The sequence below is a fragment of the Hippoglossus stenolepis genome, chromosome 1 (genome assembly GCF_022539355.2).
Source record: "Hippoglossus stenolepis isolate QCI-W04-F060 chromosome 1, HSTE1.2, whole genome shotgun sequence".
Taxonomy (NCBI): domain Eukaryota; kingdom Metazoa; phylum Chordata; class Actinopteri; order Pleuronectiformes; family Pleuronectidae; genus Hippoglossus; species Hippoglossus stenolepis.
This window is the reverse complement of record NC_061483.1, coordinates 29,337,510-29,405,869: the sequence shown is the minus strand read 5'-3', so window position 1 is coordinate 29,405,869 and position 68,360 is coordinate 29,337,510. Positions and strand designations below refer to the sequence as shown.

Sequence of the window (68,360 nt, the reverse complement as noted above, 5' to 3'; positions counted from 1 at the left end):
AACAGCTGAGACAACAGAAGGACCTAAATCTGCGGTCAGTGATCTTTCTCTACACAAAGTATTATTGAGACTGCAGCTTGCATTGCCTGTTGTCAACACCAGGCCCCAACAACAACACCAGGCCCAGGAAACATGGTTATAACGTCAACACCAGCTGCCAGTACCACTACCACTACGTAGCTACAACAACCCAACGGAAGGAACTACAATCACACCTGCAGAAACGCTACTTCCAAAGAAACAACACAAGGAACAGCTGAACAGCGACTTTTTCGATCACCACGCGGATCGGTGACAGCTGCCACAAAGTGTTGTTGGACTACAACCGCAGTGCCTGTTGTCTGTTTCAGGCCAACAACATTGCGGAAACAGCAGTTCTGTCATTATCGCGCAACTGTAAGTACCACTCTTACTCAAAGAAACAGCTACCACAGCAGCATGGGGACAATCATTTGAAACAACTACTTCCAAAACGCTAAAGACAGCTGAGACAGCAGGAAGCACCTAAATCACCACGGTTCGACAGCTGCTGCAAAGTGTTCATTGGACCTATGCATGGTGCCTGTTGTCTGTGCCGAACTTAGAAATAACAGTTGTAACATCGCGCCGACTGTGGTACCACCACCGCAAGCGACTACAACAACAGCAAGGAGGACTACAATCACACCTCCCAGGAAACAGCTGCTTCGAACCTTCCCCCACAAAGGAACATTGGAACCAACAGAAGCACATAAATCCACCACCGGATCAGTGACAACTGCTACCACAAGTGTTGTTGAGACTACAAACGCAGTGCCTGTTGTCCTATTTGGGCCAGCAGCATTCTTACCAGGCAAACTATGGTTAACATCATGCCCACCAACTATACAGTACCACTACCACTCAAGCAACTCAACAGCATGGAGACTACAATCACACCTGCAGAGACCAGCTACTTTAGAAACAGCACAGGGAACAGCTGAGACATGAGAGGGACCTGAAATCACACCGGTCCAGTGACAACTACTATGCAGAGTGTTGTTCAGGACCATGCAGTGCCTGTTGTGCAGCACCAGACATAACAACACCAGGCCAGAAACAACAGTTGTAACACATCCTTCTTTCAACTTGCAAAATGCACCACGCACTGGCCTTCTACAACAACAGCGGAAGACTGCAATCCTGCAGAAACAACTACTTCAAAAATACTTCGGAACAGCTGGAACAACAAAGAGCTTTCAATCCACCGCGGTCGGTGACAGCTGCTACCACCGCGATGTTGTTTAAAGGACTACAACACGGTGCCACTGTTGTCCACGGCACAGGCCAGCAACGCCTGGGCCAGAAACAACAGTTGTAACATCAACACCAGCTGTCGTACCTACTACACTAAAGCAGCTACAACAACCATGAGAAGGAACTACAGTACACACTTAAAACAACTACTTTGAGAAACCAACCACCAGGAACCAAGCTGAGACAACAGAGTACCTAAATCCTGGGTCCAGTGACAACTGCTACCGCAGTGTTGTTGAGATACAACCGCAGTGCCTGTGTCCACAACACCATTGCCATGCTACAGGCCCCAGTATGGTTGTAACATCAACAGCACCAACTGTAAGTACCACTACACCTAAAACCAGCTACAACAACAGCGGAAGACTACAATCTTTCACAAACAACTACCTTCGAAACAACACCAGGAACAGCTGGGGTGTGGTACCTGGAAATTCACCACGGTCCAGTGACAACTACCGCAGTGTTGTTTGGGACTACAGCCGCAGTGCCTGTTGTACAGCACAGGCCAGCAACAACACCAGGCCCAGAAACAACAGTTTGTAACATCAGCACCAGCTGTGAGTACCACTACCACTAAAGCAGCTACCTTAGCTTAAGCAGGGAAGGGAACTACAATCACACCTGCGAAACAACAACTACTTCAAAGGAAACAACACCAGGAACAGCTGAGACAACAGAAACTTCTAAATCCACCACCGGTCCAGTGACAGCTGCACGGTGGTGGGGTTTACAACTGCAGTGCTTGTTGTCACAACACCCAGGCCCAGCAACAACGCGGTAGAAACAGCAGTTGTAACATCAACACCAACTGTGAAACACACCCTCACCACTAAAGCAACTACAACAGCAACGGAAGGAACTACTGATCACACCTGCAGAAACAACTTTGCTTCGAGGAAACAACACGGAATATTTCAAAGGACAACGAAGCACCTAAATCACGGTTGAAAATGCAGCAACTGCCGCCACTGGTATTTATTGAACTGTTTGCAGTGTACGTTGTCTAACACCGGAAGCATTAGCAACAACACGGGCCCAGAAACAGTTATGACATCAGCACCAATAGTACACTACCACTAAGCAGCTACAACATAACCAAGGAAGGAACTACAATCACACACACTGCAGAAACAACTGCCTTTAGAAAGGCAACTATGAGAACAGCTGAGACAAGCACCTAAATCCACCACCCGGTCCCGGTGACAGCTTGCTACCTGAAGATGTTGTTGAGACTACAACCGCAGTGCCTGTTGTCCTGGCCGCCGGGGCTTGTAACAACACCCGAGCCCGACAGCAGTTGTAACATCAACACCAGCGCTGCCAGATACCACTGCCGCCTAAAGCAGCTACAACAACAGCGGAAGGACGTGCCACCTGCAGAGCAACTGTAGGAAACAACACCGGGTAAGCTGAGACAACAGAAGCACTGATACCACTGGGTCAGTGACAGCTGCTACCGTGTTATTCGGAACTAGCCGCGGTGCCTGTTGTGCAACACCAGGCCAACTGTAACACAATTTGAAGCAACGATTGTAACATCGGCACCAATACAAGAATACTACTATATCAGCATTTAACAATATGGAAGGAACTACAATCACGCAAACAGCTACTTCAAGGAAGCAACACCAAGACAGCTGAGATATGAAGCTTCCACAAATCACACCACCGGTCAGTGACAGCTGCTACCACCGATGTTGTTGGACTACAGCCATTTATGTTAATCACAACACACCAGGCTCAACAACACCAGGCCAGAAACAACAATTGTATCAACACCAACTGTAAGTACCACTACCACTAAAGCAGCTTCTGTAACAGCGGCTGATGCTGCCGAAACAACCAGCCCCAGAAACAACTGAGGTAGCTGAGACAACGAAGCACCTAAATCCACCACGGTCCATTGACAACTGCTACCACAAGTGTTGTTGGGACTACAACGCAGTGCCTGGGCATGCAACTACCGAAGCCAGAGGGCAACAGTTGTACCATCAGCAACTGCCGAGTATACTACCACTAAGCAGCTACAACAACAGCGGGAGGAACTACAATCACACCTGCAGAAACAACTGCCGCTTCGAGGAAACAACACCGGAACAAACTGGAACAACCGACTACCTAAATCCACCACCGGTCCAGTGACAACTGCACCACAAGTGTTGTTGAGGACTACAACCGCAGTGCCTGTTGTCACAACACCAGGCCAACAACAGCACCAGGCCCCAGATGTAGTTGTAACATCAGCACCAACTGTAAGTACCACTACCACTAAAGCAGCTACAACAACAACGGAAGGAACTACAATCACACCCTGCAAGAAACAACTACTTCAAGGGAAACAACACAAGGAGCAGCTGAGACAGCAGAAGCACCTAAATCCACCACCGGTCCGGTGACAACTGCTACCACAAGTGTTGTTGAGACTACAACTAGGTGCTGTTGTCCTGACTTCAAACCCCAGAAGCAACAAGTTGTAACATCAGCACCAGCTGTAAGTACCACTGCCACACTAAAGCAGCTACAACAACAACGAGAAGAACTACAATCACACTGCAGAGACTCAACTACTTCCAGGAAACACAGGAACAGCTGAGACAGCAGAAGCACTAATCCACCACCGGTCAGTGACAGCTGCTACCACAGAAATTGTTGTTGGGACTGCAGCCACCGGTGCCTGACTGAAATACAGCACTGCAGGCCCAGCAACAGCACCAATTCCCGGGGCAAACGTTGTAACATCAGCACCAGCTGTGTCAAAGTACCACTACCATAAAGCGACTACAACAGCAACAACGGAAGGAACTACAATCACACCCTGCGAAACAACTAAGCTTCAAAGAAGCAACACCGGGAACAGCTAAGGACAACAGAAGCACCTAAATCACCACCGGTCCCAGTGACAGCACCGCTACCACAGAGTGTTGGAGACTACAACCGCAGTGCCTGTTGTGCAGCACGGGCCAACAACAGCTTCAGGCCAGGAAACAACGGTTGCCGACACATCGGCACCAGCTGCCGTGCCACTACCGCTAAAGCAGCTACAACAACAACGGAAGACTACAATCACGCAATAACTACTTCAGAAACAACACAGGGGCAAGCTGGGGACCCAGCAGGCACCTGATCCTGCACCCAGTCCAGTGACAACTGCTACCACAAGTGTTGTTGAGACTACAACACTGGTGCCTGTTGTCCACAACACCAGGCCAGGAAACAACGGTTGTAACATCAACACCAGCTGTAAGTACCACTACCACTAAAAGCAGCTACAGCAACAACGGAAGGAACTACAATCACTGAAACAACTTCACTTCAGGAAACAACTACAAGGAACAGCTGAGACAACGAAGCACCTAAAATCCACCGCCGGTCAGTGACAACTGCTACCACGATGTTATTCGGAGACTGCAACTTCGCAGTTGCCTGTTGTCTAACACCAGGCCCAGCAGCAACACCGGGCCAGACAACGGATTTGTAACATCAACACCAACTGTAAGTACCACTACCCTCAAGCCCAACTACAACAACAACGGAAGGAACTACAATCACACCTGCAGAAACAACACAAACTTCAAAAACAACACCAGGAACAGCTGAGACAACGAAGCACCTAAATCACCACCGGTCCAGTGACAGCCTCTTCTGGGAGTGTTGTTGAGACTACAGCACGCAGTGCCTGTTGTGCAAGCACCAGGCCCAACAACAACACCAGGCCCAGAGCAACCCAGTTTGTAACACATCAGCACCGGCTATGAGTACCACTACCACTAAAGCGGCTACAACAACGGAGGAACTACAATCACACCTGCAAGAACAACTACTTCCAAGAGCAACGCCGGGAATCTGTTCAGGACCTTAGAGCACCTGAAATACACCGTCCAGTGACAACTGCTACCACAAGTGTTCATTGAGACTACAACCGCGGTACTATTGTCCGCAACACCAGGCCCAGAAACAACGGTTCGTAACATCAACGCAACTGTAAGTACTACCATAAAGCAGCTACAACAACAACGGAAGGAACTACAATCACACCTGCGGGAAACAACTTCGCTGAAACAACACCAGAGACAGCTACAAGGACAGCAGGCACCTAAATCCCACCACCGGTCAGTATTAGCTGCTGCCACAAGTGTTGTTGAGACTACAACATAGTGCCTGTCACAACACCAGGCCAACAACAACACTCCAGGCCCAGAAACAACAGTTTGTAGTCGCACCAACTGCGCGGTACCTTTGCCACTGAGCAGCTACAGCAACGGAAGGAACTACAATCACACTGCAGAAACAACTGCTTGAGGAAACAACACAAGGAACCTTCGAGACAACGAAGCACCTAAATCCACCACCGTTCAGTGACAACTCTTTACCACAGGTATTCGTTGAGGACTACAACTGCGTGCCTGTTGTCATAACACCAGGCGGGAAACAACAGTTAACAGCATCAACGCAACTACTTAAGTGCCACCATAAAGCAGCTACAACAACAAGCGGAAGAGACTACAATCACACCTGCAGAAACAACTGGCCAGAAACAGCACCAGGGACAGCTGTGAGCAACAGGCACCTAAATCACACGGTCAGTGACAACTGCTACCACCAAGTGTTGTTGAGACTACAACCGCAGTGCCTGTTGTCACAACACCATTAAATAACAGTTGTAACATCAGCACCAACTGTAAATTGCCACTGCCACTGAAAAAGCAGCTGCAACAACAGCGAGGAGGAACTACAATCACTGCACTGCGGAAACAGCTACTTCAAGAGAACAACGCCAGGAACGACTGAGACAAGCAGGAAGCACCTAAATCCTGCGCCGGTCCAGTGACAACTGCTACCACAAGTGTTGTTTGACTACAACCGCGGTGCCTGTTGTCCTGGCGCCAGGCCAACAACAGCACCAGGCCAGAAACAACTGGTTGTAGCATCAACATAACAACGGTACCACTTTACCACTAAACACGGCTACAACAACAAGCGGAAGGAACTGCAATCACACCTGCAGAAACAACTACGCTAGGAAACAACCGCAAGGAACGGCTGAGGACAACGAGCACTTTCAAGTCACCACCGGTCCAGTGACAACTGCTACCACACAAGTGTTGTTGAATACAACCGCAGTGCCCACTGTTGTCACAGCACCAGGCCAGCAACAGCGCAGGCCAGAAGCGGTTGTAACATCGCGCAACAGCGAAGTACACTACCATAAGCAACTACAACTGTAACAACTTCGGGAAGGAACTACCAAGTCACCGCCTGCAGAAACAACACTTCGAAACCACACAGGAACAGCTGAGACAACAGGAAAGCACCTAAATCCACCACCGGTCCAGTGACAACTGCTACCACAAGTGTTGTTGAGACTGCAACCGCAGTGCCTGTTGTCCACAGCGCAGGCCCAGCAACAACACCAGGCAGAAACAACAGTTTGCGCGTCAACACCAGCTGTAGTACCACTACCACTAAAGCAGCTACAGCAACAGCAGGAAGAACTGCCGTCACACCTGCAGAACCAACTACTTCAAGAAACAACACAAAGGAACAGCTGAGACAGCAGAGGACCTAAATCCACCACCCGGTCCAGTGACAACTGCTACCACAAGTGTTGTTGAGACTACAACCGCAGTGCCTGTTGTGCAACACCAGGCCAGCAACTGCCAGGCCCAGAAACAACAGTTGAACATCAACACCAGCTGTAAGTACCACTACCACTAAAGCAGCTACAACAACAACGGAAAGACTGCAATCACACCTGCAGAAACAACTACTTCCAAAGGAAACAACACAAGGAACAGCTGAGACAATATGACACCTAAATCCACCACCGGTCCAGTGACAACTTTGCTACAAGTGTTGTTGAGACTGTCACAGTGCCTGTTGTCACTACTTCCCCTTTACCACAACTACAACCAGTATGTGTCTGCAATGTCAATGGAGACTACACCAAAATCTGGTGAGGTGAATCTCCTTGTTAAGTTTAATACATGTTTTATTTGGTCCTAATGCAATATAACAGAATGCAATGGTCCTTTGCATTGGTTTCTCTTCATTAGATCCATATGTAGTCTCAAGTCCTACTATTTTTCAGTATGACATTCAATGGTCTTACATTTTAGTCTCGATCATTTTTACAGTTTTGAACAGAAACAGAGTTTGAATGTAATTTTGATTCAGTCCTCCCAAAAATGCTGGGTTTGAAAAGTTTTCAAATCAAAACAACTTTAAGCATGGTTTTTAAAGAACATTTACAATTTGTTCATGCAATCATGGCTCTCTTATCAATTAAACATGCAGGTTAATTTGCATTTCATACAATCGTATTTTCATCAAAGGTTAGTTTCCACAAAGGGCACCTTGTGATTCATTGGTAAAAGCAACATAGCCTGGGCATTGTCAAGCACACATCTACACTAAATGATCCTCAAAGAACTTACAGGTGATCAAACCTTACAATGCGAGAGTACTCAACAAAGGTGAGTATTTACTTTAAAGAAGACTGTAATCACAAATGAAACAATCAATAATCAGTCATCAATGAGTATTTCCTGAACAGAGTGTATATTAACTTAGGACAATGCTTGACAGATAATGAACTAAGAAGAGAACAATAGGACATTCTATTTTAATGATTATTAAATACATGACATTCATATTAATATCTGTGCATTAAGAGGATTAGAAACATTTACATTCAAGCACACAGACCATCTGCAAAGTACAAAATACTCTTGTGTGTTCAGTTAACATTTGTCAAAGAATATATAAAGGACAGTGCAAACTTAGAAATTGGGGGTGAAGAAGAGCTACACTGAATCTCAACATTCTCATCTGTGAAAAAAACGACATTCCTGTAAAGGCAGGTGTCTTTATGCAACAAAATAGCAAACTTACAGTGAATAATTGGAAATGATGCTGTGAGGAGCTCACAAGTGTGTGATTACACATCCACTGATGGAGTGAACTTGCAAAGGAAACCGAGGCTCTTTGGCTACTAAATGGCTAAATAATGTTTTGTCCTGCACATGATTTAATTAAAACCAATCAGCACATGACACTTTATTTAAGAACACCAGTACACCTGTTTATTCATGTTATTGGCCAATTAGAAATAACATTTGGCAGCTGTACAATTAATATAAATCATGCAGTTATAATCATTAGAATGTGTAGAATAACTATACAAAATATTTTGCCAAATATAACTAAAATGTATACATTTGACTGAAAGACAACAGTCCCCTCATCTCCCTATATAATATAATATCCATGATATGGATTAAAATGAGAATACTTTTTTATTTTGATCAAGAGGTTGTTGTGATTCTTGCTAACCAGCCAATTTGTTAAAACAGCTAAAATCACTAATCCACACTCAGCAGAGGCAGTAATGGGAAGTATTGGAAAGGTTCTTGTTATAGTGGACTGAACAAATGAAAGAAAACATCCCTGAGATGATTTTTAAACATGGGGCCTGTTGTTTTCCCAGTTGGGATCAGGTTTTAAATCATGATGATAAGTCATACAGATGAATATTAGTTCGTACCAGATTATCGTATCACAGGAATACAAATGAATCGTTCTGATTAACTCTGAAGTAGTCAATGAGCATAATCCTTAGTTAGTGCTACATTGCATCATGAGTAGTACATTATACTCTCTTTATAAATAGATTTGTTAATGACATATTATTCCTTCATTTTGTTCACTAAATGTTTTATCTGCACTCTTTTTTACAGAGGACATAGTGTATAATGTCACTGATGGCAATGGGTGGTATTTTATGGATATTATGTGCACATCTTGTAAAATTGAGACCGCGTCCCATGCCAGTGTGCCCCATAACCACACTACCATGACAACTCCTGGGTTGAGCACTAGCGGCCCCACTTTCAGCCTCAACTGATCTCCTCTGCTACTGTCCATCATGGCCCATCTACAACAACCTTGGACTGCACTGATGTATATCAATAACAAGAAGAAAGTGTGATATTTATAAAATCTGTATTTGTTATCATTGTTATAATGACATTTAACAGATTGTTGCTTGTGCCAGGCACCACACCAGTGAGGACAGGAATCTGCAGGCTCCGTTTTGATTTTGGCGCTGAGCTAAATGCAGCAAATAGCCCACCATTTGTACCGTGCAACCCCACTGAGCTTATTTCCTCAATGCCATTTTCATCTTGGTGATTCACTGAAGTGGCCAAAGGGAGGGTGTGGTAGAGAGTGAGGAATGCTGAATGTCTGTTAAACCAAAGGAAACCTCTGTGCTTTATATGCTAAGAAACCTCAATGAAACCAACATTGAAAACCAGTTCCTGGTCTTAAACTTTAGATCAAAATAATTGAGGCTATACTTACAACTCAGGCTGTTAATCTCACTCAAAAGAAAGTGATTACCTCTTCAATACAGTTGACAAAAGGAGTACTCTTTTTCTACATCGAGCAAGCAATTTAAGTTTTGTTGAACTGACAGGTTTTTGAATGGGGTTCAGCGGGATGTTCCTAGTGACAGCAACATTCACATAATATAGTAAAAAAAATGTTCTATCCTTCAGGCCCCTGGCCCGCATTCAAACTTTATGCGAAATGTACAGCGTTTCTGTCAATAATAGAGCAAACAAAAGCCAACAGAGACTATAATCTCATTCCTCTCTCAGACCACAGAATTAGATGCTACAGCTGCACCTCATGGGCATCCCTGAAACAGCACTTGACATAGTGGGAATGTAGTTTACTCCACACCAAACATGAAAGTGAAGAACTTTCACTCTGCAGCTTCTCTGAGGGGCAAAAATGTCCTCGGGAAAAAAGGAGAAACATTGATATCAACTGCAAAGGAGACAGCCCTACGATAAAAGTTTTGTCTTGCTAAATATTACTATGTTATTGTCATTTTTAAGGTTGAGAAATCTGTCTTGATGTTGAAAGGTGGCCCTTGATGATACCAAAATACAAAAATAACAGATAATTCCTCAAATGCATTAACGGTTCAGTGTGCAGAATTTAGTGATCTGGTTCATTCCATGCACCACTCACCTCACCCTCCCTTCAAACATGAAAGAGAACCTGTGGTAGCATGATTGTCATAGGCTTAAAAGGTGTTGAGTTTGTCAATTTGACACCTACTGTAAAAACATGGCACCTCGGTAGAAAGGACACCTCCCTGATGTAAATATGATGTATTTAAATATAAAGACCCATTATGAATTAAAAGAAAACAACAATTTGTACAATTTATGAAACATGGTGAAACATCATAGTTATTTTATATTAATTTCTGCAAAATATGGCCTTTCAGCTAAATCTTTACCCAATGGTCCTTCTAACAAAAATGTAAACCTGTTTTGAAAATGTTGAAAGTAAATTCAAAGCATAAATATTTGTGTTAAGAATATGAGGTTAAGTAGCAGTTGTGAGAAAAATTACTACTTAAGTAAAGTACAGATACCCTGAAAATCTACTAGTAATGTAATTAAGTATTTATGCTGTACTTCCCAACTCTACCTATAATGTATGATGTATTTAAAAGATCACCAGAACTAGTGTGTGACTTATTGCTTCTTAATCTCTATTCTAATTGGAGGATACCACCTGGGATGTTAGCAACTACACTGCAAGCTGAATGCATTAATGTTGGTGAAAGCAGGAAATTCTATCCCTGTTCCACAGTACAAAAGCCCATCTGTGCTAATGGGCGCAAACCTGTTAAAATGGATAACAAGATGGTTGCTGCTTCCACTACAGAATGTGAATGTAGGATTGAAGCCATGCCTTTCAATACAGGTTGTCTCTGCTATTGCATGCATTTGTTTTAATTCATATTACATGCAGCAGAAAATCTTCAACAAACTTTCACAAACAATCAATCATGTACCAAGAAAGTTTTGATTTGACCACAGTCAAGCAGTCTCACCATTTGGTTTACGAGGCCACTTTATAGTTTACATCTGTGTAGCTTAAGAGTCAGTGTGGTGGTGTATTATAAGAGTGGATATAACCTTTGATAGGGGCTACTGACGTGATCAAATTAAATATCTGGCCCTAGGCAAAATGTTCTTATATGTTTACAGTTGCCTTAATACCTTCAACCTATTGCAGTTTAATTGTTTTAAACACAATCTGACCTTTGGTGGCACACAGCAGTTACTATGATTGAAATATTGATACATTGCTTATTAATATTGGGTTTCCCCCAGGTCTCTAGATTGTTCAGTAATGAACTAACACGCTCAGATCAATACAGAGAATTGACAGGCCTTTTTGTATGCATTGCTCATGCTGGCAGATGCACTTACCAGGTTTGTTTGCAAACACTAGTCTCCTAGCATCATTAGCCGTGTAGTTTGGAATTTAGTTTTCAGATTAATACAGCGCCATCTCAAGTGTTGCACAGTAGTTAATGCTTATCCTTATCTCATGTTGCTGAAATTTATCTGTCACTGTAATGTGGTGGAAATAGTAAGGTGTCAGGTCTGTGTGAACCCATGTGGGGACGTTTTCCTGGTAGCCTTTTCAGCGAAATTTTTGCCAAGCTAGTACTGTAGTACAAACAGTACCTGGGCTGATAATTAAGTCTTTGCACACAGACCCTCACTACAGCCCTCAGGCAAGCCCTCAAATATTCCTTGAAATTCTATTATAGTCTTTAGCCAGCATCTCATTACTTGCCCATTAGAAAGAAGTAAACAAGTTGGATTCATAATTGATTGATGGCCAGTTCAACTATCTTCATCCATAGTTTGTTTGTATCACAGAGAAGTACCTGAAAACCCTTCTCAATAAATTGCTGGTAATTACAAGAAGGTTTATTCAAGTAGAAATTAAGTGACAAAAAAAACTGAAAAGAGTTAAATCAGGTATTGCAACTAAGCATTAGTGATTCTGTAGTAGACAAACTCCTAATAAAAGTAACCTCTTCTTGGTGTTAGGTGATTACACGTTTTCTGCCTGTTACTGGTCTTACATATAACTTCCATACATGGCTCTTCCCCCTTCAGGTGTGTGCAGTGTCTGGAGTGGAACCCACTACAAGACATTTGATGGAAAAACCTACGATTTCAACAAGAAACTGCATACTACTGGTCGAATGATCAATAAAATAACCTGTGATAACAGTGAACAACCGTATCTGTCGAGCCTTCGAGGAGATACATTCTTACTTACGAAGTCTCACTGTTATGTACCAATCCTGCAAAGGTCGTCTTCGCAAATAAGAGACTTCCAGAATCTACAGTTAATACAGTAGCAATAATTCAACTGTCATTTGTTATTTCAATTACTTATTATATCACCTTATCAGGTATTTTCCAAGAGCTGGGACTGTTCTGGTGCTCAATCTGTCCAGTGGTATGAAATTGAAATAAATAATGCTGTGCTTAGTTCAAGAAAGTCTGTTTGTCGCTTTGTCCCTGGTGTATTTGAATGACAGGCAGATCCTATCCCGCCTACAAAAACTCAACCTGTCTATTACAGCTTCAGATATAGGCGGTCACACTGGGAATACCAGGGAGTCAGCACAGAAGTGGTCTACAGGGAGCTCCTCAATCACCGTGAGCTTGCCCCACTTCCCTCTTTGAGAACACTGAGGACAGTGTGGTGAGAGTTACAACAACACGTGACCCTGATTACTCAGCCCTGCTGTGTTCCAGTGGTAGTTGTGTGCTTGAGAAATCATAGGGTGAAAGAACCTTTTCGATGTCACTTAAAACCAGAGTGCACCTGAGAAGTGCCCTGTTGTGCCAACTGGCCTTCCGTCACTGCCAGAGACTGCATTTGAATATGACTGCACAATGCTACTTCAAAATATTTAAAATGTGAGGTACAGAAGTTCGATATGATGAGGGGTTGAGGTCTTGGGGCATAAATGATCCGTTTCTAATTTCTTTCTATAACTCTTTGCTTTTTCTTTGAGGTTTTCTTGCCTTTTTGATCATATTCATCAGACTTTCTTAAATGCATAAAAATGCTCATTTCAGCCTGATAAATTGCCACCAGTTCATGTGTATATTCAGGAGATTTGAAGATTAGAATAATTGACGAATAATATAAGGTTATCGGTCTGTTCCATGTGAAACAGTTTAATTTCTAAATGAGTAAGGACATTTGATTGTATGCAAATCAGAAGACATGTTAAGCAACAAGCTGGTTGTGTTTGAAGACAACTTTGTTGTTTGAAGTTCTCAACAAGCATTGATGGTATAGTTGTCTTTTAATAGCTTGAGGTGTCTGTAGAGCATTATGAGAAACTGTCATGAGGACGACACTCATGGAGGTATGAGAATATCAAAGCCTGTGTAGTGATGTTACACATATGAGATTATACTTAAAAAACCTAGGCTAGCTGTTTATAAGATCTTCAACAACACTGAACTGTATTGAGTTGCAGTGTCAAAATATCTAAGCAAAGTAAATTGATACGACATGATTATATTAATTTTGGTAGTACTATGTCCAAATACAGTACTGAAAAATGGTGATTGGGACAAAGCTCTTGTATTTACCAGGTGCAAGCTACTTGCTGCTAATGCTGAATTCATCACTGCTCGCTCTGCCTGGGGACCTGTGACAACTCCCGGAACATGACTGCCGTTCTCCCCAGGTCAGGTGGGAAAGCTGCTCAGACTCTGCAGACCAGTGGCATGTCCCAAGCAAACCATGTGCCCGGCCCCCTTTACTACTACTGTACCCCCTGTGACAACACCACAGACAACAACACAGCCATAACGCCAGTTCAAAAGCCATCTGTGAACTCTAAAATCAGGTAAGGACAAAAGTGGAAAGTAAGAGGTATCTGAGCATATGTATGAACAAATCGAGATAGACAACACTGCAATCGGGCAATGCATCTGCAGTCACTGCAATTAAAAGACATGATGTCAATCAAGACTAGAAGTGTAAGAATACAGTTCAAACAAAGAAACTGGAATACAGCTTCTTCAATCATTGAGTTGGTTGTGAGATAGTGAGACTTCATAAAGATGGAGTGGATACAACAACATCAATAGACTACTGATACAGTTGCAGCAGTGGTAAGGAGGTGTAGAAAGCCATACTAAAATGTGTACATCTGACTTGACCCGAGGGTTTTCAGTTACAAATCTGATGGAGACTTTGATGCATTTTATTTAATCTGTGTGACCAGAAAAGTAACTATGATACATTGTTATTCAGGTCAATTCTAAAACCACTACAAAAATCGATCTGAGTCACTACCCACAAGAACTGAATCAGACAACTGTAACAAACCCAAACATTTTATAAAAATCAGTGTTTCATGAGTTCTTAGCGACCCCATCTTATAGTTGATGTTATTCTGCACATGTGGCAAAGGCAAAATCGTCTGATAAAGCTCTCCTGTAACGTCTGTCTTATGTCCCCTCTAGTGTGTTGACCCATGCCACTCCAGTCCTTGCAAGCCAGGATCATACGTGAAAACCTGCTTATTTCTGACATTTGTATCAATGGAAATAACACCTGCACCAGCCTGGGAGGCCTATGCCGCAAGTGCTCTAAATGCAGAGTCTGGCATCAACACTGGAGGAATGCCACCAACGGGCAGTGTGGTAAGATAAATAATCAACAGTGAAGAGTCCACCCAGCTGCTGTGTGGGTTCTTTAAATGGGTATGTGAGCATGTTCTCTGTCTTTCAGACACAGGGTGTCAGCAGCCAAGTGTACAGAGCTTGTAGCTGAAAGTGGAGCCAACATGTAATGAAGGTAAAAATTGCACAGCGCATGTACTTCATGGCGTTTCTGTTTTTATGTGTGTTGGCATTTACACCACTCACCCCATTCATTTGCTCAAATGTGTGAGCTGCCTGCCTGAAAAACCATTGACTTGCAACGATCAACTAGTTTCTGATATATAAGTGAAATGTAATTGAAATGAAACCCTTCATAGATGAGACAACCTTCCATTTGGAGGCAACATTGTGTCATTCTTTGAAGACATTTCAACCTGTATAACTGGTATTTCATTCCTGATCAGATGTGAGGAAGTTTACAGCCTTGATGAAGGCGGCATCCACCAACAGCTCTCAGGAGGATTGTTTCTGTACTGATAGCACCACCGTATTCAACACAGTCTGTGGCATGTGTTGCCTACTGCTGATAAGAGAGATACAAAACTCTGACTGAGTAAAGGACTTTTCACAAAATCATTGGCTGTAATACTTATGGAAATTCTACAAACATTTGAATTTTCTAGTTATTGTTGAACCTGATGGAGGACCCAGAACAATTTGAGAACTCTCTGCCTAAAACAGACATATATGTGCTTTAGCCAAACATGAACTGTGAGGAGTTGCTGGCTCCTCTCTCTCCACTCAGCCAGCCTGGTGACAAATAGACCTTCAACTGCAAAAACTGTATGTGCAACCTGGGATTCCATGAGCGTCGTGTGTGAGCCTGTTAATTACCCATCAGTTCCCCGCCCGTCTACGATCACCTTACAAGCCGGTCAACAAGACCCGAGGGCTGCTACTACAACCGATCTGTGTGGTAAGTGTCACTTCAGATAGATCTTGATTCGGTCCACGCTTGGATTCGCCAGCCTTAACGCAGTTTTTGAATAGAAATTCAAGCTGAGCTGATCATGTTCACGTTCAAAGCTCAGCATGGCAATGTTAGAAAACAACAGTTTTCAAAAAAAAGATAACTCAAACACATAAAACAGTGTGCTTTTAAAATGGTCAGCAATGGCCCGTGAAGCAAGAGTGAGCCCCTCTCTCATTAACATCTTTAAACTACATGAGCAAAGCATTACCTGCTCCAGTGAAATCAGGCGATGTGTGGATGTGGGGATCTGTGTAATTACTTTGCAGAGTCTTTCCTGCGACAAAAGCCTGGGCAAACTCCTGCTCACTTGTGGTGAATCCACTACAAGTAGAGAACTGCTGTTATGGTTTCAAAATCTCGACATTAACATGCTGTCTGTAACAGAATGTGATAAGAACCTGTGTCCTGCTCCCGTAAATGCTCGCTGGAGCTTGAACTCAATGTCACGGAAGTACCTGCTCATGGAAATCCTGAAGAGTGTGGTATGTGACTCTATTTTAACATCACGTTATGCTGGTGGATAATATGTCATGCAGACATAAAGAGACTGCTCTCAGATGTTTTTGTTGGAACGGGAGCATGCATAGCAGCTGAAACATAGGGTCAAATACCACATTCAACTAGTATCTGGCATTTGCATGCATGTTATATTATATTTTATAAAGCGGCAAAAGAAAGTTTAAATATGGGAAGATCATTAGATTCTCGAAAATATTTTATATTACTTTATTCACCACATAATCAGTATCTACGAAGAAGCTTCATATTTCTCATCAGATTTTACTTATGAGGATTCTCATGCCAGCAATATTGAAGAAGCTATAGTAGACTATAAAAATATAACATATAACACTTTATTTCAATGATAAATATTTATGCAATATCATTATATCATCATCTCCAGAATTATTTTTTAAGTCAAGTCTTAAGTCTTAAGTCTTGAGTGTGTGTGTGTGTGTGTGTGTGTGTGTGTGTGTGTGTGTGTGTGTGTGTGTGTGTGTGTGTGTGTGTGTGTGTTTGTGTGTGTGTGTGATAGGATAATGATAAGATTAGAAATGCTGCCGAAGTACATTCCATTTTCCACATATCTGCTTTACTTATCTAATACTGACCACATCTCTGGTTCCTAAAGGTGTAATGTGTCTACAACATGACTGAGTACAAGGTAAGCACACTGTCTACACTCCAGATGTAGACAGGCATTAGCTGCAAATATAAGTCAACAAGCAAGACTATGCAGTTAGTAGAGGCAAACCATTCCAGCAGGGCAGAGGCAGGGAGGGGCTGACAGAGGTGTATTATATGAAATGCAAAACACACAGATTAATACACAACTCTCAGTTTGAACTCTTTTCACAAACATCCATATCCACTTTACCATGGTGCAAAATTATGGAGGAATCGGTTTTCTTGACAGATGACAGCACATTTCAGCACATCCTGATCTATTTCACTGAGATGTAATTCTGTATTTGTTCAGATTGCACAGAACCTACCATAAATTATCTAGACTGCCTTAAACATTTAGTGAAACTAATAGAGGAGCAGACAGCCTAACAAAACTAACATTTTCATATACATGTTCAAATGACAAAGCATGGTACATTGGTTTTCGTTTGTGTCGATATGACGTTGCCATTTGAACTCTGGTGTGGACCTAAACAACTCCACCGAGAGCAGGTGGGGAGGTGGCTTCTGAGCAAAAGTTAAACTCTAACTAATAGGTTTATGGTAGCACTTTCCCATGTGTCAAAGTAAGAGAGCGCTCTTTCAAGCTGTTTGTCCTTATTTTGTCAGCAAGTTCAGATGTCCTTTATACTAACAACTAACCACCTATTTCTTTATCAGCTCTTTGTGACCCCAATAAAACTTACATAGGTGGGTGAGTACAATATGTGCTGCTATCAGATACCAGGAGCTTAATCTTTGTATTACCATTTTGCGTCACAAAAGCAATAGACACCATATTACAGTCACCAAAACACAACTCTTGGATTAGATTGTACTAAAAATAGTGAAAACAGGAAACTGGACAGAATTTAAAGAAAACAATGTGTTTTTTTCTTAGTCGAAACAAATTCACTGAAATAAAGTGTGAAAGCTTCATGGTGTTGTCTGAGAATAAAGACATTGATCAATTTGTGTTTATAGCCTGGTCAGAAGATTCCAGCACCAAAACCAGAATACCAATAGAAGAACCATCACTGATGAAAAGAAAACATCAACAACATATGCTTTCCTGTCGGACCAGGCGCAAACCTCTGGAACAAGCAGCACCTACTCTGGACCAGTACAAACATCAGCAACATCAGCATCATCATCAGAACCAGAACAAACCTCTGGAACAACAGCACCAACATCTGGACCAGAACAAACATCAGGAACAGGAGAAACATCATAGCTTATCAGCATCACCATCAGGACCAGGTACGACCTCTGGAACAACTTGGCCTTATATCTGGACGGAGAGTACAAACATCAGCAACATCAGCATCATCATCAGAACCAGAACAAACCTCTGGAACAACAGTGCCAACATCTGGACCAGAACAAACTTCAGGAACAGGAGAAACATCAGCAACACATCAGCAGCCTCCATCCAGGACCAGTCTGACCTCTGGAACAACAGCCTCCCTATCTGGACAGGTACCAAACATCAACAACATCAGCATCATCGTAAGAACCGGGACAAACCCTCTGGAACAACAGTGCCAACATCTGGACCAGAACAAACATCAGGAACAGGAGAAACATCAGCAACATCAGCATCACCATCAGGACCAGTACAAACCTCTGGAACAACAGCGCCACTATCTGGACCAGTACAAACATCAGCAACATCAGCATCATCATCAGAACCAGAACAAACCTCTGGAACAACAGTGCCAACATCTGGACCAGAACAAACATCAGGAACAGGAGAAACATCAGCAACATCAGCAACACCATCAGGACCAGTACAAACCTCTGGAACAACAGCGCCACTATCTGGACCAGTACAAACATCAGCAACATCAGCATCATCATCAGAACCAGGACAAACCTCTGGAACAACAGTGCCAACATCTGGACCAGAACAAACATCAGGAACAGGAGAAACATCAGCAACATCGTAACACCATCCAGGACCAGTGCTATCGACCTCTGGAACAACAGCATACTATCTGGACCAGTACAAGCATCAGCAACATCAGCATCATCCATCAGAACCAGGACAGGCCTCTGGAGTTAACTTGGTGCCAACATCTGGACCAGAACAAACATCAGGAACAGGAGAAACATCAGCAACATCAGCAACACCATCAGGACCAGTACAAACCTCTGGAACAACAGCGCCACTATCTGGACCAGTACAAGCATCAGCAACATCAGCATCATCATCAGAACCAGAACAAGTAGCGACAACATCTGCAGGATCCACTCAGGCACCTATATCAAGTGGTTATCAATCCAGACCATGCGGAGAATTATTACTGTGGTCCCAATATGAATCTAACTGAAATATAAACATCGTTACCTGCCAAACCTGTGTCTACCCAGCACAAACTGCTCGAGGTAAATTCATTCTTACTCCACACCTCTTACTGTCCCTTACACTTGAACTATCTTCCAGATGACACCATATTTTGTAAACCTGTGCAAGCTAACACATAATGTTGTAACATATAATGGGCTCGTATATATGTAAATGCGGAGGACTAAACAAAAACCTCTTGGTATAATGAAATCCATTACAAACTGGCCACATAATAAACATTAACTTTCTTAACTTAACTGCACTTTCTGAATGCAAAAGCTGTTGCCAATGAATTGCATTAGTTTTGTGCAAAAGTGTACTCCAATAAAGTGAATTGTTAGACTATATTAACTGAAATAATCCGATAACTAAAAGCGACTCAAATGTCTTTGGATTTTTCTTTGACTAAGACAAGAAAAGCCCAGACTTAGTCAACAAAAGCTTACTATAAGGCCAGGACTTGCTACGAGCGAAAACACAAGGACACCTTTATGTTCAAGCTTTCATAAAGTTCCACGCAAATGCTCCTATCCATCGATGGGGCGCCCTGTCTCCCACTGTCCCTCTGCTCTCTCACTCTGTCTCCAGGGTTCTGAATATAAGACCATGCTTACCAAAAGTGCTGCGGGACCTGTGTTCAGACAGAAGTGTGCGCTGCTGCGGCTGACAACCCAAGGGGTTTACATTGAGATTCAGTACTGCCGCTGTGTAGTGTTAACTCACATTTATTATCCAAGTATACAAGAAGAGGATGTAAGTTGTGAGAGAGTTCTTCTTACCAATGAAATGGGGATATTTATTGATTGTGAAATAAGAGTAACTGTAGTATTTCAGAACACAGAAGTTGTAAACATTATCTAACTGACCAGAACATCATTTTATATGTGTATCAGTCATCATCTTTGATAGGGACAGTTTATGATTACTAATTTTCTCCTCTCTTAGTGGTGGCGTATGCAATTGTAAGTTTTCTTAGTAAGTAGTAAAAGAATAAAAGTTAATGTCTTAGTTAGACATTTTACTAATCTCTGCTCTTTAGTGCAGATCAACAAGGCGTATGTGTGCCTGAAGACAATTAATGTACTATACCTGTAAGAAGATCAATGGACAACAGTACCAACCAGATGATAAATAATTTGTCATACTTACAACCTGGATTGTGAACCTGTGGGTTATCAAACCTCTGCAGATGATATCCCTCAACTGCCTCACCACATGCTATGCACTTCATCTAACACACACCTTCCTCTTCCCAGGGCTTACCAGACAACTCCACGCCAATGGATGTTGCAAACCTGTAAGATAAGCGTAGTCCCAGTATTTGAAGATAAAGGATGAAAAGTTGACTTTGAAACAACTGTGTGTCATGTGTGTGTGATAGTCTAGCGAGTTTGCTAAATGTTGAGCAAACCCAAGAGTGTCTGTGAGGTCACAGAGTAATAAGGAAGTCATCAGGTAGGAAAATGTGAGAGCCCTGGCCTGTCAACACCTAGCACGTACTACGGCGAGCACTGTGGAGAAACATGTCAAAGTGAGTCTATTTAAGCGTACAGAGTTAAGGAGTTCACTGTGTAGGAATTTAAGAAAGTGACATCTAATGGTTCAATTGCTTGTTGCAACTGATTACCCTCCTCAATATCCTTCAAATATGACCTGTGGTAGCCTTTAGTTGTCATTAAAACTCAAGGTGTTTAGTTTGTCGGATTTGGACTACTGTAAAAAAAACATGGCTGACCTCGTGAGAAGACTCTCCTGATGTAAATATAATGTATTTAAATAAAAGGACTCATTCTAGAGAAAAGAACAAAAAATTACACTAGCGAAACATCCTGTGATTATTTAATAATAGAAATTTCTACCAATGATCCCTTTCACCCCAAATCTCACACACAATATTACCTTTCAAAGGTGTATACAGAGCTGCTTTAACTGCACAACACTTATATGGTTTCATCATCAGCATCAGAGCGGGCAACAATCTTTACTTACAACAAAGAGCGGATGTTGACTAAACTAAACTGACATCATTAAACAATAACTGCAACAAGCGAAATATAATAATATCAGTGGATAAAGAGACTAAACAGGAAGTAGGAAAAAGTAGAACTTAAACTTTTAAACATTTATTTCTGTGTTTCGTTTCCCAAGGAAGACGTAAATTAAATAATTTCGAGCACAATGAACATAATCTTTGAAAACTGCCAATTTCTCTTCCATTTTACTGGGCTAATATGGAGGCTCACAGGCCTAGAACCGAATGATTTTGTTGAATGTAGTTTAAGATGTTTTCTTCACTATTTTCCTCACTCAGCAATTATGATCTGCAACACCACTACTGTAAATTAGTGTATCACTGAGAATACCATAGTCTAGTAAGTACAACACTAACATAAAGCACAAAATGGTCAAATCTGTTATTATATGTTTTTGAATGACACAAAAAAAAATGTTGCCAAAAAAAGTACAAAAAATGTAATATGACTAAAACCAACATGGGTGTAAGATCTGAGGATTTAAGATTTAAATTAACGGGGGCCACATGATTTGAGTAAAATGCAGAATATTTATATTCTAAAATGACTGTTGGTATGCTGTATCACCTGGATGTGTGTGTGTCTGTGCAGGTATTCTGCAGAAGCCAACAAGATGATGCACAAGTGAGTGTTGCCAAGGATTCAAAACCAGTCAGAAAAAAGAATTCTGGAACTGACCTGCGACAGCTCCTGGGTCCAGCACCTCCTACGTGCATGTGGGCGTGTCGGTGCAAACCAGCAGAGTGTGTGCCTGGGGCGACTGCCAAACCACAGCGCCGCAGAGGGCGCCTGATCACTTACTGGATCCTGCCGGACACTTGGACAGCCTGACAAATGGCAAATCTTAACGCCGTCTTCTCCATCTTTTTGTCCTGCTTTTTGTATTTATAGCCTAAGGCTACTTTTGCTGTTCACTCTTTGTCTGAGGATTTCTTGGATGAGTTAAATTATATTCCTGCAATATGACCACTCGTTTCGACATTCTCATTAACCCTTGTCAAATGATAAACAACAAAGAGCACACAAAACATCTGCATGTTCAGAAACAAAAGTAGAAACATTGAAAGTGCAAGTCGACAAACTAACATCAACCTGAGAGCAATCTGAGAAGACTCAGCTCCCACATTGTGTTCATGATATCATCCAGCTACACTGTTCTCAAAACTGTTTCAGTCTGTCAAGTAAGACTAAACAACTGCACTGTACTCTTATTGTATGTCAACAATAAATGGTTTTAAATATGCGAGTTTAATGTGTCTTGAAAATAAACAGAATGACAAGACACACAAAACAATGACTATGTGTACCTTTAAGAATCTCGGCATACGATCGTTTGAGACTACACGTGAAAGTCACAAGGATGAAAACTTTGGCAGACAACACATCAACAGCAAGACCTTGACTCTAAGTGTTAATAGAAAGGCTTTAAGAACACATACAAATACTGTGTGATGAAACTAAGCATTTTGAAGCATGAGGCGTTACAAACTGCTGTTGTTCTTTAGTGATGCAAGCTTTTGCATGGGGTGGTGTGGAGGAGGTCATCAAAGCATCTGGGGTCAGGGTCTGTGGACCATGAAAATTGAGCACACTTCATGATCTGGTCACATCATCTTAGTCCACAATGGTTTGAGACCTTTCAGGTCTCTGAATCCTGCTGAGCTTCAAAGTGATGTCATTCTTCTCATCATGCTCACACAGCATCTTTACCTTTATTTAAAGAAAAGTGACTCCACAGGATATATTAGTTTATAATATCAGTGTTTCCACATACTTCGAAGCAGAAAATGGGTGACACCCCAAACTTTACAAGGGAACCTTAAAAGATGACTCAGATTGACGTGGCGTTCAGTGGTTATATTCTTCGGTTCCTCAAATTCCTTAGGTCATCTGTTCATTTTTGATTCTCTCGTCACCATGGAGAATTCTAAATAATTAAATACTTTCATAATAATTTATCAGATTTTAAATGCACCAAACATTTTACAGGTAAATATGAAACAGAAGCATTTTTCTTAAGGTTACTACAAGCATGTTCTCCACACAGTATTAGCGACAAAATCAACATAACAAAAGATGGAATCTGTGCAAATCAACTGGGTTACTCTGGATACAGTGAGAGATTGTGACACTGAAACAAATGAGAAATACAAAATGATTTGGGTTGGTGGGATTTTCAATACCCATCAATTCACACTACTGCCGGTTCAATATTTAGTTCTCTGCTGTAATACAATCCTGACATTTCCCAAATACACTGAATCTGCTATATCACTTTAAAATTAGACTTCTTCAAAGTAAAGGTGAAAACAGTTGTGATGGTTTGAGGATCCAGTGACTCAGCGGTGCATTAGCAGAGACAGCCCAGGCTTCATGTACTCTCAGGCCTAGAAGGAGTCAACGGAGGGAGAAACAGATCTCTGTGGCTACCAGCTGGTGGGAATTCAGATATGGCTGCGGTTTGTGGGTGAGCCACGGGGGTGGGTGGGTGTGTGTGTGTGTGTGTGTGTGTGTGTGTGTGTGTGTGTGTGTGTGTGTGTGTGTGTGTGTGTGTGTGTGTGTGTTTACTTGTGTGTGAGGGCTGCATGCATGTATACGTGTGTGTGTGTGGGATGTCCGTCGTGAGCTTGTGTTCTACTGTTAGAGTTCCTCAGCCATCTGCAGCAGGGAGTTGATGGCAGCGTCCTTGTTGCCCTGCTGTGCGTCAAGCACTGTGCGAACCACCTCCTTATCCAGGTTGGGAAACATGTCCTGCAGAGCCTTCAGGTCCTCCTCACTGCAAACCGGCCCCTGGCCCCCAACGGCTGGCATGGCCCCTGGCATTGCCATGGGCACCATACCCTGGTTGTAGACTGTAGGCACTCCTAGCAACACAGGACACACACTGCAGGTTTAAGAGTGTGGCAGATGAAAGGTTTAGAAATCATTTATTAATTGTATTAAATTATTATGTTATGTCAGTGTAATTAATTAACTAAGTAGAAGTATTGTAACATGGTCTTTCTGTTTACAATTACAAGCCTGATGTTGATGATATCACTGTGACATCATTAGGGTTTTCTCAAACAAGACAAAGCTCCTCCACAGATGACATTACGGTGTGTGTGTGTGTGTGTGTGTGTGTGTGTGTGTGTGTGTGCTCTTGTACAGTTGTCTTTGTGAGGACCAGTTTGAGCCTACAACCTACGGAGTGAGGACCTTTGGCCGGTCCTCACTTTGTGACCCCCCCTCACTTTGTGACCCCCCCATTAATGGAGTGTTTGGGGGTTAAGATTTGGTTTTAGGGTTAGAATTAGGTTAAGGGTTAGGGTTAGGCATTTAGTTTGGATGGTTAGGGTTAGGGTAAGGGGCTAGGGAATGCATTATGCCAATGAGTGTCCTCACTAAGATAGAAGTACAAACGTGTGTGTGGGTGTGTGGGTGTGTGTGTGTGTGCTTGCGTCAAAACCTGTGTCAACAATGGGGAAATGCATGTGACAGTGTGTGTGTGTGTGTGTGTGTGTGTGTGTGTCTGACCTGCGATGGGCACATATCCCACTCCTTGCTGATACACAGAGGGCATCAGGACAACAGGCTGAGTCATCATCCCTGCTGGTAACGACTAGCACAGACATAACATAGTGTTACCACATGATATTCGAGAGAGAGAGAGAGAGAGAGAGAGAGAGAGAGAGAGAGAGAGAGAGAGAGAGAGAGAGAGAGAGAGAGAGAGAGAGAGAGAGAGAACCCCTAAATCAAGATCATATCAAACACTTTTCAGACTGTTTGATTGGGTGTGTGTAAAAACACTCACAGCAAAAGACATCACGAGGTTGATCATGCCCTCCTTGTCGTCGCCCTGCCTGCCACTGAGGCTGAACCACTCATCCACCACGTTGCCCTCCCTCAGGCCTTCAGGGATGGTGACATGAGTCCATGCTATCCTGTCATCCATGGAGAATGCTCTCTGGACACAACATCAGCAATAACACGTTACCACAGACTAGAAACTACATCAGATCACTGATAGACAAAGGCCTATGACGGTTAGTTAGTTTATGACAGTTGACAAAAATAATAGATTAGAATAACGTTTTGAAAATCTGAAAAAGTTCTCCCTTTTTTGTCTTTTGTAGCATGAAATTAAAAAAACTGAATACAGGTCTTTTCATTTTGTATTTGTACTACTGCATAGTACCACCTAACCCTTTTATTCTTTCCAAGCAAAACATGCTGGACCCTATCTGATCCAAACTTATTCATTTTGTTTTAATTTGACCACAGAAGGTGCTGCAAAGCTTCTTATTTTGTGAGTAATGTTTTTTGCACACCATCCATTGAGTTTGACTTCATGCAATGACCATCACACTGTCTGATCAATAATTTAAACACGATTTCAATAGATAATCTTCTAAATAAATCAGAATCACTAAGCCCTTTTTTTTAATCTGTTTGCGTAAATAGTGAATCTGTCATTGGAAGGATGTCACTTCCTATTCCTTCGAACCAGGGCTGCACGATATTAGGAAAACAGGCAATATGTGATAACCTTGTTGAATATCGCGATGATGATATGACTTGTGATAAATAAACATCAGTCCACTTAGTCTTTTAATACATGTTTTGACCGTGAAGTTATTTTTTTTACAGTTTTTAGCAGCTCTGTCAGTAACGTCAGCAGAGTCAGAGAGAGAGAGAGAGAGATAAAACGATATCGATAATTATTGTGATATAACTTTTCCTCGATAGAAATTTAAGATACGTCGATATAACATTGATAGAACTCATCACGTCCATGTTTTGACGGACAACACGAACAGCCAATGATAATGCGCATAGTGCCGAACCAATGTTTTTGCAGATTACGACGAAACGTGGTATTTTAACTTCATTGTTGCAGAAGAAGCGACGCCCCGTTTATCCAGGAACATAAATATGAATTCATCAGGTTTTTATAAAGATCAGTTCTAGGTGTGAGTGATTGGAAAAAAATCAGAGAAGCAGAATCTGTTGTTGACCAGCGGAGTAATGCCTCAGAGCAATGGTGCTGCTTTAAGATAAGATAAGATAAAACTTTATTAATCCCGAACCGGGGAAATTCAGTTTTTAAAGCAGCAAGCACGTCAGAATGAGGTAAAAAAAAGTTAAAATTAAATTAGAAAAATGCTAAGAATGTACGTTATATACACCTTTTCATTGTAGTGCTTTGTATGAAATGTTATAAGTAAAGTGCAGTGGCACAGGATGATTGTGCAAGCAGGATAAAAAAAGTTTTTTGTGCATAAACACAAATGTGCAAAAAAGGTGTTTTCTGGTTGTTTGATTTATATTGCAATATATATATATATATATATATATCGACTGATATGAATAAATTTATCGTGATAAGATTTTTTTCCATATGGCCCAGCCCTACGATGACGATAAATATTCAATAAATCGTGCAGCCCTACTTCAGCCCAGTGCTGCAGCTTTGTTTAAGCTCATGTTCAGGGGCCTATTGATCGTCTCATATCCTTTCGATCTTTATGAAGCCTAACAATCTGGTTTCTTGTTCCTTAGCACAATGCATTGTACACAATCCAGGCCAAACCTGAGGATGCTGTGGTTTTCTTTGGTGAGGTTTTATTTTATATATAAAAATATTATATATATAATTATATCCATAAAAGAATTATGTAATACATGCAATTAGCTTTAATTTGAAATTAGATGAGTGATCACTTTTGCTGCACAAAGGTTGTATTTTCCCACTTTCACAAAGTAATACAATTGTTTGAATCAATTCACATTTTTAGTGATATTGCACATGGGTCTACTCAGTGGTGTTGTATTTTGTGTTTAGCAGTTCAGATCATCCTCCCCATCTCCTCACCTCATCGAAGATCTCCAGATAGAAGGAGTCCACCCCAGGTGGCACTGTGCACTGGATCACCTTGTTCCAGCGTGGGTTCTTGGCTCCGTTGTGAGCGGTTGGTGTTTCATAGACTGCATATCCCAGTCGGATCCTGCAGTACGGATCCATCCGTGTCATACCATAGTTTTTAGCCAGTTTGGCCTGTGCAGCAAAACAAACATCGGGGCTTCAATTAGTGATGAAGCTGGCTACAGTCACAGCTCAGCCGGGTTTTCTCACATATTCAGTAGATAGAAACAAATTTGTAATGGAGCGTTTGTGCATTACTTTGCCATTGTACATGACTTCAGTTCTGATTTACTTCATTTACTTGTACTTAGAAAAAAAAGAAGAACTAAAAAAATATATTTTTTTAAAACATGGCTTACATGATGGCTACTGATAACTCCTCATTCTAATTGGCTGAAAAGAGTGGATCAACTTTTAGTGACTTGAAAGATGTCTGTGAAGGTTCTCAGTCTTTCAGTTCATGGTTATCTAAGAAGAAAACTACAACCAGTCCAGTTACCCACTGATTCAAGCCTTCTTTCATGACCAGACACTTGTTACACAGATGTTCGTTTGCAGTTATAAAAATAAATGCAGATGTTGTAAACTGCGAGTAAGGAAAGCAACATCAAGACTTGGGCCCAATCCCATTTCACCCCTTGGCCCTAGCCCTTCCCCTTCATTTTGAGCATTCACGTGTAAGGGTAGGCTGTCCCAATACCTGTTGGGACGGAGGTGTAGGGCCATTTTTGCATGATAATCCCGTATTTTCCCATAATTTCAAATCGCATCCCCCCTCTTTGAAGACACACAATGCACTTGATTGAACCTACGTATTACAGCGATGTTACTGATCATATCTGCTCCTCTAATAACAAAGCATCCTGGCAGGGTTGCCTATAGACCACTGCTAGCAGCTTGAAGCTGTGAACTTTTGATTTATAGGTGAAATAATGCAGAGCATCCAAGCTTTTCAATTTCAAATGTCATTGATCACCTGCATTAGAATATATGTTATTTGGATATTATAGGTTTGTCACTTTAGTAACTGCAAACAATAACATTGGTTTATTTAAGATCTCAACCATGTTATTACAATGACATCCCCGGTAAAACTGTCTCGTCTGTTTACATCGATGACAAATGATGACGTGTCGGGTTTTCGTGACGACTACTGATGATGTAATGGCTTCTTGAAGGGCTGTCCCAATTCTTAGGGTAAGATTTCAACCACTACCCCTTGTGACACCATTTCATGGGGCAAGATAACCCGCGAAAACAAGAGGTACGGGTAGGATTGGGCCTTGGCGTAAGATCATGGAGCTGAATTTATTTTGGCCACCAGCTTTTCATCAAGAGCCATGCATAATGTGCTTTAATATTTAAAGGTCCAGTGTGTAAGATTTAAGTGAAAGGGATCTATTGACAGAAATTTTATATAAAATAATCCTAGTGCTGTTTTCACGAGTGTGTTTGATCTAAATTATGCAAATTGTTGTTTTCTTTACTCTACAATGGGCCCCTTATATTGAAACACTTTATATTTACATCAGGGAGGGTCCTCTCTATGGAGGCCGCCATGTTTCTTGTAGTAGCCCAGACTGGAGAAACTAAACACCCTTTGCGTTTTTATGAAAACTGAAGGTTACCACAGGTTCTCTTTCATGTTTGGAAGGGGAGGGTGAGGTGGGGGGTGTTCAGCTGCCACATGCAACTTCACCACTTTATGTCACTAAATTCTACACACTGCAACTTTAAGGACTTTGCAGATGCACTGAGGCTGTAGCCTCCTTAGAGCCTGTTAAAGAGCTTCATTGTCTTCCACATCAAGAACAACATACAACTTTGTTGGTTATCATCATCCCTTACTTCATTTCTCCAGGTTGACTTGTTGACAGCCAGCTAAAATTATGCTAGTTATTCTCATCGACGTAACACAGCTGGGAAATCTTTTTGTTAATCTTGGTTGAGGTTAGCTCATATAACTGAGTGCGACTACATTATTAGTTCACAAGTCAAAATAAAGCATGAGGAAATGATGACACACTAGATGAATGTGTTAGTTGTTGCGTTAGCATTGCAAAACTACACTTACATTACTGCGGTGGTAATGAACCTCTAAGAATTAGTGGCCATTCTTTTGCTGTCACAGGTTCAACTACCACTAGGACATCTGGTGGTGCATCCCAAGTCTATCAGGGTCCAAGAGGATGCTCCAGTGCTGGGCAGAGTCTCTTCAACACACCCCAGCCACCAGTTATTATCATATGCAACCAAAAACTAACCCTTGATGCTGGCAAAGTCAAATGATTTTCCAATGGTGCGGCCAAAAAGTGTGATGATTGGACAGAATGAAAATAAAAAGTAGTGTCATTCATAATATGCAGTAAAATTATTCAAATACTGTATATCATCCACATTGAAACAAATATTCAAATGATGTCCAGTTGAATTCCTAACAGTTGAGCCGAGCTGTATTTACCTGAACCACAGTGATGCTGAGTCTCCCCACGGTGCCTATTGAACCACCATACTGCAACTGTCTGGCTGCCTGGGCGTCCAGCTGGACCTGCTGCTGCTGCTGGGTAGGAGTGATGCGCAGGAAATCCTGGGGAAGCTCCCCAATATACACCTGAACACATACATCCATACACACATGTTAACATACCGGCATTCAGACTGAGAATGTGAACACACGGACAGTAAAACAACAGATTATTTCCAATAAGAGTAAAATAAATTATTGTTTTTTAGAATTTGGTGAACCTATTTTTGTATTTTATCTACAGATATGTTCACTGCTTTGTGTGATGTAGTTTTAATCTTAAAAAGTAACAAAGAGCAAAAATCCTGAGGAAACTGTCGAAATCATCAACAACACAAATCATTAAAATCTTGTGATCATCATGAGGATCTAAAAGTATTCATCTTATGTCATGGCCAATAGTGAAGTCATGTGAATGTCATCAAGGCTTGTTGACTGAATCACTGGATGCTCTTGGAGGTCTGGATTTATTCATGAAAAAGTGGTCTGGAATAGATCAACTAACACGGTTTAATATCCAGTGAGCATTTTGTGGCTGCTGCTGGGACGTACTGCACAGAGGGAGGTGTGTGAGTGTGTGAGCTGCGTCTCTGCAGCACATCAGTGTTCAAAAGGACTGAATTCCTGAATAGTATGGCCATTTATGCATCTTCATTCTCTTGTTGGATGACAACATACACTCAGTTGCCAGTGAATTCTTAACTTACATTATTGCACTGATACAACAACCCTGTAATGACTCCCACGTTCAAGCTGTGTTTAAACTGTTGATTCTACTTTATGGTCAGTTGTGAGAGAGCAGTTTGTGTAATACATGTTCATTATGAGGTTCAGCTAAATAACAGAAACCCTTGTTTATATAATGCAATATAGTTTCAACAACACGACAAACTCCATCCTGTAAAACAGATTTAAAAACTCTATATTATAAACCTTATAAAGGTAGTGCTGTTGTAGTAGACTGCATTAGTTTTAATGGGTCAGTGTGTAGGATCTAGTGACATCTAGTGGTGACGTTGCATGTTGTAGCTGAATACCCCTCACCTCACCCTCCCTCTCAAAACATGAAGGAGAACGTGTGGTAGCCTTTAGTTGTCATAAACTCAAAAGGTGTTTAGTTTAGTGTCCAGTTTGGGCTACAGTACAAAACATGGCGGCCTCCATAGAGAGGACCCACTCCCGATGTAAATATAAAGTATTTAAATATAAAGGGCCCATTCTAGAGTAAGAAAACAAAAATTCATACAATTTAGATGAAACACAGTAGTGAAAACATCACTAGGATTATTTTCTATTCAATTTCTGCCAATAGATCCCTTTCAACTAAAACTTACACACTGAACCTTTAACTGACAGATGTATTAGATCAGTGGTGAGGACTCTCAAAGTATTATCAAAGTATTGTTAAAATGTGCTAAAAATGTTCTAAAAAACTGTTATATATCTAGAATATAAAATAATATAGCACCAGATTACACCATGTCAAATTTCATGTTAGCACATCAACTGGCTCACTAGAGCCGTCTTTCCTTCCTTCATTGCAGAATATCATGATAATGCTGAAGATAGCAAACATAGCAGTGTTTTCAAATGTTCAGTTTCCCCTGAAAGCAAAGTAGACTAATGACGACTGATATAAATCTGCAGCTCTGACACATTTTTAAAACACACAACAAATGCTCCTTGCTTGCTGGAAAGAAAACTTTATTTAATGCTAGACAGTTTCAACCAAGTTACAGTAATTAAAGATTGAAACCGTATAACTAACTGGAATTTTACCAAGGTATATCGTGAAATTCTCATAACCTGCGATCCAACATTCACATTTGATTTCACTTTTCATAGTGATCAGGTGTGGAGATAAGAAAGTAAGCAGGATTTAAACTTTATTCATTTCATTCATTGCACTTTTTCTGTCGTGTTCATAACCAAGCGTAATGCTTAGAATGTTGAGGAAGAGACGGTTCAAGATAATTGTCATTGCCCCTCTCTATTACAGCAGTTCTATCACTCACACATCTTCATGCATTTGTTTGAAACAGCTATAAACACTTTTGCCTTCTGAAGTGATCAAGCAACACATCATACAAACTTGTTCTTCTTTACAAGTATACCTCAGCTGTTACATGGCCGGGGTCCTCAAGTCACAAGGAATCAACATTTGCCTCAAACATTTAACACAAGATCAGTCCTTTAACAGCGAGACAGGACATGTGACCGCTGTGAGGAACACTTCATCAGGGAAACCTCAAGGACCCTGAACAACAGGCTGAATAAACACTGGACACAGACAACTTCAGCTGTGAACGTCACCAAAACCCCTCCCTGCACAGATTTTAAAAATGAATCAGTCGATATTGATAACTATCTAATTTTAGCTCCCTAGTGAAGGTTGCCGTTTTAAAATCTTCTTTATGAGCAGAGAATGACAAACACCTGATAAACAAGACATTTTATAAATCTGACGTAGACTAATTATGCGTTATACCTCCTTGCTGTACTTGTACAATGCATAAGCACTATATCAATATTGGACTTTTGTTATACTGCTATTGATGAAAACTATATTGCATCAATTATTGATATATTTTAATTGCCCAGCTCTAGGCTAGACACTGAAGTTCCATCTTGGCTGCTTGATGACAACTGAGCCAAATCACTTTACAACTGACTCAGTAGAACGATGATGGGGAATGATGGGGACTCTGGGACCAACGTAAAACTTTACTGGGGGGGATTTAAATTTAAAGGCTATAGTGTTACTGTGTTATGAAAGATGAGGTGGTTTTCACATGTGTAGAGCTTAGGCTGCACACACAGTGATGGCAGCTAGTGGAGGTGTTGCAGTTCAGTCGTCCTGTGTCTTGATAAGAGATTGAACGTAAATATTGCAGTTTGGTTTCAGAATCGTTAGAGACCTGGACAGACCATACATACCAGTGTTTGTTCTCCACCTCCACAAGTTACTTACTACTCATCCCGTTAGTTCAGTGGTGAGCACTTGTTTTTATAAAGAAGAACATGTTTGACAACGTTGTAACAAACGTATTTGTCGTTGTTGTTGACTTGAATTTAAAGGACGTGAATGAGACTCGGGTGTTAAACGTCAACAAAGCGTCACAGCAGCTTTAATCCGCAGCTAACTCCATTAGCTCGTTTCATATCGTCACTGACAGAGGAGGCTAACTACAGTGCTACAGGCCGCTGTGCTGTTCAATGACTGAAGTTAGCTAACTATCACAGATGTTGTTCAACTACAGTGTGGCTAGTTCCGCCTCGCTGTGTGTGTGTCTGTGTGTGTGTGTCGCTGTGTGTCAGCACAGTGCGCAGAGTGTGTACCTGTCCCCGTTGGGTGCTGATAGTTGTCGCCATGTTGTCTCTTCCGTGTCTGGAGAATTCAACTCTTCTTCCCTCACAGATGTGTAGTGTCAGCAAATTTAATAACAACAACACACACACACCGCTCAGGACAGACTCGACCCGGAAGTGTACCGTTGTGTGTTTTATTTTTTTAATTTTATTTTTTGGGGGAATCTTTATTTTCTTCAATGCAAGTTACATTGTGGAATCTAAACGCGTTGAATCTGATTTCAACAAATTTATCTCAACATGTCACATTTATGAAAAACAGATTTTATATTATTATTATCAAATTACGTAATTTTAAATAAAACAAAATAGATACGTAAATACATTAATTAATGAAAATACAACTAGTTTCCTTCATTTATTTATTCCTAATGTATTCATTTATTTCTGTATGTATGTATTTCTACATGTTTGTATTTCTACATTTATTCATTAATTTATTTCTACATTTATTTCTGTATTTATTTAACCATGTTTGTATTTCTACATTTATTCATTAATTTATTTCTACATTTATTTCTGTATTTATTTAACCATGTTTGTATTTCTACATTTATTTGATTACTTCACCATTTATTTATTTAATTGTAGTTATGTCATGTTTACCGTTCATACATACATATTTTTATTAACATGAGTATAGTTCTTTTACTTCCTCACCAGAAGCAACGTGTGTGGCTTTAACTATCAACATTGTAACTCCCTTTCATTTAAGTGTTGTAACTGTAATGGATTTTTGATCTCGACCTAATGTGGTCTGAATGTGACGAAACCGTGAAATCTCCCGTTCTTACCTTCATGAATACAAGCTAGGTTTTACACATTTGTAAGTGGGGTTCAAACAGTGTTGAGGCTGCCACTACAATGCCCGACACTCCTTCACGCATATCTGACCACAAATTCTTAATACATATAACCAGCCTATAGAACACAATTTAATATCAAATATATATCAGATTTACCGAAATGACAGTTGTTTACATCGAAGTTAAATCTGTCTTGTAATAATGAGATGCATTTCTTAGTTAGGGGATGAAATCTTGTCTCTTTTCATCCAGCAAAGCAACTTTTTTACCTTTACTGTGGTTATCTGCTGATTATGAATGCACTTTCACAATAGTGCACTCTGCAGTGCCTCTGAGAGTGCATCTCTCAGAGGCATCAAAATCTAAAATGTGGAGACACAAAACAGAGAAAACATAAAGGTTCCTGAAACATTTTATTTGGACAGAAAACAAACCAACTGAGAAACCAACCCTAAAGGAAAAAAACACTAACAGAGGTGTGTTATCATGATTCTGCAATGTCTCTCATTCCAACCTCAACAATGGACTTGTATTGTCTCCCAATTAAACTTAATACATCTGAAGCACTGAGGAGTGTAATGGGAGAACCTGCTCGGAGGTAGCCTATGTTCTTGTGGGCTCCAACAATAAACCATGTCCAATACGTGGTATATCTTTGACTATCTTTGACCCATTTATTTTCTTCACAACACTGTTTATGTTGTTTATCATCATCATTATTGTATTCACCTTAACACAGTCAAGACTTCAATTCATCCCAGTCCACTTTCCATCTAGCAAACACAATGTAACCACACACCACAGTCAATAAAACGGTGTTCCTACTCCTCACCTGGAGCTTTCTTCCTCTGACAATGCTCTGCCAGTGTTCAAATAATGTATGACATATGGTCAAAACAGAATTGCATAAACAAAAAATAAAATAAACTGAAAACTATATTATGGATCCAACAGGACTGGTCAACAAGAATACAAACTGCATTGACTTCAGTGCATTGGAGCATAAGGCATATTTACAGAAATCCTTGAAAAGACATCATCAGTTTGTTGCAACCACATGAGAGGGAGGGAGTTATAATCTTAAATCTGTCTCTCCAGGGAGATGGACACTAAAGGAAAATCTGAATAGGTTTATCCAAAAATGAACACTGTTAAGATTACAACCTATGTGTCTGTTACATGGTATAAAAACATGCTCATCCTTACCCCACTGCAGAAAACACTTACTTTACTCCTAAGTGTCATGTATAACACCAATCCCCCACCACCACCCTCTCACCCTCTCACCCTCTCACCCTCTCTCTCTCTCTCACACACACACATGCGCGCGCACGCACACACGTGCTGATGCCTTCTTATACTTGGGTGTGATTTGTGGAAAGCAAAGCTCTTCACTACATTTTAAATATATATCTTCAATGACTAAATTAAAGGGCCAGGTCAGTCAAGTCTGTCAAGTCACAGTAATATTCAGTTCTAACAATCATGTTACATAAACAAATATTTGTGATAACGACCTGTTAAACTTTGTAATTAAAAAATTTGATTAAAAAAACCTGATAGTGCTCTCTGGTGGACAAATAATGTATAATGCCCTCAAAATGACCTCAAACATGTCAAACATCTAGTTTACTGAGATATAAACTGATACTAATACAATAATACTGATACAATAATATAAAATAAGGAATATTTTTAGACCTATGAAAATGTTATTGTTACTGTGTATGACTGATATGATGGACCTGTCTATCTAATTCTAGTCAAGTTAAACATCAGAATAAGGTGTAGGTGATGCATGCATGACAGAAAATAATATCTGAAATGTTTTTCAGAGGACTGACTCAAAGTTACACATTTTAAGGGTTTGTGTGAGGATACATTCTAAATATAATTTGTGCTTTTGCCAAGTTGTTTTTAGTTAGTTACTTCTAAGAGTTGTTTTTGGAAGAACACAAGACAACATGTCTTGAGGAAACAAACACTCACCAGAGCATACACAAAGTTATTGTTTCCATCTGTTGTCATGTGTAATATTTACCTTTGTCTCTTCCAGGACTGACTCTTTTCTGACGTTTCAATCAATTGACTGATTATTCTGGCAGCACCGGTCTTCATCGATGTGTTGTTACACCTGCAGGAGCTCATTGAGTATAAATTGTTTCCCTGCTTTACTGAACACCCAGAGTGTCCTCTGATTTTCATTGTGTATGGAAATGGTATGATGGTGCACTTTACAAATGTGTACTTATACAGTATATACAAAAACACACACACGTGTGTAAATATATATATATCAACTGAAAGGGGGCACCAAATGTCTGCTTTGATTCATAATGTTGTTCCTTTCATTAATTGATTTCTATGCATTTCTTTTTTATCAAAATTTTACACTTAATTTTATTTCAAATTGTTTTGCAGATAAACACATGTCTAAGTGATAAGAGACAGATAACAGTATACATCAATCTCCCTTGAAATCTCTTGAAATCACAAAATCATCAAATCTTGTTGTGGTCCAAGTGTTTGTTTCGAGAAAATTCTGTAACCCTATATTTCAAATGGTGTGAAATAAAAACATATTTTCTGAGGAGACCCAGTTATTAGACTATTATTTGACTTTGCATATATTCAGTCATTATCTCAGTATTATTGGGTTCTACTGACTTGTTAGTATTTCTTCTCCTAGATCTTCATCTTCTGGGTGCTACTGCATCTTTACTCTTTTCTGCTCCTAAATGGGCTTTTACTTTTTTCCCTGAACAAGCTGTGGGGCCAAGAGTGTGGGTTATTAGTCTCTTCATAATAAAACAATCCTGGCTGTTGAGCATAGTAGCATAGTGGCTAAAGCTTGAAAGCTTCATAATGGGGAAAGCAAAAAACAACTTTTATTGGTTGAAATTAGTCAGTGTATCAGTGTAATTCATACTGCAAAATCATCCACTTTGAGGTTTGAGAGCTGAGCAGTTTTAAAGTGAGGTCTAGCGAGGCAGAACCTGATTGGTTCTCCTGTGTACATTTGGGGAACTAATTGGTGCTCCGCAGGTAAAAACTTATTTTAGGGATTGATTTTACAATTTTAGAGCCATTAATGCACCATAGTTAAAATAAACGTACACACGACATTAATAACTTTCAAACTACATCTTGCAACATTTCTCGTGAATCTTCACTTAGGCAAAAAACAAAAAGTCAGATAGAGGCAGCTTGTAATTCTAAGGTCAGGGTTTATTGGGTATTGTATTCTCCATATATTTTAGACCATAATGTTCCCTGAAGACTTTCCATTTCGTGCATCCTAAGCTCACTTGCTGTTCTCAGACTACAAGACTGAGTGAAAACACTAGCAATTAACAGGAAGAAACTATAAGCTGGAACATGAGCACCAACTGAAATTGTCTTAATTTCTCTTTAAATTTGTGTCAAGCTACACTTTTCCTCACTGGAGCCCTTCTATGAATGTACAGTTAGAGTCCAGTTTTCGTCTTGGAAAGTGAAGGAAACCGTGGGACTTGTAAAATAAAGTTTTGTCAAATATTCAAGCCGGATAAGAACAAGCCACATCATTGGTCCTCTGGTCAGGAACACAGACAGACTGCAGTCTAGATGAGTGTGGGTCTGTAGGGCCCCAGGATTACAGAACATACAGTGAATACACACAAGCATAGATTACAAGCCTGTGTTTCATATTGGTGTGTGAGCACTGCATGTCTGTACAAAAAACAATTTAATGTTGCAGGCACAAGACTTGACCTCCAGCCAGAGTCAAATCTCGTGTAAAACCTGCTGTACATGATTCTCCTGCCACACCAAGCAGCTGCACTGCTGCTCTGTCTTATCAATGAAGTCCAAGAAGTGTGAAAATAGTGATTGTGCGAAACATTTGGCACCAGTTTATTCATAATTTTTAAGTTAACACAAACTAGATCACATTTTACCAAGAATTTCATTGCAGATTATTATATATATATTTAAAAAAAAAACATGAATACTAAATGTATCGTGACAAAAGTCTCTCCGCTGTGGATTTGATGTCTGATTCTCCACAAAAGAAAGAGCAGAAATGCATCATGTGCTTGCAGTGGTGAGTTCACAAGCTCAAACTTAAAAACTTTATTTTATTGTTCTTACACTCACATTAAATGTTACCTCCTCATAACATTTCTCAAATGGGAACTCCCAAAGACGAACTCACGCAAATCGTCTGGAAAAAAAAGCTGCTGTCAGTCACAGTCTTGTGCGCACACACACACACACACACACACACACACACACACACACACACACACACACACACACACACACACACACACACACACACACACACACACACACACACACACACACACACACACACACACACACACACACACACACACACACACGATGGGGCACTGGGAGGACTGCTCGATAACTAAAAAAATTAGAACAAAGTTAAAGCTCAGACTCATGTCAAACAGATTTTGAAAAAAAAAAGTCTAGTGGTTATGTCAGTCACTTCTAGAAAAATAGATTCTCTTATTTGCTTGTAATAACTCTAATGTAACTTTGAAACATATTCAGTGGCAGTCTTTCTAGTGCCCCTGTTGACAACACAGAGGACATATAGGAAACAAAAAAACAAAACATCCTGGAAATCAATGTCAAACATGTCAAAGGTGAAATTTGAAGCATCAGAGAAGCGCAGGAAACACAAGGACTGGACGATGAACTGTGACGCCACATCAACATGCTAGGGCAAACAGGAAGAGATCTAGAAAAAACAAAAAGAAAAACACAACAGGGAGACAAACCTAGGTTAAACAGCAATGGAACACAGACAGGAGAGAGAGAAACAAAGAAACCAAGAATGATTTATCTTTGTGTAGGGTTGATTACAGTCTAAACACTCAACAGTCAGTGTCAGGGACAGAGTGAAGATGGACCACGTGTTACCAGAGACTGAGGGGAATGACAACAAAAACACAAAACACACACATATGACAGCCTAAATAAAATGACAGCACAGAATCTGTGACGACATGCAGGTCACAGCAGGAATCCAGAGGTCTGGATCAGCAGCTAGAGTCGAGCACACATAATCTAAAAGAGCTCATCTAATATGGTGGCTCGAGAGTACCACTGGAATAATGACATTTTTATTACTGCTCAGTGAATTGTTTAAAAAAAGTAATATGTTACATACAACATGTTACTCCATCTGTTTATAACTGACTACATTTGTAAATGGGTTTGATCAATTATTTTCAAAATGGAAATTAAAGTATCATATCACAAAATATCCATGTTTTGTTCATTTTAGCAAAAATAATACTCAACCTCACAACTATGTGCAAATTATACTGCTTCATTTCATAGATAGATGTATGTACTTTTTCTGCCAACACAGCAGCAGTCTCTTGTTTCCATTCATTTCTTTAAGATATGAAAATCTAGGACTCTATGCTACAGTTACATTACTGTTGCTTAGTAACAGTCTTATGGGCAAGTTTCTAGTCTGAAATAACATGTTTATGCCAAACAGAAATGAATGGAAACCAATGGCAATGGCTGAAGCCAAAACAGATCTGTTGTGCATGGCATACATGATATGTAGTTAATAGATGTTACTTTCATCTTTCTGTTTACACATGGAGGTTTATCATAATCCATTTGCTGATTTATGTGACTCCTGCTTCACTTCTGACTTCAAATCTATTTTAGCCACAATTAACATAAGTCCAGTGATATTCTGTTTATAGGCCACAGCACCTACGAGCACACACACACCTACGAGCACGGGCGAGCGCGCGCGCACACACACACACACACACACACACACACACACACACACACACACACACACACACACACACACACACACACACACACACACACACACACACACACACACACACACACACACACACACACACACACACACACCTCAAATAGTCACTAATCCTCCTAGTGTGGAAAATAGTTTCAAACACAAACACTCTTTCCTCCTGTTTGATTAACACTTGCCAAAACACCAAGTGTCTAGCTCGTTCATATGCAATTGGGAGGACTTGGAGGCTGAGAACCACGGATAGAGCAGGGACAGTATTGAGAGACAGACTGACACATTGGGAGTTTTGGTTTTTAATTGAATCTTTTTGACTTTGGTTTAAAAATTTAAAAAGGTATATTTTTCCTGCACCTCTCATGTGCATAACATTTAATAAGGCAGTAATGTCTCAGTTCAGGGGCTGTATCCTTGCTGGAGAGGCAGCATCTTCTAAAGATGAGATGCTCTAACCATATACAGTAGAGACAGAAGGTGAACTAAGGTTATTGGTAACTTACAATTCACACCACCAGTGCAATCAGTGTAACATCCATTTATCTGCAGCACTCATCATGATGTAAGCAGCATTTCCTGACAAATCATGGGGGTCTTGTCGAGCTTTCATTATTTCAACCCTGCAACATTTTTGTTCAGTGGTCCAGTTCACGTGATGGACTAGTGGGTCATGATGCCATGACCCCATCAGTGACCACTTTGGACTTGTTTAATACTTCACGGTGCATAAATAAAGCATTTTTTTTGTCTTAATATTCAAAAATACATATAGAATCAAACAAGTCTTAAAGCACAACACAGCGATAGATTAGACATGATGACCGTGACACATCATCATGATTTTTGTGCAATAGTAAGAATCCTGTTTATACAGTTTACAATATACTAAGAAACTCCCAAAAAGAACACAACATTAAGTGAACGGGACAACATTACACACAACATGGTGACCTGCAGCTGCTTTTACATGAATGACCCTGTGACTGAGTGCCCTGGTCAGACCTCCATCACACATGTTCTCTGAACGTCTCACTGCAGAAGACTCAGACTTGGATTAAAACTAGTTCTTACATTAGAGAAACAGCCAAGTATTGGTGCACATGTGTTGATGTCACATATTGGATGGCTATATATGTATATAGAAAGACAGGACCAACAGGCACATGTTAAAATGGACTTATATAATAAACTATGCTCCCTGTGTTATTTTTTGGCAAATTATTTATTCAGATGGAGGCATGTATGACAGAGAAAGGGTTCTATGAAGTCTGTAGCAGCACTGATGGATCCTACACACACAGTCCATGCCACACTGACACATAGTAAACATCACCAAAAAGGAAACAACGCTGAACAGGCAAAGAGAGGACACACACCAGGAGATCAAGTGGAGTTTGTTGGACTTCACATTTGTCTTTCAAAATAATTTCTATTCAGATAAATAATTTAGGCAATAAATAGTTCCCCAACACACAGGGGAAGTATAAAACCTATATAAAAATAGAAAAGGCAAAATAGTTTAAATATACATCTCAACAATTGTCTTGCCAACTAATTCTATTTAAAAAAAACACACACGCACGCACGCACGCACACACAAGCACTTACACATGATTTTATGGAAGTCTAAGCAACTAACATGTTTGTCTTGAGTAATTTGACATTTATATGAGTTCTCCAATCACAGAAGAGATCCAGTGAGAGACATAGTGGTGTAGCCCTCTGTAGATTAGCTGGCCGCTAACTAGCAGGACAGTAGGTGGGGGTGCGATGAATCTTTAAAAAATCACCTGATTTCAAAGTAGAAACAAACTAAAACCAGAAAATATATTTCATTGAGGCTTTGAATCTCCATTAGACGGACTCATATTTATCTGAGTCACTCAGAGTGCAGCAGCACAGAAGGAGCACCACCAAAACATGCTGGGGTTAGATTATACTCACACATGCAATATCAGCTGCATTAGAAAGTTGTAAACTAAAAGAAAACACACTGGGGAACAGAAGAATAATATTTGTGTCATACAGAAATCAATTCCAGCCAATGTTTATACACAACAAAACCTAAAGGCAAACGTGTGCTCATCTACCTGAGGCTACTTGATTAGTGTAAGCCATGCAACAGCTGCCAGACACTTCAGATACAGACTAGCATTAATGCGTCATTTTAAGATTTGACTGTTAACAGAGGCCATCGAGCTTCTCTCCTTCTATCAGGGAGGTTACAGGAGGATGTAAGCCTGACCTCAGTCATTTTAGCTCAGTTGAAACACCAGAGAACAAGAACAGGCTGCTTACAGCCCAACTGTCACAGCAGTCACTGATGAAGGATATGTTGTCACTACCAAAGACGCACACACACTGCTTGAGGACAAATGCGTCCATATGTCTGCATGTGTTAGTGGAGCTCCTCCTTAAGAACAATCTGAGCCTCTGTACCTCACTACAAATTTAGGTGTAGATCACATACACGGTTTCCATGTTAAGAGATAATACAGATGCCTAATACAGAAGGGAAACCACACATTTGGTTTGTAAAAAAAAAGTGATGACTTCTGTTTTCTAATCTGATGTAGCTCCTGTGTGAGGGAGCTTTAAGCTGAGTCTGGGTGGTGGTGGAGTGCAGGGGGAACAGGAAGTAAAAAAACACATGGGTTTGGCACCTGACTGTCAAAGTGCAACATATCCTAACAATTAACTCATATATTTATTATATACCACAGCAAACTGATAACATTTCAACTTAAATTAAAATACACCTGTTTCTCTCATTTGTTAAAATGAAAACAAAGTGCATAAACCACAACAGAACACAGGAAGAATCCAGTCTAGCCCAAAATCTCTTGCATGTAGCTTCATGTGTGTCTTTGCCTGGACACGGTACAATGACCAGGAGAGGCAGCGCAGCAGACACCACACTGTAATGCAGACAAGTTTCTGTGGACCAGTCTTGGTTATTCATACTCCACTTACCATAACACCACCCTGCCTAACTAAGTCTGCAGTGCCTCAGCACCATCAGTAGGGCTTGCTGTCATTCTTTGAGCGCTTCAGCTGCACCTTCAACCTCTTCATACCGATCTGGAAACCATTCATTGACTGGATGGCTGCCTGTGATGACACCGGGTTGTCATAGCTCACAAAGCCTGAAGGAGAAACACAAACAATAACAATACTTTAAGACAGTGAAACCAATGCCCTTTTATTCACAAGTGCTTGAAACCTCTTTCCAGTTGTCCTAGCTACAATGAAAACCCACTCACTCCTGCATTTAAGTCAGTCTTTAATCTGAAACATGTTTTGATTGCTGCACTCATTCAACCGGTCCACACAGACACTAAAGAGATCCTGTCTTAAAGCAATTTCACTGTAAATGATGAGGTTTCCATTGTCCTTATTCTGTGCAATAATACATTCTAAATTCAAGCTCGAGCTAATAAGGGACGAGGCTGATATCCATTCAAATGACACCAACTCACATATTAGCTTCAGACAAACTGAACGAGGACTGTGGAGTTTGTCACTCCTCACTTGCACTGAAAGGAACAGTCTTAGGCTGATCAATGTATAAACTGGTAGGCAAAACATGTGGGAGTTGAAGTTGGTTGAATATAAAGATATCAATTCAACGACAACATTCGATAAAGATGCTATTTTCATGTATGTGCAGCAGCATAAATTGATGAGGGGCTGGGGGAAATTATTAAATATAAATCCGAGTGTGTGATGATAAATAAATACCTTCCAGTCACATCACTGACTTCATAGCTCTCAAGCTTAGCCAATCACACTCAAGCATGAAAACAAAGGCTCAACAATTGGAAAGACCCATCTTAAGGAAATCGTACAGAGTGGCACAATGTTAGAGGCACGATTTTCATACAGTATAGGGCAGCTGTGGACAACAGACACTGAAAGAATTACCCATATTCTTTTGTAGATAAATGCACCTATGTTCCTACACATTCAACTCTCAACACATCTACTGGTTGGAAAGTGTTGAAATACACAATATTACATTGAATTTGCTCCAAAAAATTACTATACTGTTCAGGAAAGTACCTTGTGGAGTGCTGCTTATTACTCCACAAATAAAGGGTCTCAAAGCACAACAAGGTCCTCAATCAGATCCTGGTTCAGTAAATATTTTGCTCAAAGGAGGGGTTATGTACAGATGTTAATGTGAACTCACCAAAGCACTTGCTGAGGTTTGTCTGTTTGTCAATGAAGACTTTAGCAGAGATGACGTTTCCAAAGGGCATAAACATCTGGAGCAAATCCTGGTCTCCAAACTCCTGGGGCAGGTGGTAAATGAAGAGGTTGGCGCCTTCTGGTCCTGACGATCAATGAGAGTGTTTTACCAGTCGTACACACAATAAACACTGATATTTTAACACTTTATTTCTCAATAAATTCAATTAACTCTAAATAATGGTCATGATCAAACAAAAAAAGGCAGTAACAGCTGTATGATATGGAGCTCCTGAAGGCTGATGTAATAGAAAAAAATATCGATGTGGAAATCCATGTGAAGGGTTTAATAAAAGTTCGCTGTACTTACAGATGACAACATTTCGTTGCCCCAAACTTCCTCTGATCACTCAAACACATTCAATTATTTTATCTGCAGCTCCCCAGCCTGGTAATAACTACTGGTCAACATGATATTTATGGGCTACGATCACATTTCATTCTCGTTTCGTTATCTGAGATCAGAGACAGATTATTTATAACTAGAATACCGCCTCACGGTTTGTATGCAGGCAGGCTGCAGTTTCCATCCATGTCTTTCAGACTCGTAAAATAAGAAGTGAAGACTTTGAAGCAATTTAATTCAAAGTATTAGGTGTATTTTGTCATTATCAAAGAATCAATGATTTGACCACTAAACTAGAATCTAATGGGCTCATTCAGAGGTACTGAAATTCCCTCCAAGAGATATCCCGTTCATTAGAATGGGACAGACGGAAAGTTAAAGACAACCCAAAAACATAATAAGAGAGTTGACACCTTCCCTTCTTCTCTTACTTTTTTCGTTCTCCCCCACTGCTCTCTTCCTCTCTCTCACAAATATACATTTCCACATTAATAATTCATTTTTTCTACCACATGACCCCAAACAGATTATGAAAAAAATTAAATCAAAAAGCTGGAGTGAGAGTATCTGAGAAGTAGGACTAACATGAACATACAAACAAGGACAAGCCGTCTGTTACGGACCTGAACTTGTTTTAAAAATCTTGACTTCATGATCTGAGGTCATGTCAGAGAGAAGGTGGGGACGTCTTACCGGTGCTGTGACTGTTGCTAGCTGATGCAGCAGATTTAAAACAAGACATAATCCTTAGCAGAAGGTGAGATCAACACACAGCACACACATCTCAACCAAGCTGACTGCAACACTTCTTTAAACCAAGTAGCAAAAAATATTGTGGAATTTCGCACCGTTTAAAAGAGTTAGAGGTCTCACAATATGCTTGTACCCTGTTGATACTGTTAGCTTTCATTCTTTAACCAGGAAGTGGCTGGTTATTGAGCAGGCCAGTCATAAAGCAAACAGGCAAATTGGGATATTGAGTCAAAAACTACGACTCACTTTTATTGTTTTTGTTTGGTCAGTTTGAATGATAACTGGAATGACTTTTTCTGAAGAAAGAAAACTTTGAAACATGCTCCAACAGCAATTTGGCAAACAAGAGTTTGTGCTTCTAAAAAAAAGGTTAAGATAAATACCCCCCATCTCCCCCTGCTTTGCTTCAAAGTTCTCTGCTAACTTTATCTGTATTTATTACCACCTCCACATCAACACTTTCCTACTTCCAGCCCACAAAGCTCACCTTCTTTCTGGCTGCCTGCAGCTGACACACTTTGCTGGGGCAGCAGACTCTGGTTGTACAAACTGGGGATGGCAGCGGCAGCAGCATACTGCTGGATGCCTGAGTAGGCCTGGCTCAGGGCCTCCATGGTGCTTCCTGAGCCATTAGACAGGCCTCCGGAGCCAAGGCTGCCATTTAGTGCCGCCATGCCTGTGCCAGAGTTACAACAAAAGAGAACTGACATGAGTGAAAAGATCAGATCTTATTACTCTCTTTCTGCTCAAAGTTAAAGCATACATTTTAAACTTTTCAAGATGCTGAATGATGTTTTACATAACAAATTTAATAACACAACCAAGAAAATGAATAAACAGAACAGGCCAAAGTAAAATGTCTGCACACAATAGTCAAAGCATGCACATACACCATAACTGGGATTTAGTTTCAGAACATCAAGTGCTCTAACAGCATATAGTATAGTATATAGTAGTACACAGTGAGCAATCAAATCAAATTAAGTCCAGGCAATGATGTTCACCCTACATCTGAGTGTTAGCCTCATATATGTAAATCTTAGAACTAACTGTCATGTTGCAAAATTAGAAGCACTTGGAGGAAATTGTAATGTGACATGATTTAGTTTTCATACTAGCAACTCTGATGTGATTTCTTTCGTGACAATAAGTAGAAATAAGTCAACATCGCTGTCACATTCACAAGATTCACAAAGATTTATATGAAGCCTGTAGTCTCACAGTTACATTCATATTAACAAGTGGAAGTCTCTTTAATCTCGTCCAGACAACATGTACAGGTCCAGATTGTTGTAAAGTACCTGCCAGGGAGCCCATGTTGAGGCCAGCTCCAGCACCAGCAGCGAGAGACTGCAGAGCACCCAAAGAAGACATAGGGTTCACTGAGGAGTTGCTGCTGGAGGTGGGAGAGGAGCCTGCTCGGGGAAACATTTACTATTAATGCTTTTACAAACACATAAGGAAAACATTAGACACCTGAGAACTCCACTCCACAATTTTACAAATGTTGCAAAATAAAATACCCAACTGAAAAACCTTAAAGTTTGGAAAGTTAATGTTTGATAAGCAACTTTCTCCTGGATGCTTTTGATATCGTTTAGTCATAAACTAGCTGTACAGATATTTAATGTACAGATGTTTTACAGTGGATCTTCTAGATTACATTTTATAAAAATTCACATTTGTAGACAAATGCAGGTTGTTGTTTTTTTGCCACTGTATTTGTTAGAGGTTTATGGAAACTGGCATTGGTACCACTACGCCCTACTGGATGTGCCTTGACAATGAAACAGTACTATAACTGTAATTTTCGTTACCTGAGCTTGTTAGTGCACTTAGTGGGCTACTAGATGTTGTCATGGCGCTGGAGCCTGTGGGCGTGGCCTGTGTGGCAGTTGCTGCTGCTGCTAAAGCAGCCAGGTTCTGTATGGCATTAAGACCTGACAATCAGACACACACACACACACACACACACACACACACACACACACGCACGCACGCACGCACAAACACACACACAGTTAAGTTCTCGACTCCACCCCGTTTCTCTGCCCACTTTTAAACTGTTAATACAGACGTGATGAGCTCTGAAGCATCAGACTGCATATTGATAACTTCCCTCAGCATCTAAAGGGATTATTAAGACACTTTGACATAAACCTCTTCTATATCCATAGGCCACAGCTGAGATGATCAATCAGCTAACAAAACATTTTCACTAGGGCTGCACAATATTAGGAAAACATGCCATATACGTTGTTTAATATCGCGATGATGGTATGAATTTGCGATAACTAAACATATACAGTCTCTGGCTACGGACGCAGAGATCAGGGACAGCTCCACAGCAGGGAGACGGCGCCCAGCCGCAGCGCCACCAAGTCCGGGGCAGACACCAGGGAGCCAGGCACAGCTCCACTAATTCCACCTACATTTTTAATTTGGGGTCTTTTCATACATGTTTGGACCATGAAAAGTTATTTTTTTTTACAGTTTTAGCAGCTCTGTCAGTAATTTACATCTTCTCTTGTGTCTCTGTCATTCACGCTGTGCACTGCGCCAACTGTGTCAAACCAAGCGCAACACCAGCTCCTTCAGCTCCATACATTTACTAACTTTATAAAGTCTGTAGTTTTTACTCAGACTGAGTTTACATATGTGTCCGATCACAATGTTTGTGTGTGTGTGTGTGAGAGAGAGAGAGACGGCTAATGAATGCACGCAATACTCAGAATAAAGATTGAACTCATTAATTAAAGGCGACAAACAAATCAACATTTAAACTGTAGCGAGTCAGATTCATCAGAGAGAGAGAGAGAGAGAGAGAGAGAGAGAGAGAGAGAGAGAGAGAGAGAGAGAGAAGCGGAGTGTGTGTCTGTGTGTGCACTCAGGTGTTCTGGGATCATAAATAATCTACACAATTTGTCTATATAATCAACCGCTCATATTGATGAATCTTACTCGGGGGAAAAACGCGATCACTAGAAGTTTCCACAGTAGAATTTAGTCGGAGAAGGTGGAGCAAGATTTGACGGAGCCGCGTCGCTCCTTCAAATCTCTGTTTTCAGATTTACATATTCTCTTCTTCCGACAATGATGAATTGACAGAAAAACCTGTCAATGATTGGAATGTCTTGAATTTATCATCTAGGGCAGCAGGGCTCCATCTGATGGGCCAAATATATTGACATACAGAGCATGAATGAGTGGCGCATGAAACACTATTTATCGTCTTTTGCGATACGTCCATCGCGATGACGATAGATTTTCAATATATCGTGCAGCCCTAATTTTCACATATTTAAACCATGAACTTACACCATAATAGTGTGATTTTGCGACTGTGTATACCTGAAACAGGGTGCAGGTTGTTGAGTGCATTCCCTGTGGAGGCTGACTGCTGCAGCAACTGTAAGTAGATCTAATGCCAGGAGGAGATATGAGAAACAATGTTAGCGCCAGCAATACTTTAACTGGTGAAATTGTTTTGGTCATTTGACGAATCAGGCCTGATAAAAATACACTCACTGCTAGGTACTGTGGCCCCAGGCTGTTGAGCCCAGTAAGGTTCCCCCACATGGAGGCAGCACTGAGTTGCTGCATCTGTTGCTGCAGCTGTTGGGCCATGCGCTTCTGCTCCTTGTCCTTCTGAGTGTCTGCAAACTTCACCACGATGGGTGATGAGCAGCCCTACACACAGACACAGGAAATCTTTTTAATTATGACAGTTTGATGAATTGATACTGATTAAACCATCAAATGCTGTTACTAGAATTACCGCACTGCAGCTGTATGCCTCCGCCTACCAGTCCAGTACATAATTCGACATACAGTACCTTTTCACTTTTCCACCAAATTTAAGGAAATTCCCTCAATGCGTTGATGAGATATCGTGCTTACGAGAATGGGACCGACAACCGAAAAACATAATGAAAAATCAGTTGAAAGCACTTGAGCCATTTTCAGACATGGAGGATGTCCGGAGAATTGGGTCACGACTTTCTGCGGAGACTGTTTATCACACATGCATAACACAGCAGGAGATTCTCAACTCAGGCAAGTTCACAACGACACAGAAATCACTGGAGTGTTCAGGTGAGCGGTGGTCCAACAGGCAAAGGCAGGGTTCTCTTGACATCTTTATCATTGTCTTATACATGTACGGCACAACTTTTTCAAAATGCACGCAAACGCACGTACACAAAGTGTGAGGTTGAAGTTTACCTCCATGGTCTGAGACTGGTGCATGGATTTGATGGCTGACTGTGCCATTTGTCTTGCCGTGAATGTCACAAACGCACAACCTGAAAGACAGAAATACAGTGGATCATGATTCATGCACATTTCTTAGGAAAATTCAATGAATTCAACATCTCAGTGTTTTTAACCAGCAGTGAATTAGGACCAGAGGGCTTGAAATAAAAGACACTTTTGAAACCAAACCAGCTAAACAATGAGCTGCAGCTCTCTAAAGCCGCTTTCAGACATGACCTTCAGGTAAATCAGGAGAATTACAGAGTTTAGTAGTCTGCCTTTCACACATGCACAACACAGTGGGATGTTTTCTGCACATACTGGTTCACAACAGCATCAAATCCTTCACATAATTCAGGCGAGCGGTGGAGCAACCGGGTGCAGCAGACAGAGACAGGAAGTGACGTATTACCTCCGCTGCCAAGATCACGTGATCATGCAGCCTGAAACCGTTGTCAGCTCTTATCACCACAAACTCTCTTGACATCTTCGGTGTCTTCTACCTGCATGACGCTGCTTTTTCACCGGGAGATATTTGTTTTCTTATTGTTTTTTTTTTCATTTTCATGTCGCATTTTAGAAGCATCATCAACCCCCCACTCGCTCGCGGTGAATCAAGCTGGGAATCCCCTGCTGTGTTCATGCATTGACGTCTCCTGGATTTCTACGGACTCTATACTAGGAGGCCAGGCGGATAAAGTCCACAGAAACTATGGAGCGTCTCACTCGGACATTTGCGTTCACACATGCACCTCCTCTGGAGAAAATACATGCATATACGTGCATGTCTGAAAGCAGCTCATGAAGCTCTGTAAAGCTGTGAGGAGTTGTAGATTTGACTGATATTATCCATAGGAACATCAATATGAGTGACTAAATAAATTCTTATGCTTTTTAACTGATGTCACATTGTCAGCAGACTATGTCTTACCACGACTGAGTCCATCAGGGCCTCGCAGTATTCGGCACTCCTCTATCTGTCCGTATGGTGAGAACATCAGTCGGATGTCGTTCTCATTACACTTCTTAGAGATCATTCCAATAAACAGCTTCCTGTCCTCCACCGCTGTATTCAACCCACACACAGCATCAAACACATTACAACACACATACACATAGTCTGTTTAATTATGGCTCTTGTTCAACTTTTGTCTTCAAAGAGACACGAGTTAAGTTTAGGATAATATCCTCCAACAGCTGAGCTCTGTGATGTATGAAGGACAGTTTCAAAATTTAAGAACAATCTTCAAATGATGATCAGGTGACCATAAAGCCATTGCAACAGTTTTTTCCTTACTATAATGATTCCTCCTGTTCATACTGGTCATTAAGATTAAGATTAAGATACCTTACTACAGTGATATGATGCTATATTAAGTGATGGGGACAAAATCCACAGTTCACAGACTACTGAAGCCTCACATTAGCTTCAAAACACAGTTGTGCAAAAAACAAAGACAATCTCTGATAGATCTGAATAAACAGAGCAGTTTCCCATAGGATGTTTTTTATTAGCGGGGGCAGCAGCGGTTAACCCTGAAGTCCTGGTTGTGCACGTCACGTCTCGTGTTGTGTGAAGCAGGTGAATTATGTGCGCTCAAGATGTTGGATTTAAATACGTGTCTCATAAATTCTCGAGCTAATCAAACAAACACATAGTAAACTTCAGTACTGTTCTGGTCCTAATAACTTCTGATTAGCGTTGGTGTTTATTGTTAACGTATAAAGTGAGTGCAGGGGAGTGAGGAGCACCATCTCATGTGTGACACACAGAAAACTGACAAAGGAGTATGGTTGCTCACTGTGACTTGTAAAAAGAGTTTGGCTGCCTGTTTATCTGTGTTACACTCCTGGGTGCAAATCAGTTCATATTTATGGAGAACAGCACAAGCACGAAAGAAAATTGTGCTATAACCAAATTACATGTTATTGTCAGTTGTGGTCAAAGATGTCAGTGAACTGCATTAAACTCAGCTACAAGCCCATCTGAAAGCACAGGAGTCCATTGTTCCATTTAGCAGCAGCTTCCACCCATTTCAGACCAGCACATACTGTATGGGTGACTCAGTCATGAGTTAAACTCTGCACAATGATAAACTGACCGATGCAGAAAAGCTGTGGTCACAACTACTCCCCAGATCTATAGTCATTAAGTCACAGGCTGGTAACCAGCACAACTCACACAACTAGCATTTCAGCAATGAAGTCATTCAGCTGTTTCATTTGACTAATTATATTGACCAATTGTACAAGTATGACTTTTTGAATCAACAGGTTTTAATAGGGTATCATTAGCAAAGGAATGAACAGAGTTCATATAAAACATCAAAGACAGAAAGAGTGTAGTAGATAGTAAAAAAAAAACCTTACCGTTGTTCTTCTCACTGTCAGCAGGCTTCATTTGGATTGGGTGGTGCATCTGAACAAGGCATGAAAATAACAGATTAGTTCTCACAGTGCCGAAATATGCACAACTGTGCAATGCAATGAATGTAACATTTCATGTTACATTCCATGTTACTAGGTCCAGAAGTTAAAAAAAGTGAAAATGGTTGGGGGTATAGCAGGGAGAGTTGTCGTATGATGATGCCCAGTTGTGATGCTATTCAAAAGATGTTTTTAGTGCTGGATGCACACATTTTCAAAAACCGACTGATATCTGTCTTTTGTCTGCAATGGGTATAGATACAATCAACATGATGGGCAGTGTTGCATACATGACACCCGTGTGAACGTGCTAATTTGGCAATACAGCGATGTGAAAGAGCACCTTACTTTTTGGTGCATTGTGACGTTGGACATGACGCACAGGGGGGTTTACCCTCGTTTAAAAAACCTTCATATTCTCGCTAATTTTGTGTAAAAGGGGTCGTATTGTTAGACTTTCTACCCATTACTTCTTTAAACATTAAGACCATTTATTGTAAATACATACAGGTTTGATGCGTATCCTAACTTTTTTCCCCATCTCTTGGTTGGGGGTGCATTGCGCTCCTTAAAAATTAGAATACTCCCAACCCAAGAGGATGTTTAGCTAACCTCGAATGTTCCTGAGCTTTTATCATCAAAAACCATGAGAACATTCATGTTGAATTTAGTTCCTTCACATGGGCCAAGATAAACCTGTTAAAATGTCTACATTACTTTCAGTACTATGAAGACCACTGGGCAAAATATATTTTATGTCATTTGGAGCAAGTGTTTCTAAACCTCGTAGAATTCTCTGTATTAATATGTTTGAGGTAGTTACACTGTACCATTGTTTGGCCAATTTGCATCAAATTTTACTTGCTGAATCTGGAGCTCATTCTGGATGTACCTACGTTGTATCTCATGCCATTTGGAGCTTCGTTTGGCACGATACATTCTTTAAAAAAGCAATAATTTAGCTGGTACAGAATCAAAAGTTTGCTTGATGAGGAGGTAGCAGATAAAATACTTTTTACAATTTCTTTACAAACAAAATCCATCCATCATTTACACCACGTATCCTGCAAGGAGTGGAGACTGGAGCCAATCCCAGTTGACAGTGGGCGAGAGGCAGGGTACATCCTGGGCAGGTCACCAGCATATCACAGGAACACCATACAAAGACAAATAACCATTCATGCTCAAAGACCTATGGTCTCTTTAGAGTCTACAATTAAAGTGTCTCTCCCTGTAAATTCAAAAAATGCCTTTAGAATGCAGTGCTGGGAGACGGAGTTAAGACGCAAAAACAGTTATTATTATAGCACAGTGTGCAGTATCACTTTAACCTAATCCACGCAGAAGCATGAAGACAGCAACTGCACCACCCTGCCGCTCTACAAACAAAAACATTACAAATATTAATAACGTTAGTTGAAAGATAAGAGGATGAGGAGGTTGTCACTTACCCCTGGCAGAATCTTCATGTTGTGCAGAGCATTCTGTGCTTCCAAGGCTGATTTGCGAGTATAGTACGTTATAAAACAGCAGCCTGCAGAGCAATAAAGATTACACCAGTGTCACACACCTAACTCCATTAAGGAAGGTATGTAAATAAGGACTACACTGCACTCTTATTTTCTGTGTGTGTGTGTGTGTGTGTGTGTGTGTGTGTGTGTGTGTGTGTGTGTGTGTGTGTGTGTGTGTGTGTGTGTGTGTGTGTGTGTGTGTGTGTGTGTGTGTGTGTGTGTCTACAGGCTGACCTTTGCTCTGTGGTGGGTTCTGGCTACGGTCTCGAAGAACATTAATCTCATAGACAGCTCCATAAGGCTCAAACAGCTCACGAAGCTGCTCCTCGGACCAGGACCGTGGGATCTGTCCCACAAACATCTTAATCGCATCAACATCTGGTTGGTCAGGGTGGTCCAGAGACCCATTCATCTTCTTTCCACTGTAAAGACAAAATATCAGTGCATTACATGGAGCCTTAAAACAAACATGTTGATTTCCCACATTTATAACAACAGCGCACCGAATACATTTGTCAAGTGGATGTTTTTTTTGTGACACAAATGTGAACGAGAAGTAGATTTGTGCGTTGTCTCAAATCATATACAGGGGTGTGAAAAAATATTTATTATTATTTTGTATTATTATTTATGTCTTTTATTGTTTTTTTCTATTTTTGCCTATTTGTCACATTTAAATGTTTCAGATCACCAACTTATTTTAATGAACGCTAAAGACAACATGAGGAAAGACAAACTGTAGTTTTCAAATGATCATTCCTTTAAATGAAGGTACCTTTCCTACCATTAGTGATGGTAAAATAAACAGCAGAAATACCTGTCTGTACATGGCAGTACATTTTAATAGGATGAAAAACGACACAATCCAAAATGATCATAAACAATATTGACTGAACATTATAATGTTCATGAAGGTAAGATTCATTTCAGGCTGTTGTATTAGACTGCATTATTATTACCTACGTGTATTTAATAAAGTTCCAACTGGTCAGTCAGGTGTGAGTGTGTTTTTCAGACAAAGAAGGTCACTCTCCAATATAACCCCAAACAACTGTCTTGAATGAAAGGTGACATTAGCAAGCTGAGACAAATGGTTATATAACTTGATTGTTCATGAATAACCCTAACAAATATCTCAGGATGAAAATGCAGTGACATAGAATGTAAAAGACAACAAAGAAGATGTTAAGAAAGCCCATGGAAGTCCCCATTAAGCTCCTGGTGTGTGAGTAAAGTAATATACTAGCCTGCTGGAGTTCAATGAGTAGTCAGTTATTTGGCCAAAAGCCGGCGCACAGAAAGCTCTCTCATCATCTACACCATTCAGCGAGTGACAGAGAGGAAGAGCAGCAGTTTGTTAGTCAGACAGAGGCTGTTCACTGTGTGACACAGAAACGCTGCTCTCACACATGCACTGCAACCCTGAACATTGAACTTTTTTTCCAATGTTACCCAGAACATGTGTGCACTCAAATGTCTGAATTAGTTGGACCAGACATTAAATAGGGTTAGTTAGTAATATTCCACAAACTTCAAAACTCAGTCACAATAAAGTCTTTACCAACAGATAAACTCCTAAAAGTTTTGGCTAAAAGTCTTGTATCGCCTGAAACAGAATGTCTCCATAAAACAGCTGTTGATTAGAAACAAGGAATCAGAAGCTGTTTACACCAATAGGCTGCCCACTGGTAGTTGCCTGATGTATATTGGTGGTGCGCGCTCAGTATGCTGGGGATCAGAGTAAATATATAGGTATAGGAAATAAAAATACATATAACTTTACGTATAATGTTAAGATAACGAGTCAAAATCTAGCTTTCTGTTGCTTCTCATTCTTTTTTCTTCTTACCCTCTCCTCCGCTGGCCATCAGCTGGAACTGCATTTCTCTGAATGACTCCAATTCCTGTATTCTTTGTTTTAAAGTTAAAGCTCTCTGCAGAGTCACGTAAAGCTGCAATATCACCATTGATATATGCCGCAATATCACTATTACATCTATGGTAATAATTTTTCAGCAGCAGACTGTGTGTGAATCTGCAATATACACTTTAACTAATTATCCGTGGCATCTTTACATGATGTGTGCATTCTGCCCAGTGACAGAGGGGATCAGCCCTGTTCTCATTTACATGTTTTTCTGTTTCTGTTGTCAGACAACAATACAAGTATAAGATAGTGACTGACACACAGTGTATTAAGACAACATGTTAACCAGCAGTCACATCATTTCCATGCTGCTCCTCTGCTGACAACATCGTGATTATATAATTGTGACATCATCTGACAGAATCAGACAAATTAATATGAGACAGCTGTGCTATAATTTCAGCTATATATGTATATTCAAAATGATCACTTACTGAGAACATCTGAATTAAAAAACATATTTTAGGCATTTTCACATGTGAAGTCGAGAGGATCTCTTATTCCATTTAGACAAGTGTTGGTGCCTCAGTAGAGCAAGGTGGAGACATTATTAAAAACTGTTGATAACATGAGCACTAACTCACTTACAACAATTCACACGTTAGCTCAGTCTGACATTACACAGACTTCATAGTAGAGAGGTGATTTAAGTATCCATTGCGCCTCTTGCTCACAGGGCAATACTATCGACTCTCTTCTACAGAAAGTAGCTCCAACAAGTCAACTAATTTGTTGCTAGTTGCTTCTTTGAAATATTAAGTTGCTAAAGGGTGTGATAATAGAATCTGTCCATACCAGTTCATTTTGAAACAGCAACAGCTGCAAACTCCCAATGCTCTGCCAACCAACAGTATATTTATTAATCACCACTCATGCACCCACTCACTCACTCAATCGCAGAGACTCTGGGTTGTATCCCTAGACAGAGGCTGGTCCAGCCAAAAAAAGATATTATAGTAGTTGGGTTTTGCCAGCACATTTACTGTGTAAGAAGACTGACTGCAATTCATTGATTTCATGATAAAAAAAAAAACTGTGTAGTGTAGCTGTTTTATGATTGCATCGATCCAAATCTTATAAAGTCTAAATATTCATGTTGTAAACTGTCACATCAGATCATAAAATGTGATTCAGCAACTTTTAAACACTGATAAAACTGCAAACAAAGCTTATATGAGGGTAATGACACAGTTTTGACAGGTCTATTCTACGCACGTGAGACTTATTTTAAACCAAAATACCAACAACTCAATTGGCAACCAAAATATCAGACAGATGGACAAAGCCAAGGGTCAGACATCAATCAAACTGTCACAGCACGACTACTACTATACTACACCACTTTTACTTGTGTGATGTAATTCGAGATGCAGAGATTTAAGGGATGATTAAGACAACTGATAATACAATAACCAAGATTTTTTATATTATAGAAGCATAAATGTAAAGAGAACAGTAAAGGCTATTTTTAGATTGATAAGTAGATTTTTCTATTATAACACCAATGTCTTTTTAAGTATACTTGTCGTGACTTTATTAGAGAGAGACAGGAAATGAAGGAGAGAGTGTAGGGGAATGAGATGAAGTAAATAGTATGGCTGGGTGTTGAACCAGAGACCCACTGCTTAGGGCATTTATAAAGCTGTGAAACAGTATATGCCCTCACCATTCGCTTATCAGGTCGTGTTTACTTATCCACCCCAGACCTATCTATCTCATCTTTGACAAAAATTCTCAAAACAAATATTAGAATGACAAGGGGAGCAACACCTAGTTTCGTGTGCAAGTCTTAGTCCTAGTCCTGACCTGGGTTTGAATCCAGACCACCAATGTTCTATTCTGCATGTTGTCCCCTGACTCCCTATTATGTCAATCAAAAATGCCAGAAAAGAATCTGTAAAATATGTAGTGTTGATACAAATATTTAACAACCCAACTCCAACATGATGGGCAAAACTGAGTCAACATTTATATTGAAGTCTAGAAGACTGTAAGAGAAGTGGTTAACTGGCTCTGTGTGTGTGTGTGTGTGTGGATAGCTCAACACTACAAGTCAAGAAGCAGAAAATGTAATATTTTTTCAGAGTGGTTAGTGATGTAAGGACGGCATAAACTGTAAAGTGTCTTAATCAAACTATGTTTAAATTAGAGCCTGACTGATTCATCTGTGAACCGACCAGTCACAAGTTTACTCCACCTCTCACACAATGTCAGCTGGCATTGCCTCTAGCTGACCCGACCAGACCATCAAAGAATAGCTTGACCACCCAAGGGAAATTACCTGTTTTGTATATTTTTTAAGTGAGAGCAGATTGCTTCAAATGTTACTGTTATTCTGTATTGTTATTTGTTAAATGTTGGAAAGAACCTTTGGCAGATATCACAGTTTGCAAACACTTTGTAGCCAATCGCTGGCTTTCATTTACAGTGTGTTCCTTGCAGATAATTACTTTATTATATTTAAGTCAGGGAACTTTGATGGTTGTTCCAAAAAGCTTACATTACTTGGATTAGTTCAAGGGGGTTTGAGGTGAGATTAGATCACTGCTCTACTGTAAAAGTCAGCCTCTACTCATTGCAATGTTTCCTGTGCAACTGGGTACCACACAAACCCAAAGCTCATCTTTCAAATGTGGCCTCATGTCCTTTTCATCAAATTCAACTATTTCTTTCCTTTCAGACACACCATTAGTAATTGTGGCCAGTGACCTCAAATTTAACTCCATCAGTCCACAGCACTTTTTCCCAAAACCACTTGTACAGATGTTGCTTTGCAGACTTGAGACACTGACTTTTATGATGAGGTTGCATGGTAAGGTTTTCCTCTGAAGACTCTTCTATGCGTTACTAATGTAACTCATGTCAAAAATGATAATAATTTAGATTTATTACATAATGCTGCACAATGAACACAGCCCACCGCCACCTATTTGTGAGCTAAACATTTTTGCATGTTCCTCAGTTTACTGTAGGCAACTTTAAAGACATTCTTGACCAGGACATGTCCGTGGACTCACACATAAAACAAATCTCTAGGACAGCCTTCTCTTATCTGCACCAGATATCTGCACCAACAAAATCCCATCTCAAAATTAAGCTGAAAAACGAGTCCATGCATTTGTTACACTACTGTAATTCTTGTAATTCTAAGTACTGACAGAAATATAAAAAGGTTATATTTCTCCGACTACTAAAATCCATAAAAAAGGCAAGACAAGCCTATGCAAGGCAAGTCAATCCAGAATAAAACTCTCTCATTGTGTCACTATTATTACTAGTACCACCATGAAAACAAGTGTGACAGTGACTGAATATAACAGAATATACAGCTGTTCCTAGTCTCTTTCTCATCTCTCCACCTAACCCAAACTTGCACCTATACAAATAAGGCAGGTGTTAAGATGAAAACTCTAGGCTAGTTGAGTGAACCTGCACAGCAAAAGCTTTTATCTACCAAGTTTTCAAATTCCTGCATTGAACAATAAAAACTATGGATGTTTTAATGCGCCAACAGCACAGGTGGGATTTCTGTGGATTTCAGTGCTACGGATGGTCAGTCTGACAATTCAATGTGTGCTGTGTGTGAGAGAGAGAGAGAGAGAGAGCGCGAGCAAGAGTTAGAGATTATGGTGGGGCCACCAGAGCTGAGGTAAGAAATGGAAAACAATGCTGTGATGTCATAAAGCAAACACAATAAAGTCAGAAAATGATGTCAGGCATTGTTGAAAAAAAAGCTCCGCCTCTTAAAGGGCTTTAGACACGACCTAAAGCCTACATAAATTGACAAAATAGTTGACGATTAAAGGGTAGGACTGACACAATCGTGATGTCACTATAAAGTGAGAGAATAACATCCTCCACAGCTTATTCAAATGAACCAATCATTCATCATCATATGGTAGAATTGACATCATGATGACGTGATATCTATGACATGGCATTATGTTACAAGAAAATGTATTGTCAGAGTAAACATCCATCATATCTAAATTGTTAATATTAATTTAAGTCTTAAATTTAAATTAATATAATAAATCTGTTTTGAAAAATCATGACGGAAGTCCCATTTTAGGCAAGATACATAACAAAAAGTCGAGAGTGTGTGTGTAGAGTTTGTGTGCACACGTTTGCATATGCAAGAAAAAGATTTCAAAACCCCTTGCTTTTCATGACACACACAACTTTGCAGTTTGTCTTGAGTCATTATCAGTTTGTGACATCATCTAAGAGGGCATTTTGTAAATGATTTCATAGGTAACATTAGAATAACATTAAATGGAAAATTAAAATAATATATATCAAACAGTTATTGGTGAAAGGGTATCTGTTAAAAATCCAGTGGTAGTTCGGCTCTAGTTTAAATGTTATGGGACATCAGAGTTCATGCATTTGAGGGGTCATTTTCCTTTCAAAATGTACAGATGATATCCCACAGTATATCATGACCTGAACCGTAGCTGTACCAGGGGAGCAGTCAATGGAGGGATGCACGATACTTAAGTGGATTATCACGACAACTGCGATCAAAGACATTACATCTAATTTTTCTCAAAAATTCTGGAAATTGGGATAATGATGAATTAAGTGGGAGAGGCTGAGACCTACAGAAACATATTAAGCTCAGAACTACATGTCAACAGCTACATGTTGTTTCTTGCACAAATAATTTGCAGATATATCACCAGATTCTGAACTGGAATAAAAATCACCTCTTAGCAGCAATGTAGATTAAAAATGTCAACTACAGCATTGGACTAAAATGTTGATTGATTTATGCTAACATTTAAAATGGACACACAAAGAACCTTAACTTTAAGCAGCTGATTGTACAGAAAACTGTTGATATCAAAATATCATAGCTTTGGATGCAGAGAATGTCCATTTGGTTTAAAGACTTTAAGGATTAAACAGAATGTTAGAACTACTTGGAAAAGACCAAAACAAAGAGAATAAAATAAATATTAAATGTGGTAAGTCTAGATACACATCAAGAAAATTTGAGTATGACAAAACTGCAAAGAGAAAACAAATTGCTTAAAAGGGGCATTTCGTTCTCATGGCTATTATCATGCAGACACGCTGCAACAAATCTACTTATGATTATCACTGATTATACATCAAATCACAATAAAGACCGGTCCTTTCCAGATGATTCCCAGAAACACAAGACATGCTACTACACATATAAGACTTACAAAGCTGGCCAGTGGGAGTTACTTACACAGGACTAGAATTCAAAGAGCAATGGTCCACCATCATCTCGGGGAGAAAATCCAGCTTAAAAGAAGCCATGATGGTAAAGTCTGTTTGCTTTTCTTTCTTCTTCTTTAACACAATGAAGCTAACTTGACGCAGTAATCAGATGGTGGTGGTAAACTCCAGATCCTACACTTGCCGGTAACTCCCTGGTTACTGGTATTGTAAGGCAGCCAACAGAGCAAAAAAGGCAGAGAGAAACAGTGTGCCGCAACAAACCAATCCACATGGAGAACCTGTCCACCAGCTGAAGAAGCACTTTTGTGTGAGATGAACGAAGAGTATAAATGACAAAACACACACAAAGTGACAGGACTTCAGGTTGGCTTTCCAGGTTCTGCGACTGGGACTAACCACAGCATAGGGATCATGGAGACAGAGCACTGGTGGGATCACTGGGGCCAGAGAGAGTAATGGCCATTTGGGGTCCCACAATCAAAGTGCTGATGATCCATGGCCTTTGTGAACATTTCTCCAAGCCCAGCAGATCTGGCTGCAGCATCAGATAAACAGGGTGTCAGATTGATGGTGATAAGGCCCAGTGGGCAGAGGGAATGAAAGAGGGAGTGAATAGTACTCCCCAGCCAGTAGCTAATCCCCGGACTAGGCACAACAGTGGCTAACAATTAGGTTCCGGCCTGAGGGGGGCTGTGTTTGCCCTGTTGTCCTACAGGCTGCACTGGTTGGTGTGTGATTTGTGTGTGTAAAAACAATGTCAAATGACACTGGCTTTGGTCTTTGTGCACCACACACTGCACACATAAACTAACATGCACATACACACTTATAAAGTGGGATAAACTTCAGGAATGTATGTAATATAACACTGGACTACAGTATCTGCCTACAGTACATGAGGCTGTTGTTTCCTGGACTCAACATAATCTCTACTGCTGTTTACCATTTTTTGGTTTCAATTATTCAGCTGTGTCTGACAAAAATATTAGATTTCATGAATAGTTTTAAAACAGCTTACTATATACTGCGATATACAACTAATGGGTGGACCTTTTGTGTTGACCAAAGCTGTATCATCATGGTAGTGCACATTAAAGCCGTTTTCAGACATGACCTGAGGGTAAAATCCAGAGAATTGGCTACGGAGTTTATCCGCAGTTTGCCTTTCACACAGGCACAACGCAGGTTCTCTGCACAGACGCGTTCACAACAGCAACAAATCCTCTGCGTTACTCAGGCGAAAGGTGGAGCAGCCGGCTGCAGCAGCCAGAGCATATGTGCCGATTCAGATGTCGTCAGTGTCAATCCACGCATCTCTAGTGTTCACACATCGAATCCTCCTGACTTTCTACGGACTTTATACTAGGAGGCCAGGCGGAGAAAGTCTGCAGATAATCCTGAGGCTCTCACTCAAGGTGGTGAGAAAAGTGATGCAAGCTTGTTCTGTGTTTTAGAACATATGGGAGATAAGACTGCAGAATTCAAACCCACTACATGAAGAACACACACATTGTTTTGTTATACTCATTTAAATTTGGCTACTCCCACAATAACTAAATATTTAATCTATGTACTTAAAATATTCAGTTAAAACAAGGCTTATTACACCCTGATGAAGGCATAAGCCAATACGCGTTGGTTTATTTTAAAGCTTCAAGCCCATTGAAATAAAGGCCTTTTACATTTTTTAAACCACTTTGAGTGCCCGGACCTGGTTTCTTCATGCCATTATTTTTAGACAAGTTTTCCTCAATTTTTTGACAGGTATTCCCTTCCATGAGCACCAGTGGTTCGAGGGACACCAGTAGCGCTCCCGCCACCTCTTTCTTGTACTCTAGCTTTGTTTGTATGACCTGACTGTGTGAGAAAGATAGTGTATATGACTGTATGGTGTGGCAGAGGGTTACTGGCAAATGTTCTACATCCCTCTGTTGTCATTGTAGAGCGGACAGAGTCTCCTTACCCCACCAGTGCCACATCGGAGACTTCCAAGGTCGGAAGGGGGAGTGGGGGCTGTCCAGCCTGCTCTGGGGACACATAGAGGGTTTCAGGGTCCAGACTATCCATCCAGGGCCTTGTGCTACTACTTCCAACACACACACACACACACACAAACACAGGACCAGATCACCACAACACACCAGATCCAGATCCACACACACACACACACAAACACAAAACAAATAAATACACAACAAAAATACACACAACAAATAATAAACTGAGTTGACACATTTAACACTGAATACATGAATCAGTAGCCCAAGCTAAAGTGAAACAGACAGGGTGGTTCTTGAAAACCATGTGATGTGTTCTTCAAAAACAGGAACATACAGTGACATCCAACAAGGATAAACAATAACAATGTTGGATGTTCATGATATCAACACCATGCTGACTAGTTTAAACTTAATTTAAGGTATCTCTTGAATTTGGATTATGACTAGTCAGAATTAAATTGTAGAAATCTGAAACTGGAATAATTATCATATGTAAGTTGCAGATGTCTGTAAAAGTATAGAAACAGCATTGTACAAGAAGAATAAGAAGTTGCTTCTAGGATAAACAAAAAAAACTACAACACCAATGGTGTATAGGTAGTTGACAGTGTGAAATCATCACAATAATAATGCATGAATGTAAAACGACACTGCTATCAATCTTGAACCAACATCAATGAGAGAAGATGCTGGACAAATACCCTTAAAACACATCTGTCCAGAGTCAAACAAACATACGTTTGTGACATACATGAACACTAATTGAACAGTTGTACAATTCACGGTGATATAATCACCCAAATCTATAAGCATGCTTTTATGCTAAGGGGGTTTAAAAGGTCCCTTAGCTGTAGTCTCATCATTGTCTAATCTTTATCCCTCAGAGTTTATTGCTTTAATATATCCCAAAAGCATTATTGTTAGCTCAAAGGGATTTACAATCTCTTTAACATTCCTAACCCTAACCCCATCCCTAGTCTTAAGAATGAACAATTGGTAAATGATCTGTGTTTATATCATGCTTTTCTAGTCTTGATGACCACTGAAAGCGTTTAGCCATTCACACACACATTCATACAGTGGATCTATGTGCCGAACTTTCTCTATCACAAATCACACATAAACTGCAATTTAGGGTTAAGTGACTGGCCCAAAGAGACAGCGGCATGCGGAATTAAGGAGCTAGGGATCGAACCACTGACCATCTGGTTAGTGGACGAACCACTGAAACCCTAACCTTAGCCTACCCACAATTCACATATTAAGCCTGGCCAGGTCCTCATTAGGACCAGGCCTTAGTCCAGATGAGGTCTACTGGTCGTGACAAGGTCAGTGTTTATACTGGAAAGGGTCCTAAAGATGTAACAAAAACAAGTGCACACACGCACACAAACCTTTGTAATGCATTCCTTAGCCTAACTTTAACCATCATGATTAGACTTCTTTTTTAATTACATGCTCCATACAGATACCAGTGCCTGGCAAACATCAGATACACAGACCCTTTATAACTACATTTCTCTTTAGACTGTGGCAGTAGGACATAACACCTGCCATGAGTGTTTTGAAAGGTTAGTGAACTGCAGCATTTTAGCACTGTAGTGTAGCAGGGATTGTTCATGTGAGCCCAGATGACAGATCCTGACTGTGGGAGGAGTGACAGCGGAGACTTTCGCGTTAGATGACATCACGGGCAAACCCTCCTCTTTAGGACACACTCATATATGTGTACATATGTTTATTAAGCCCACGTTGTGAGGCAATTACAATCCTGTCCAAGGCTTTGGAGCAAAACCCAGAAGAGGTGATATTACAGGTTAAAAGCACCAGGATCACACATCATAGCTGACTTGTTCAAGCCAGAGCAACTCTGTCATGGCGCATTTAGCACAACGTATTACTGTCATGCTTTCAAACTGACGTTCAGACCATCGGACTGGTGTCTACGTGAAGCCTTGACAAGCGAAATGAGCAACACAACAAGTGCTTACTGAGCTAAAGCGCTGTGGGTCTGTTATGGTGACGTTAGCTTCATGCTAGGATCGCGTTTGACAACTTGGTATGACCAACAACTTACCCGTGGTTATTTCACGCCACTGTTAAATTGGCTGGTGTGGTGAAAACAAGAGGTCGCAGTGGATGCGTGGCCACAGTGTGCCGCTGTCCACGCTGCACGTCTGCTTAAAACAAACGAGTTGACTAGTGTAAAGATGAGTAAGTTGTGTGGTATCACTTTGGACATGTAGCAGCTCCAGTGTAAAATGGCAGTCAGCCTCTCTCCTGCTGGACCGCTACCACTCGACAGCTGCAGGGGGGGTGGGTCGCTCAGAGGCAGCACTGTGTGTGTTGTTTACTCATTGACAGATTTAAACTAGCCGTGTTTGGAATTACATTTTTAAAGGACCAACTTTTATTCAGGAGCGACATTTTGTATTTGCGAACGTTTTGAGACGGCAGTGAAGGTCCACGTGACAGCTCCCTTGTTTGGTGTGTAACATGGAACGGTCCACAGAGAGGAAGCCCAACATGGACAATCATTTCCTAATGTCACAGTGCGCTGCATGTCTTCAAATTCATTCTGCAGTAAACAACAAGTGATGCCCTGACGTACACAGTACAATAAATGAATCTATCATTTGTATTCAATACATTTATGGTTTCATTTTACTCTTATTTGTTCATTATACAACTAATATTACCACGTTTTTTCATCGTATTATGTTCAATATCACGTGGAATATTCCACATTACTTACTCCTATTATCATTACTACTTTCTTAACTTTTTTAATTTTAATTTATATTGTTATTTCTATCAGGCACTGTTTCTGCATCTACTCCTTATGTTCACTAGACTTAATTCTCTCTTTTATTCTACTGTTCTCTATTGTATATTGTGATACTGTAATCTTGGAGGAAGCGGGCACAGGAATATCCTTTAAATAAATAAATAATCTGATTTTATCTTACCTTAAATCAATAAAATCTAAAACAGTCAGTGCAATGTGATGTTTTTGACCAAAATTGCACCAATACAAAATACATGGGGAGGAAAAGTTTGCAGTTGAAATGATAATATTGTCATTCAATCACACTAGCAAACTTTACAGGGAAATAAATAGGAGAATTAATGACCTCACATCTAATGAGGTGGGAGAAGAAAAATTGAAAAAAAAGATTCTTAACTATATGAGCAAATTAAGTACAGACCATATTCACATGGTGGCCATTTTTCTCTGACATCACACTCAGGGTGGAAAGCTCAAATGAGCATGAAGTCAGATGAAAATGACTGCTGTTGAGTCATTTTTTGACCATCCTCACACATAACATCTGTATACCATTAGGAGAATAATGCCTGTCTAATTCCACACATACTCCCTTCTCTGTTCGCAGTACCCAAGGTGAGGTTATAGATAAAGGGCCGACTAGCAGTACATTGTAGTGTCTACGCTCATGGACTTTCATATCTAATTCGGATGCCCCAGACAGAGAGGCACCAAACTCCTATTCTTTTGCGTATTACACCAGTGGCAAGACGCAAGGACACAATGTCATTCAGTAATGCATAATTTAGACTTAACTATCCAATAGGGTGCTAACACCTACATGTAACATAGAGAGTGACAGCAATTGTAGCCATTCATGGATGTGCTGTTGGAATGGGTGACGCAAGTAGAGGAAGATATATGGGGATGCTGTGGGAGACATCTTCAGACTTGGGGGTGACAATTGCTCATGTTACTCTGTTGGCGTTTGTATATTGTTCCACCTTCTGGTCTCCTTGATGCATCAAGTCTACATTAAAACCTTCTGCCTAAGACATCAGCTGCTGCCTGAGTTCTCCTTTCACCAGCTTCCAGAAAACCTCCATAACAACCTCAATGTGAATATGATCTATTGAACCTATCAAAACATACATGCCCACACATAGTATGAAAGGAGAAGAAGAAGACAGACACTATGCAGGAAGAGTAGCATCACTTAGAGGTGGGTGTTTGAGGCAAATCCCAAATACAGCTAAGCCAAGCAAGCTTAAATCAATCCAAGTTATATTAACTTGTGGTTTTGGTGGAGTGAAGGATCCCTAAGCTACTTCAGACAGGGAGCACCAGTAGTGAAATTATCTTTTGGCCTCATTACCTCTGCAAAGAAAGGTTAACCTCTATCTGCTCCCCTTATTTCGAGCACACTAAACTACCTCACATTCAACCATCTGTTGGACAGCAACTCTCTCCAACCCTGGTCTCATCCTACCCTTCATTACACCCAGTCCCACACACACACACACACACACATACGATGTGTGAATGTCAGAGCAGAGGCTGCTGTGGGGAAATTGGAGTCATTTGGAGCATGTTCTGGTAACAGAAAGTTGTTATAAATTAGTTTATCCCTGCAAGTATATGACTCGTGTTGGACAAACAGGGAGTTCTACTGATTCTCCAGGTATGAATAAACACCATATCTCTATTTTGAACCACTGAGGAGTAATGATGCTCTAAACTCAACATATCAGTGGGTGTATACTCTCTCGTGGGTTTCATGGTGTTAAGGTGCTCATAGTTTTGCCATTTACAGGGCTATAAATTTAAATTGGTGGTCTACTAAAATATATATTAATTTACACATATTAATCAAATTATCTCATCAACCTCTGTCTCTCTGAAATGCTAATTTTGAGCACAAATTCAGCATAGTCTCTAAACCTGTTATTTGGGGTATATATTGCATCTATTTTCTGTGCTTTTACATTCACATATTTAATTTTGTAATAATGTTTCCAATAAATTCCCCATGCTGTGGAAATCGAATTGTTTATTTATTTTTTCAAACGTTTCCTGATGTTAGTAATTTTATTGCATTGAGTCCAAATGCTAATTCTAAAATTAGAAACATGCATAAGCCAGGCCTGAACTATGTGGTTCACTCTGCATACTTCCCATGACACTTTTGTTATTTTGAGTGCATGTATGTTAAATATAGCAACATGTAGTGCACTATAGGTGCCGGAATGGTGCACTCAGAATGGTCAACCTGTTTGATTGTTAGAATTGTTCAAAAGGTTTTTATCAAGTTTCTGAAGAGAAGTGAAGAAGACAGAAGATAATTAATGCCAAATTTGGCTCTCCTATGTTTGATAGTTAAGAAATGTGGCTTTTCACTCAGATGTTGCACAGACATAAAATGCTACAAAAAAGACCTTGTTTTTTATCCATAGCCTGGTGTTGACGTCTGTATTGCTCAGGCAGGTGCAGTAAAATATGGAAGCAAACTGTATTTGTTAAAAGAGTGCTAGTAGGTGCCATTCATTTCAAAAGCATAAGAAATATATGCTTTCATTACATCATTCTTTAATTTCAGACCCACTCTCAGATCTCAGCACTAGCTGAAGGTAATTTTAAACTAAATAAAGTTTTCCTCATTTACCTATACCTACCCCATATGGCATTCATATGAATATGGTGAATGCAGTTTGACCACTATGACAAAATCGCCCTTTCCCCGGGGCTTGGTCACCGTGGTAACATGCTCACAATGAAAATCTTAACAAGCCGATGTTAAGTACGTATCAAATTAAGTACAATTTAATTTGTCCTCTTAGAAGCAGCATATTATGCAGCAGAAGAATACAACAGCCATTTTCAGACATAAACTCTGGTGAATGTCCACAAAATGGGATCTGGAGTTGTGGACATACAGTTGGACATAAACTCAAAAACAAACCCTCCTGTTTCCCTACATCATCATGAAATCAACCTCTACAACACTGAACATAAAGGCAGTAGTTGTTGAGTGATTTGAATCTGGAGCCACACTGTTACTGTGGCTAAAATATCAATGTTTCATGTGTACATCTTTA

At 40.3% G+C, this 68,360-nt stretch overlaps 3 protein-coding genes across 19 annotated transcripts in view; all 3 read right to left on the bottom strand.

The window, feature by feature from the left end:
• The window catches only part of LOC124851961 (intestinal mucin-like protein), a 17,579-nt gene extending 17,195 nt beyond the window's left edge, over positions 1–384 (bottom strand). Inside the window, exon 1 of the mRNA XM_047340283.1 lies at positions 360–384. Coding sequence (XP_047196239.1) covers positions 360–384 — 25 coding nt within the window. The remainder of the gene's footprint in view (positions 1–359) is intronic.
• Positions 385–23,327: 22,943 nt separating this feature from the next.
• LOC118109261 (toll interacting protein) lies at positions 23,328–33,306 on the bottom strand. The gene is made up of 6 exons (XM_047341032.1): positions 33,156–33,306; positions 29,754–29,903; positions 27,242–27,424; positions 25,181–25,333; positions 24,904–24,988; positions 23,328–24,251 (listed from the first exon to the last, which is right to left on the bottom strand). The coding sequence occupies exons 1-6, from the start codon at positions 33,186–33,188 to the stop codon at positions 24,028–24,030; spliced, it is 828 nt and encodes a 275-aa protein (XP_047196988.1). The 5' UTR covers positions 33,189–33,306; the 3' UTR covers positions 23,328–24,027.
• A 4,547-nt stretch (positions 33,307–37,853) lies between these two features.
• Positions 37,854–64,777, bottom strand: celf1 (cugbp, Elav-like family member 1). 17 transcript variants are annotated; one of them, XM_035160452.2, is made up of 16 exons: positions 64,576–64,777; positions 62,462–62,584; positions 53,592–53,779; positions 53,298–53,380; positions 51,790–51,838; positions 50,351–50,485; positions 49,366–49,469; positions 48,694–48,855; positions 48,517–48,586; positions 46,983–47,105; positions 46,467–46,580; positions 45,653–45,841; positions 45,106–45,126; positions 44,008–44,151; positions 42,789–42,961; positions 37,854–38,744 (listed from the first exon to the last, which is right to left on the bottom strand). In XM_035160452.2, exons 2-15 carry the CDS (start codon positions 62,563–62,565, stop codon positions 42,834–42,836), a joined length of 1,614 nt encoding a protein of 537 aa, XP_035016343.1. In that variant the 5' UTR covers positions 62,566–62,584; positions 64,576–64,777; the 3' UTR covers positions 37,854–38,744; positions 42,789–42,833. The 17 variants fall into 17 exon arrangements, with proteins under 17 accessions (XP_035016343.1, XP_035016170.1, XP_035016509.1 ...); XM_035160279.2 differs by having other exon boundaries at positions 37,854–42,961; XM_035160618.2 differs by having other exon boundaries at positions 37,854–42,961; positions 49,390–49,469.
• Between the last annotated feature and the right edge of the window lie 3,583 nt (positions 64,778–68,360).

What these genes read in the sequence shown, in the direction of transcription:
- celf1 (XM_035160279.2), bottom strand. Translation starts at nt 62,565, where the DNA reads ATGGATAGTCTGGACCCTGAAACCCTCTATGTGTCCCCAGAGCAGGCT. An exon ending in ACTTCAACCTCACACTTTGT is followed by an intron (nt 48,856 to 49,365) that starts GTACGTGCGTTT and finishes GTCTGTGTGTAG; the next exon opens with GGCTGCTCATCACCCATCGT. An exon ending in CAACATGGGCTCCCTGGCAG is followed by an intron (nt 45,842 to 46,466) that starts GTACTTTACAAC and finishes ACTCTGGCACAG; the next exon opens with GCATGGCGGCACTAAATGGC.
- LOC118109261 (XM_047341032.1), bottom strand. Translation starts at nt 33,188, where the DNA reads ATGGCGACAACTATCAGCACCCAACGGGGACAG. An exon ending in TCAGCATCACTGTGGTTCAG is followed by an intron (nt 27,425 to 29,753) that starts GTAAATACAGCT and finishes TTTGCTGCACAG; the next exon opens with GCCAAACTGGCTAAAAACTA. An exon ending in GGGATATGTGCCCATCGCAG is followed by an intron (nt 24,252 to 24,903) that starts GTCAGACACACA and finishes CTGTGTTGCTAG; the next exon opens with GAGTGCCTACAGTCTACAAC.